Raw genomic sequence first — 67,474 nt, forward strand, 5'->3', positions numbered from 1 at the left:
AATTCGTGTGGATTGGAACTTAATTTGTATGAGGCCGAATGGTTCTTAAATGCAGTGTAACCTATTATTTGAGAGAGTGTCGGTGAATAGAGTATTCAATAGGGTAACCTAATTAGCAGGTGAACTCAATTGAATTGGAAGTTATATCTGTGCGAAGTCGAGTGGTACTTAAATACAACGTGACTCGTTATTTGTGGAAGTGTTTGACTATCTAACTGGTCAAACTCCCTACCTAAATTTTATGAGTGTTTCGAATTTCTTGATCAATTTATGATATCATTTGTTTGTTTGCCAATAAGGGGCAATCCTAAAAACTTTGGGTCATACTTGCATCGTTGCAATGAGGTTTTTTTTGGTACATAAAACCAATGCTAAGCATCATACATTTTCACTTTGTTGTCTATCGCAATATGATTAAATCCCTAATCACACAAATATTCAGTCTAATATATGCTACAAATAAATTACAAAATATTACACTAAAATAATTATATAATTTCCTCATCCAGTACATCATCATATTGTATTAACTTAAAAAAGTTTTGTTATGATCTTGAAAACCCAATACCCCAAACAAAATTAGAGAGAGAAAAAAGGAGGGACCAACTTATTAGCAAGAGTAGATTAGGCCACCATGGCTACAAATACTACTAGATCATCATCTTTCATTTGGTGAACCAAATTTTCTGAATTTACCTACCATTTAGATTGGAAAATTGAGCCAATATATCAGTTCCCGATTGGTCATCAATGGGGTGAGCATTAGTTGAACCCTCGTCGCCTTCAGGGATAGTAGTTGGGTGGCTAGCCGAAGTTGGGGTATTAGGGGGAAGAACCGCAACAGCAGCAGGGGATGTCGCAGCGGCATTGACCTCAGTGGAAGGCAGCACAGCGCTGCTACTTTCATCCTCAGGCTTTCCTTGAGTGAATGCCTCTTGAAGTTGCAGAGCATACTCCAAGTTCCACAACACATCTCCCATTGTGGGCCTATCCACACCATGTTCTTCCAAACACTTCTCTGCAGCCTCGCCAAACTTCTTCATTGATTCAGGGTTAATGGATCCAACGAGGAAAGGATCAATGATCTTTTCAAGAAGTCCCTTCCTCTTCCACTGCATTCCCCAGTCAGCCAAGTTCACTTGCTCCCTCGGAAGTGCCGGGTCGATAGCAGGCCTTGCACACAGTGCTTCAAGTAGAACAACCCCAAACGAGTACACATCCGACTTGTCTGTCAACTGCTGCCTTCTGAAATATTCAGGGTCTAAGTACCCGAAGCTTCCTTTCACGGCAGTGCTTACATAGTTCTGTCCCATCGTCGCGTCTTTGGAAAGACCGAAATCAGCAACCTTGGCAGTGAATTGATCATCAAGCAAAATGTTAGTTGTCTTAACGTCGCGATGAATGATGCCTTGTGTTGTTCCAGTGTGAAGGTAATGAAGCCCGCGAGCTGCCCCGATACAGATTTCTAGTCTTTGCTTCCATGACAACGGAGGCAAGTCCTTGCCATATAGATGATCGCGGAAAGGTCCATTAGACATGTACTCATAAACCAAGATCATCTCTGAGTTTTCGTCACAGTAGCCAATCAGTGACACCAAATGTCTGTGCCTTAACTTGGACAACATCTGGATCTCTGTTTGAAACTCTGTAATGCCTTGTTCGGATTGGGGGTTGCCTCGCTTGACAGCCACGCTAGTCCCATCATCAATCATGCAAAGATACACATTGCCAAATCCACCAACACCAATGATCTTACTCGAGTCAAAGTTGTTGGTGGCTTCTTGTAACTCTTGAAAAGTGAAGTAGCGGCCAAGGCCTAATGTGGAGTTGTACATGTTGCTTGAGGTCTTGCTCGACATGAAGCTAGTGTCGGCGGCATGGACAGGAAGTAGCCAAGAAGAGAAACTGTTCCTCTTTTGCCAATCTTGAGGTCTCTTCCGCCATTTGTAAACCATTGCTCCGAGCCCTACGAAGGCCCCGAACATTAAACCAAACCCGACTGCAGCCACCGCACCTCTGTGAGGCCCGCCGCTGCCTGTTTCCACTTTCTTTCCATCAACCCCAAATTCGCCATCCAAACTGTCCACGGAATTGCTTAGTTTCATCACCTCCAAACCATTCAAAATGGCATTTGGTGCGCCATTGTCCATTCTTGAAGGACCAATCTGGACTGATAACCCGTCAGATACCAATGAAGCATTTACGACAATGTCCTTGTAGTATGGAATTGCCAAACCATTAACAGTGTGTGACAAATCCAAATCGCTTATCGCCATGTTCCCGTTAATGTACACATTGAAGTAGAGGTTACCAAGTGACTTGCTTACAATGTCACAAAAATGTAATCGAATTAAGTAGGCAAATGCATTTTCCGCCTGGAAATTCCATGTTATGTTGAAATTTTGATTGCTCACAACAGCATCAGCCATTTGGACAGCGGTTGCATAAATAGTTGGTGGTGCGATTTGGGGGGTTAGTCCATCGGGATACTTGATCGTACTAGTCCCAACCGACGTAGCCTTGGCCATGTTTTTGGACTTGATGTATGCGTCATCGGGCAACCAAGAGCGTCCTAATGTGTCATTTGTGGATGTGACAAGGGGTCCTCCCATGTTAAGCCTGTACATTGTTTCATACCCGAATTTAGACAACCCTTGAAATTGGCTTGCCGGCTGAAGGTTGTTAGCCGTGTCGGTGATCAAATTATCAGGAGCTGAAACCACCTCAATGGCATTGATGAACGCCGCAGAGTTTTTCATGGGAGAGAACTTGATGGAGAATTGCTGCTCGGTTATGTTCAAAAGGTACTCCTTCATAAAAATTTGGTTCTTTGTGTTGTTCTTGTTTTCGTTCACATTGAAGCTGTGTAGCAAAGTGTACTTCTGCGTCATGACATTGAATGTAGCCTTTTGAAGATCGAACACCGAGTTGCTTAGCGGGTAGAAATGAAGGCGAATCCAATGCCATCCCGGCCTTGCCATGTGGAACGTGTAAGTTGCATCGCTCTTGAAAATCCTAGCAGTCAAATAAAGAGGGGAAGGCACGTCTGCCTTGTCGACAGAGACCTTGTTGTCATCGTCTGCCTTCAACTGCTGCGTGGATTCTGATTCAGTTTTGAAGGCTCTCCCATCAGGGAGGGTGGCCTTGTTGGTGGCGGCGCCACAATCGATGAGGAAGTTGTCTTGGGGAGTAAACGGTGGGGAGGACGCTGAGAGGACGAAGGTGGGGGAGGCAAGGAGGGAGAAAAGAAGGACCAGGAGGAGAGCCATCGGTGTCGAAAGTGGTGATGGCAAGGAGGATAGAAAAAGATTGGGTTTTGTTTACTTGGTTATTTTTCTATCTCCATCCCTCCTGGGCGGGATGATGTTTGAGCACAAAAGGGTTGGCAAATGTACTTGAAAAAGGGATCTAAAACTAACTGTAGTTGGTAATTTTTTTTTTTTTACTTTTTACTTTATTTTTTGGGTTTTTATTTTTTCTTCAAAGACGTGGTTGGTGTTTTGTTTAGATTATAAGTGGAGGGAAGGAGGTGACAACCCAGATAGGCTGGGAGTTCCCAAGAAAGAGGCAACGTTTGTGGACGAAGATTTTGGCTTTTGGAAGCTTTTGTTTGTTTTGGTGCCTTTATTTAGAAGTAGAAAAATAATTAATGGTTGGACTAACACTAACATTGAATTAACGGTTGGACTCACTTTGAATTGGTCTAAGTTCTAACATTATTTCAACCTCTCTCTCTCTCTCTCCCTCTCCCTCTCCCTCTTCTGTTAATTTGCATCTAAAAAAAGGCCTTAGGTTTTGGGGAACTAGTTTGGCCTATACACCAACATTTCTTTCCATCTATGAGTGATCACGTAGGGTAAAAGGTCTCTAGCATGGCAAAGTAGGCAACCATAAAATTTTACGAAGTGATGTCTGCACAACCTTTTTCATTTTTTGCATGCATGCACGCCACTCTGCTTTATGCGGTGATGAGTTTTTCCAACCTAAAATCTGAATCTGCCACTTCAAACTAAACTTTGATGCTCAGCCACAGGTCAACAGGCCGCATCATGATTTATCCTCACACACAAGGAAAAGTTTCAGACAAGTTTGCATTGAAGGGGACCCCAAATAAATTATCGATGATCCTTTAAAATTACGTTATTTCATGAAGATTTTAGATGTAATATTTAAAATACAAACTGCTTGATGTTTTCACATATTTCTTAGAAACATGTGCTTCGAGAGAGGCTAACTTCTTAACGGATGTTATAACCGGTCGCGGCTATAATGCACATGAAGTTGAGTTGTGGGATAGATCTTTTGCCTCCCGCTACTAGAAATGTTTTCTTGTTTGACCTCGTAGACATGAGTTCTGTGAGCTAGATCATTGATTGATTGTTAGTTATAAAAATAATAATAGATTAATTAGTTAAAAGATACTTTTGGAATTACAATTCACTGTCATGCGGCTTTGATCACTGAGTACAAATCACAGTTCTAACGCCAAAAGTAAAATGTTAGCACTTAGCAGATTTTTGGTGTTGATTAAGCCTTATTAAAATGAACTAGGATAAAATTAGGGATTAAACGTAAAAAGTGCATTTATGCGTATATGTTATGTATGATTTAAATAAAAATCGTATATTATAGCGAATTCTTGTGAAGTATACAAAATAATCATATTTTTTTAAACAATATGTATGTCTGGTTGTAATATGCACATTATACGAGAATCTGTATAACAATATATTTAGGGTAGTGCTATACACCCATTTTTTTGGGTACTTTTCAAACATTCTTCTCAATTTACTGATGTTAAGTCGAATAAATTGAAGAAAATTAAAGTACATAATTTAACATAGTGTATATGATAAGTAAAAAGAAGTGTGTGAATAACAGCATCCTATATTTTAACTAAGAAATGAGGAAATAAATTAACAATTTAACATCGAACTAACTATTGACAAGATTCGAGGGTAATACATCATCTACTTAGAAGTTTTATTTTATACAAATTCTACTAACTAGTAATGTATTCACCTTGGATAAAAAAAAAATAATTAATCTAATTTACTTTCTAGGGTTTTTTTATTATAATTTTATTAATCCTATACAAAAAGAAGAGTTTGCTGCCACTTTGTAGTATGGTTTAGTGCTATTCCGTCTCACTCGTAAATAAGAAATTTTAGGTTTGATTTTCGTCAAAGACGAATGTAAACCATATTATATTACTAGCCGATTGTAAGATTGAGTCCGTCCTTTTTTCTTTAATGTAAATAATAGCGTTTGTTAAAAAATATCGATGGTTAAAAACTAAAAAATAAAAAGAAATGAAAAAGAAAAGAAGAGTTTGCTTGAGTGACAAAACAGCTGCAACATAAAAGAAGCCAAAGGCTTTGGCAGCTTAATTTCTTCTCCATCCTCAACGAAACGCCAAATCTCGTTTCTAAGTACCTTGCCCACCACAAAGCGCCTGCGATGTCGACTGAGACAGAGGACGCCGTACGACGTCGCACAGCGGTTGCCGACTACCGCAAAAGGTTACTCCAGCATAAGGAGCTCGATTCCCGAGTTCGCGCAGGTCAGATTCACTCCCAAACCCTAATCCCCCTTTGCAGTTAACAAACCAAATTGTCCCAATTAGTAAGCTTTATTGTGCTCGCCCTTTTAGGGTTTCGATTCGGATTTTCAATTGAGCGGTTCAGTTCCGATTTTGTTATCTAGATTTTCAAATGCATTCGATTTCGCTTTTTTGGGGCTTTCTGTTATGTTATGGTTATAGTAATTGAGATGCTTTGAAGAATTTGTTTGGGTCACGCAATTGATTTTTTTGCAATGGGATGGTATGCAGTGAGAGAGAACTTGCGGGCTGCAAAGAAAGAATTTGGGAAAACTGAAGATGATTTGAAGTCCCTTCAAAGTGTTGGACAGATTATCGGTGAAGTTCTCAGGCCTCTCGATAACGAACGCCGTAAGTAGTTTGTTTGCTTAATGCTTGTTTCATTGTCTAAAATTTGATTGTTGGAGGAAACCTGTGAGAGTAGTGCTTTTAGGTCTTTCTTTGTGTTTGAGAACTGCAAAAGTAATGATCTTTTATTTTATTGACTCAGTTATTGTGAAGGCAAGTAGTGGCCCAAGGTATGTGGTTGGGTGCCGCAGTAAAGTTGACAAAGAAAAACTAACAGCCGGCACGCGGGTTGTTTTGGATATGACTACTTTGACTATCATGCGGGCTCTTCCCAGAGAAGTAATTATCTTCCGATTATTTGTTATCAAGTTTGACACTTTATTCTGCCACTCATGAACATTCTTTTTGTAGGTTGATCCGGTTGTGTATAATATGCTTCATGAAGATCCTGGTAATGTTAGCTACTCAGCCGTCGGAGGACTATCGGATCAGATTCGAGAGCTTAGGGAATCCATTGAATTGCCTCTAATGAACCCTGAGCTCTTCCTTAGAGTGGGGATCAAACCTCCTAAGGTAATTTTATGTTGTTGGTGTTCTTCGTATTTTTAACCACATTTTCGGAAGCCTGATGCCTATTTTAGAAACCTAGAAACTTAGAATTTCCAAATACAGCTTTTCTTTTCTTATTTTATTTAAATTGTTCCAGGGTGTTCTTCTGTATGGACCTCCGGGAACTGGAAAGACATTACTTGCCAGAGCAATTGCTAGCAACATAGATGCTAACTTTCTTAAGGTTAGTTATTCTTTTCTGTAGAAGTTTGGAAATCACGTCATAACTTTTGTTGCTGCAAATTTCGGTACTCGTTCTTTGAATAAGAATAGAATCCTTTTTAGTTGTTTCAAGTTATCTTTGATAATCGATACTACATACCTGGTGCAGGTTGTATCAAGTGCCATTATTGACAAATATATCGGTGAAAGTGCAAGATTGATAAGGGAAATGTTTGGTTATGCCCGTGATCACCAGGTAGGTGCTGGAATATTACTTTCAGTTTAACAGTAGATGTTCTTATTTAAAAGCATACTTATTGTGTTGACTTTGTGTTTAGCCTTGTATCATTTTTATGGATGAGATCGATGCTATTGGTGGACGGCGTTTTAGTGAAGGGACTAGTGCAGACCGAGAAATTCAGCGAACACTCATGGAGTTGCTTAACCAGTTAGATGGATTTGATCAGCTCGGAAAGGTATGTATGTTTTGGTTGAAATCAAGCTTTATTTTTTTGGTTTGGTCATAACAAATAGGTGTAAACACATTTATCTGTTTATGCGTGTATAAACTGATAATGCTATAAAAGCAGATCATATTTTGGCATGGATGATGGATGTTGATTTGTTTCATTTCACAGGTGAAAATGATCATGGCAACCAATAGGCCTGATGTCCTGGATCCAGCACTTCTCCGCCCTGGGCGACTAGACCGCAAGATAGAGATCCCATTGCCTAATGAGCAATCAAGAATGGAAATTCTCAAAATCCATGCTGCTGGGATAGCCAAACATGGGGACATTGATTATGAGGCAGTTGTGAAACTTGCTGAGGTAAGCAGGATGATATTTATATCTATATCAAAAGATTTTATTTCATGCTTTACCTCAATGATTTGATTCATTGTCTTCTTTTTAGGGTTTTAATGGAGCTGATCTTCGTAATGTCTGCACCGAAGCTGGGATGTCTGCGATCCGTGCTGAGAGGGATTATGTCATCCATGAAGATTTCATGAAGGTACGTGTTAAATAAAGTACTGATGTTATACTCGACCAAAAATGATGATGATTAATAGATGGAAATGAGGCTTGAAACTACTTGGGTTATGGTCATGGTGATGTGGCGTGAAACCAATGATGGTCATCCTGAAAATTATGGAATCTAAGAATGTCTTTGGTGGTGTTTAGAGTTGTCTGATTCATTTTGTTCTAGGTCAAAATGTGTACTGTGTAGGAGGCGCTTAACCATGCACCTGAAGAAAGCATCTAGATACAAGTTATATGCTTTAACTTGTTTTCTAGTGAAAAGTAGTTAGTTTAGATTTTACAAAGGATTTACAAGTTAAGAAATTTCATTATTGCAATGGCTTGGCTGGGTTTGTCGCCTATGGAGTTTGACTACCTACTCTCATGAACATTGTTGAACCCAAAGACCTCTCAAGTGAGAGAACGATAGTGCGCTACTGAAGTCAAAGTGGTGTCATGCATTTGGTTCTGTAGCATACAGTTTGTTGCTTGGCGATGTTTGTCTTGCTCGTTTAGCACTGTGCATACAAATAATCATTTTTGGTGTCTCTATTCTAAGTGTTTTTGTATGTTTTATATTTCAGGCTGTACGAAAGCTGAATGAAGCCAAGAAACTCGAATCTAGCGCCCACTACAATGCAGATTTTGGGAAGGAATGAAAACTGAGTATGAATTTTGAACCTACCCGAAGAATTACTCAAGAGGAACTGCAATCATGTGCTGGCTGTTGTGCTGTATTTTCTTTATGAGATGTGGGAATGGTGGTACTGCAATATAGCTTCCAGGAATATGTTTACCACCAGACTCGCATTACGAATTGTATTCTGAAGACGCGACGCCGTTTACCCATTCGAGTCTTCAATTGGTATTATGATTCTCCAACGTTCAATTGTTTGTTGCTTACTGTGGTTCTATAATGTGTTTCTTACAGATGGTACGAGTGTTAAATCTGTGATTTATACCCTTATGCTACATAAACTCTCCGATTCTCTCTAATTAACAAATAATAACTGCATCATTTGTAACTTGTGGCTTCTTCGTGTGGGATCAACCGGGAACTTTAACGAAAAGCATTCGGTACTGTTTATTTTAACGAAAAACCACATTTTTACACTAAAAAGTCAATCATGGTACTATTCACTTTATCTTTTATTTTGTCCTTATCATTAAAACTCAAAGTTTTCAAGCTCTTTTCATTAGTTTTCCATAACTTAAATGTTGTGAGTCGTTGTATTCACAACCCTTTCAAAGTTTTATCCCCTATAAAGGAGAAATATTTATATAGAACGTGTCTACTGTCATGTTTATTATTGGATTAGGACGCCACAATGGCGGTGAATCTGTTCCATCTAAACTGTTTTCTTTATAAAAAACACAAACACACCTCCGTCCAGCCCTCCCTCCCCACATACGCCAACCTTCGCAGGCGACTTTCCTCCCCCTTCCTCAGATAGACGGAAGAATCCAATAGCACTTTGAGGGATGGGTTTATACAGGGAGAACGAATCGACAACTTCTTTACATTATTATGCTTAACAATCTAATATGTCCCACTAACTAACAACTCTCTAGCTAGTCAGAAAGAGAAAATTAGAGCACTGGTTCCAAAACTAGAACTCCTTGGGCGTTCGTCCTTGAATTTATTACAATGTGGGGCAATGGTCCGTTTGAATAACACCATTAAAACATTCATAAAAATAAAGGCTCTAAAGGAGCAAATAAGGTATAGAAGTTCTAATAGAATTACCCAAAAGGACCATTGTTTCACATTGTGATAAGTTCATGGACCAATACTCGTGAATTTTTAGTTCAGAGGCCAAAGCTCCAACTCGGCTAAAATTTAGGGATTAGTGCTCCAATTTTCTCAATTAGAAATTAAACTAGAATTAATAATGTCAATTGTCTTTCTATTTGACATTCTAAGACTCCTGTAGTCACTTTTCTTCTCTATGGACAGAGTTGGAGCACATATGAGCTTAGTAGCTCATCCACCATCAATTCCCTCACCCTCCATGGGCCATGGCGGAGACAACAATCGGAACAATTCGTAAACTAGAAGAAAATTGTAAAATTCAAATAAAGTGAGAGTCGAGCTGAGCGTTACAAGATCTGGCTGAATTAACTGGTCACCTGGATGTTCCAAAATTCCAACACCTCGTTACAAGATAGCATTCTGTTCTTATTGTGCATCTGGAATTCCGTTGTGGTCCACTTTTCAGGCAATATGCTCTGCCAAACTAAGAATCTTGACATGCTTTTTCTTCCTCAACTCATGCGGGACGGGTCCAAATACTCTTGTCCCAATCGGCTGCCCTTGCTTGTCGACGAGCACCACAGCATTGTCATCAAACTTGACCTCACTCCCATCACAACGGCCTCGCTGCATGGCAGCACGAACAACCACACCATAAACAACCTTTCCTTTCTTCACTTTTCCATTCGGATGGGCCTCCTTTACTGATGCAACAATGGTGTCTCCCAATCTTGCTCCCTTCTTATTTGCCTTCAAAGCTTGTATACACATAACCTTTTTTGCCCCTGAGTTGTCCACGACTTTGAGAACAGTCCTCATCTGTATGAAGGTCCTTTGCTGCTGTAAACGCGCAACAAACAAAAACCGACAACAACAACTACGAATCAGTCTCATCTCAACACCAAGTAATAAAGGAGGATAAACACAAGAAACAGTAAGCCAACTTGGAATTAATTAACTAGAAACTTTTTTGTTGACTCTTCTAAATGGCTCTGTAAATGTTACCAATTCAAGACTATAAGAAATTCTTAATTCTATGCAACCTAAAATATTCAAGATTTAAAACCAGTAAAAAAAAAATTTACATGAAACCATCCTAGTAAATATTCTACCTGAAAACGTCATAAATATTCATCGGATATACTTTTTAACATAGGTATAATCTTCAAAAAATTATCAGACCAACAAACTGACCTGAGATAAGAAAGTGCTGCTTGTCGTCTCATGTGATGTACTCAATAAGCCAGACAAGTTGTTGCCGAGGCACCCCCACAACGAACGACCAACTAGGTTTGTTTCCAGCAGATTGAACAGATTGCAGTGAGTGATAAGCAAACAGTTGCAGAACATAGACCAAAAAACGCTTAAACTTAATCCACGAAAATCAGAAAATTGCGCCACTTCAATATAGCAATATCTACGATATCCCACACGAATAATGAAAGAACCACATCTTGAATCAGATCCACACTAACTACTTTACTTTAGTTATCATGCAAGGTGCAAGAAGTTAATGGCAGAAAAAATCTTGATTCTTGAAAAATAAAAGTTCTTACAGATTTTCCTAACACAATTCAATGGATTTAGAATCTAACATTTGAATAAGAAATCACACAAATAATACAAAACAGATTACATGACAAATGACGTACCCCGTGAACATTTCGAAGCCAAGCCTGTAGCCATTCCTTAATAGTAACTCTTACTTTCAGCCAAACTGAAAATCTTCTTCTATCCTCCGCTCAGCTGTGTATAAAATGTTGTCAGAAAATTCATAAAAGAAAAAGAAATCTCATCAAAGATTTAGAAATTTAATTTAATTCATTTTTATGGACCAGATTTTTAAAATAAAAAGTAACAAGAAACGACGATGAAGAAAATACACATACACACACACATACACAACTTTCTCCTGCACTAAATCATCTTAAAGTATAACATTACATTCAACAACGGGGGCAATGATAAGTAAACTATGAAAAATCAATGTGAAGTATCAACACTTAAAACAGCATGGTAATAACAACAGAATTCACAATTCACAAACTATTGTAGGGTAATCGCTGATGGACTCTCAAATCTTTAATTAAAATGTGAGGAAACAAAAAAAACACAATAATGTGTTGTAAGTTGTAACTTGTATATGTGTATAGTGTACATTGATCGCGCATACACTTGTCCATAAAATCCAAACACGTATATACATGAATATCCATCACAAACAGGCACACAAATATAAGTTAGAAGAACACAAACAGAAAGATATCTCCTTTAGGGGAAGAACAGTGCAACGTAATACCATATACCTGTTGTGTAAGAGTTCAGATTACACTCGCGGTAAGAAATCGGGTTTCAGTATTTTCACTTGTTTTTAGTCTGTTTGAAACCGACCTGTTTTGAAGGATCTTCCACCCATCCATTCAATTACAATCGGTATTGGTCGTACCTTATGACACCCAATCCCAGATGAGTTGTTTTACAATCAGTTTTCTTTTCATTTGATTATAAGGTTCTAAATTCTAATTCTAATACACACACATTTCGAAAATCCTTTATTTCGTTTTGAATGATTTCATTTTGCTCACTTAGACATCCAACCTGTTGTCATTGATAGAAAGCCATACAGATGAGATAAATTATAACAATTACCATTAGAAATTAGCAAAATTATGATTAATTATTATCCAAAAGCTGATGCAACAAAACAATATAATTTCTCGAAACCCCGCAAATCATTCAAAGGCAACGATGAGCAAATTGACATTTCTAACCACGACGGTGAAGGAACGAGAAAATTATAATAACAAGTAGAGCAGAATTAAATTATCAAGATTGAATTATGAATAACGGATTTACTGTAACTAACAAACAATTGGTGTAAAGTTAGAAACGAAACGGAAGGATGATACGCGTGAAGAAACTAAGAGGGGAGGGAGGGAGAGAGAGAGAGAGAGAGGTTGACCTGTGGTTAACTGGGAGCAGAGGAGTTGCAGAGAGTGGTGGTGTGCTCGGAGCTTCAAATGGCGCTAAAACCCTAAACTGCTAACCCCCGATATATTAATCTGGTACGGCTCCAGCTCAGTGCTTGGTGTCGGGTTATTTAGGTGGTGCTGGAAATATCGATACGAAATTTTATGGAAATGAAGATGAATATATAAATTGATATCTGTTGCTTTAATGGGGATTATGAAAATTTGTAATGGGTTGAGCATATAAACTATTTAGATTTAGTCGACGGTAGAGAAGTTTTTTTTTTTTTAAATTCAAACTGGTTCCAGAAAAATTTCTTTAATGAATTGATAAATATTTTGATATTGATTTTTTAATATCTCACCGATACGAGGGGTGAAGTTTGCATTTTAACCTCTCTTTCCCATATCAAGCTTGTTGTAAACATTCTTAGTTTAAGTGTGATTGTGTAAATTCTATATTAGATTTGATTCTAGTTATCCATTATTATTGTATCTTGTATTCCTTGGGAATGAAGGAATATCTTCTCTTCTTTACTACTATAAATAAAGGCACAATGTATGAGGGATAACAACACACACATTCCCCTACAATTCTACAAACATATATCTCTCTCTCTTCTCTTTGTCGCCGGCCACCCTTTAAACTTGTCAGATAAAAGACCACAACACGTTATCAGCACGCTCCTACCGCTGTGCTTAGGCATTTGACATTAAAGAAATTTTCTGCATCAAACCTGTTCATTTATATCATCATGTAATCAGGTTCTTTCACAACAATGGTTTTTATCTCGATATTTTTGCAACCCTGATAGCATGAACATTCACCATAATACATGACCCAACTTTACATTTTTCGAATTTTAGATTCTACATAAATTATGTATGCATTATATTCACAATTATTAAATTATGTGAATTTGATATTTGCCATGAATTGAATCAAATATATTTGTATATGCATCACATTGAATTAAATTAACATATTATTGTTTTGAGTATGCATATAATTGAAAGAAAAAAAATTTGCATTCGGGAAACCTGGGTTCTTTCGAACCCAAGCCCTACATTATCCCATCCATGGTGATGGGCCACACCGTGCAGACCCAGCCCAACCCAACATCGACCCCAGGCCGCGAGCCTTGAATCGAAACGGTGCGTCTGATGCACCACCGTCCCGACCCACGCCTTGAAGCCTAAGTCTCCCACGTTGATTTTTCCTACGAAACACGACCTGCAGTTGTGCAATTTGGACAACCCCCATCGTTCTTGCCAACGATTTCTCGAAATTACAGAAGAATTGCATGGGTTTTTTCGCTCGAATTCAATTGAATTCATTTGGTTCTTCTTCCCCTCGACGTTGAGATCTCTTCTCCGTTGACAAACACCTGGTTCTTCAACGAACCGTGGCTTGCCCGACCTTGGAACGCCGCCTGACGCGTCGCTGTCGACCAAACCTGGCGTTCTTCCCCAGCAACGTACACCCAGCACACGCTGGGCTGTTGCTTTCTTTTTTGGGTAAAAAAAAGCATAGCCCTTTGGGCTTTGATTGGTCTCGAACCACTCTCAAACCAAAAACCCCTTTTGAGCTTGCATGCTACAGCCCATAACAATTTCCAACCCAATTATTTTTTTCCTCCGGCCGTGAAAAAAAAAAAGGAAATTTGGGCTCGCCTGGAGCAGCCTGTGTGAAACCTTTTTTTTTTTTTTTTAGGGCTAGCCTGATGCGGCCTATTTTGTTCCCTTCTCCCCATGAGCCTGCAGCTCACCTGAGACACCCCAGCCTATACTTTTGGACCTGGGACGCACGGACCAATTTTTATATAGCCACTCGTGAGCTTATTTTGGGCCCCGAGCTTTATTTGTCTAATTATTTTAAGCCCAATGAGTTATATATTTTTTCACCCACACTTTAATTTGGCCCGAAGTCCAAATAATTAAAATTCAATTATAATTGTAGACCTAAAAGATTCTACTTTGCATATTCTTGTTGCATATTTTTTTGTATATATTTGTGTTTGCCTGCAGGAATATATAAACCTGAAGTTCATAATTATTTCGAAACTTGAAGTTTCTTACAAACATGTCTTGTTTGAAAACCTGAAGTTTTCATTTAAAAACATCACCAATTAAAACTCGAAGTTTTTTCATGCAAATTAAACCAATACATGTCTATTAGAACTTGTATGTTCTACTTGATTTTTCTCCATTACACTAACCACATCTTGTCCATCTATTTTGTGATAGGAACATGTCAAATTTGGACAAACTCGACTTCACCGCTTTAGAGGTCTTTGGAATGAACTACCTCAAGTGGGTTCAAGATGTGAAGCTCCACCTCACTGCAAAGAACTTGTGTCCTACCATTGAAGAAGCGATGGACGAGCCTATTAGCGAAGCTGAAAAAGCCAATGCTATGATCTTCATCCGAAGACATATCTATGACACTCTGCAAACTGAGTATTTTGCTGAGGAGGATCCATATGCACTATGGGTCACTTTGGCTGATCATTTTGATCACCAAAATGACATATTCTTGCTTGAAGCAAGACACAACTGGCAACACTTGCGCTTCAAAGACTTTAAGTCTATGAATGAATATAATTCTGAAGTTTGTTGAATCCGATCACTTCTCAAGTTTTGCAACGAAACTTTAACTAAAGAGTATCTTTTGGAGAAGACTTATTCGACCTTCTCTGCTTCTAATATTGTCCTGCAACAACAATATAGAGCTCATAAGTTCACTAAGTTCTCGGATTTGATCTCTGTTTTACTTCTCGCTGAAAAGCAGAACCAGCTGTTAATGAAGAATCATCAAGCTCGACCTATTGGGGCGACTGTTGTGCCTGAAGCACATTATAGCACCAACCAATGCCCAAAACGCCAAAAGAGGTGTGGTAGGGGCGGCCAGAAGCCATCCCACCAAGGTTAACAGAGTCAAGACCCATCTAAGGTAGGAAACAAGGCCCCGAAGTGCCCAAACCTCGCTCCCAAGGCCCCAAACTTCAAGAATAAGGGCAAAGCACGCCAATATTATCGTTTTTTTCATATCACGATATTTCGTGAGTATTCCTTTAATTTTCGTTAATATATCGCGATAATATCGATATTATCGCGATATTATGGATATTATCGCGAGATGAACCTAAAAATATTTGAAAAATTCTGAAAAGTCTCAAACATGCACATAAAGGGGTTCGAACCCCTCCCATCTAACTCCTTCAGCGACTTGACCACCATACCACTTACGTTTTTATGAAAACATGCTAAACTATTTATATATATGGTTTTGTTTTGAATTCTTTTTGCAAGAAACAAATTTGCACATATTCCAAATTTTTTGTGGTATTATATTTTAAATTGTGTCAATTAATTACTTAGTCAATGGCATGTGGTTTTTAATTTTTCTATTTTTTATTTGGTCACTTACATGTATGGTTGGAAAAAATTCCCGAAAATCCCAAACCAAACCAAAAAAGTCCCAAACCAAAACCATCCCGAAAATACCGAAATTTTCGATATGGGATTGGTTTCCAAATCCCATTTGTTTGGTAATCCTGAAATCCCAAAAAATACCGAAGTATTCGGTTTCCTATTGACTTTTGGGTTTCGGTTCTTGAAAGCCATTGCTATGGTTGCTGACTACTCTTCACAATACACTTACTCTACACATAGTGATGATGAAGATAGTGAAAATTTTGAACCTCATAGGAACTCTATGTGGTACTTAGTCACTCATGTATCTTACCATGCAATGTATAAAGTGTAAAATATTGTACTAATTCATTATATATAAACAATTATGGTGTGTTTAAACTTCTTTCATTAATTATTATATATTTTCTACACTCACAATGTTTGCCAGCTCGCTATATAATCAACTTAAATCAGTTAAATCCATCATGCAATGCATTTCCTTCCAATTTTTTATGATAAATTAATAGATAATTGACTAAATAAACATCCTGTAAAGTTTCAATAAAAATTTCCAAGTTTTTCTTACAATTTCCGTGGTTTCCATGTAATTTTTATCGATATTGATATTATCCCGATATTTCCATCGATATTTCTGTGTTTTCGGACACCGATATTTCCGATATTACCGATATTTTCTTCCTTGCCTGAAACCATGGATGCAGATATGTGATATCGTTGTGGTTCAAAGGACCATTGGTCCTGTGTTTGCCGAGCTCCCAAGAAAGTTGTAGATGAATATCATTCTCGTCGTAAGAAGTTTGAATCAAACTTCAAGCAAGTGGACAAAGGAGACTACAAAGATGGAGGGTTCTGACTTTCAAGAGGATACCACCCTTATGGAAGATTAGAAGCTTGGACATAGACTTACTTTTTAGTTGAAATAAGACAATTGGGGCAGAATTCCACCTAGTGGCTGAACCCCCCTTGTTTTTTGGTTGATTTTTGAACAATTTTCCTTTATGTTTGGATTATTTGTTGGTGATATGTTTTTTGGATATTAAGTTTTAATGAATTACTATTCTTGAATAAACGAAATTATTTTGAATTGATATTTGTTTTTGTGAACTTTTATGCATGTGACCGATTCAAAATTAATTTTCATTCTAGGTATGACTAGTGGGAAAGTTAGTTGTCTATCAGATAACGCAACCACGAACACAGTTTTGCGTGAACGCATATATTTCACTAACTTCATACCTAAGAATGCATCTCTGACAACCTTCTCAGGCCCATCCAACCTGATAGAAGGATACGGTAAAGCCCGTATAATGCTGTCTAATGGTACAATCTTGACCATTTCTGAGGCACTATCTTCTTCACATTTCGGAAGAACGTTGTTGGGTTTCAAGGACATTATAGATAACAATTACCATGCTAAAACCCACGTAGAAAACGGAGTTGAATTTCTGTGCATAACTTCCTACGAATATGGCCAAAAGCGTATTCTAGAGAAGATGGAGCGTACCTCGAGTGGTTTGTATACTACGACCATATGCCCCATTGAATGCCACTATGTGGCCGACCCTATTACTGGGACCGCGCACGAAATTACACTTTGGCATGATCGTTTGGGACATCATGGACAAATAGCGATGCGCCGTATCCTCAAATCTTCATACGGGCATCCACTAACCCGAAGTTTAGGTTCGATCCAAGGAATCGCATGCCAAACATGTTCCATGGGAAAGCTTATTACTAAGCCTTCTTATGACAAGATTCATTCGAATCTTCCCATTTTTCTACAACGGATTCAAGGGGACATTTGTGGACCGATTTACCCACCCTGCAGACCATTTAGATAATTTATGATTTTGGTTGGCGCTTCCACACATTGGTCACACGTGTGCTTTTTGTCCACAAGGAACGCTGCATTCTCCAAACTATTGGCTCAGGTTATCAAGCTTAGGGCTCACCACCCTGATTATCCGATCAAATATATTCAATCGGATAATGCTGGAGAATTCACATCTAAAACTTTTGATGACTATTGCATGTCGATTGGGGTTGAATTTTTTGAACATTTTGTACCCTATGTTCACACCCAGAACGGCCTGGCAGAGGCTTTCATTAAGTGCTTACAAATGATTGCTTGATCATTGGTCATACGTACCAAGCTCTTGATCGCTGCTTGGGGCTATGCAATATTGCACTCAACAAAGTTGGTCTTCCTGAGGCCTGTTGTGATACAACCATTTAGTGCTCTTTAGTTGGTTACCATATACGAACCCAACATATCGCATCTGTGCATTTTTGGTTGTGCGGTATATGTGCCAATCTCGCCCGCCCTTACGTACAAAAATGGGGCCTGAGCGATCAATGAGAATCTATGTCGAATATGATTCTCATTCGATTATTCGTTACTTAGAACCTTTGACAGAGGATCTGTTTACCACTTGTTTCGTGGATTGTCACTTCTATGAGATATTCCTCCCCTCGTTAGGGAGAGATAAGAACGTCAGCGTTCCTGAAAAACAACGCGAATTATCGTGGACGACTCCCACTTTGTCTCATTTAGATCCCCGCACCGCTCAATCTGAAACTGAATTGCATCGCATATTAGATCTCCAGAGTATAGCTCAGAGCATGCCAGATGCTTTCACCGATCCAGCGCGTGTGACAAGATCACATATTCCAGTTTCGAATACGCATGCAAAGATGGATGTACCAAATGTATGACGAACTGCCCTCCTGAAGGCCCGGGACGCCAATTCTGGTAATCCATGTACATTAATGGCTCACCAATCATCTGCCCCTACATAAAAGCGTGGTAGACCCCTTAGTTCAAAGGATTCACACCCCCGGAAAAGAAAAACCACAGCACAAGGTCCTAAAAAGTTTATCGTGAATCCGACTATCGCTTACTCATTTTATCTAACTCATAAGGAAAATCTAGATTATGGAAGCGTTCTTGAAGAGAAGAATCCTTCTCCCGAGAATCGTGAGATTTCAGTCTATTATGCTAGCTTAGATGATGTGTGGCATAGAAATGAGATGATTGTCGACGATGCATTAACATATACAGTAGTTACTGATATCATGTTTAGCGATGACATTGAACCGCGTTCCATTGCTGAATGTCGACGTAGAACTGATTGGTCAAACTGGAAACAAGCAATCCAAGTTGAACTTGATTCGCTTGCGAAACATAAGATGTTTGGACCTGTAGCTTTTACTCCTCCACATGTGAAGCTCGTTGGCTACAAGTGGGTTTTCGTTCGGAAGCGTAATAAGAAGAACGAAATTTTACGTTACAAAGCTCATCTTGTTGCACAAGGCTTCTCATAACACACCGGGATTGACTATGACGAAACTTACTCACCCGTTATTGATGTGATTACTTTCCACTACCTTATCAGTTTGGTAATTTTTGAAAAACTGGATATGCAGCTGATGGACGTAGTAACCGCGTATCTTTATGGGGATCTTGATATGGAAATTTATATGAAAGTTCCCGAAGGACTTACATTGACTGGTTCAAATATTTCCAAACCCCGGAACACGCTCTCAATTCAGCTGAGGCATTCACTTTACAGTTTGAAACAATCCAAAGAATGTGGTATAATGATAGGAGCATATTTATGCGACTTTGTTATCTTATTTCCTTGCATTTTCTTAGTTAATTTCCATTTATTTTGGTAATTTATGTTATTTTCGTATTATTGTATGTCTAATTGGTAAAGATGACAATAAATGGCTAAATGGAGCAATGTGGAGCAGTTTTGGACTTGGATTGGATAACATGCGTGTGGAGCAATAGGGTTGGACGCTTTTGGTGTTTAACATGTGCTAACTATGTGCTAAAATATGGAGGAATGAAATTTGGAAGCTTGGAAGACAAGGAAAGATATAATCTTATCCAACCTTATCCAAACTTATATTATCTTATCTAGACTTATCTTATCTTATCCAGTTTACCTTATCCAAACATTATCCTACTTTATCCAACATTATCTCATATTATCTCCAGCTGCAAAATGAGTCCTTATCCTATTCTAAATACTTCCCATATGATTATAGGAGTTCTAATGCATTCAAACACCCTAATCCTTTTTCTCCTTGGTTTCTGCCGAACCTTACCCTATATATATGTATTTCTACCGCAACAATTGGGGGGAGAAGACTTGTGCCGCATGCCTTATTCAAAGTTTGTGCCGCAACCTGCAAGGATTAGAGAAGAAGGAGTGTGCCGCATATTGCATTTAACCATTGGAGATTTTCAAAGTTCTTTCTATCCTTGTTTAGTTTCAATGTTTATTTTAGATTGCTTTTCAATTATGATGAACATGTGTAGCTAAGTTTCTTTTTAGCTAGAGGTGAATTCGAAGCCATGATCATATGTTTTATATAAATTGATTGCATCCAGTTATTGTTTCGTAAAACATGAATGCAATTTACTTGTCTGGTTTATAGAGAACTTATTCTTGTATGTTTATTAAGGATGCATAGTTAGTTTGCATGCAGGGATTTGATGCTAGAATATAAGGGAATTTCACCTAATCATTATGAACTTATATTTACAAGTAGTAAAAGTCACTAGTCATGACTGAGTTAAGTAAATCCATGGCAGGAGTATCATGCTTTTGATATTTACGAATGCTTTGTCAATGCTTATGATTTTCACAGAACTTAATGACCTTTGATATGTGTCTCTATCATGCTTTTCATAGTTAGGGAACTTGAGAAGGATAATTTGGTTGCGTCGATGAGTCCAATTCAATGAACTTAGGAAAATTTGAGAGTTAATTAATGCTGTTCACAATTAATTTGGGGCATTGTCATTCATGGTTTATATAACTGAAAATCGATTTATGTGCATATGTTTCATGTGTGGAGAAGAATCCTCTAGCTAGCTAGCTTTTCACCCACATTCTCTTTACAACTCAATTTGTTTGCTGCTATTTACTTTATTTTTGTTAAAATTCGTCCAAAAACCCCCTCAGTTTTTATTTTGTGTTAGTCTAGCATAGTTTTTAGTTTTAAGTTTAATTTTTGTTGATTAGTATCTATTCTAATCCTCGGAATAGAACGATCCCTACTTACTCATACTACGATTACATAATTTATAGGGTTTAATTTGTGTGTTATTTTCTACCACATCATATAACCGTCTGAGTGAGTATTTGACTAGTCGGGGATATGTGAACAACGAACTGTGCCCTTGTGTGTTCATTAAGAAGTCACATTCCGGATTTGCGATTGTTGCAATGTATGTAGATGACATGAATCTTATCGAAACTTCTGAAGAGCTTGCGAGAACTGCCGCGCACCTGAAGTCAGAATTTGAGATGAAAGATCTAGGTAAGACTCGATACTGTCTCGGTCTCAAGATAGAGCATTGTTCAGATGGAATCCTAGTACATCAATCGAAGATCCTTTCCGTCCGAAGGAGGATGATGAAGAGATTTTGGAGCTTGAAGTTCCTTTTCTAAGTGCAATAGGCGCTTAATTGTACTTAGCTTAATGCACTAGACCCCACATCTCTTTCGTTGTTAATCTTTTGGCAAGATACAGTAATGCACCTACATGCAGACACTAAACTGGCATGAAAAACATCTTCCGCTACCTTAAGGGTACTAGGGATTTTGGCTTGTTCTATCCTTACGAATCTTCGAGTGATGCCGCACCCTATGGTCCTCAAGTTGATTCTCGCCTTGTTGGTTATGCCGATGCAGGATACTTATCTGATTCGCATAAGGCGCATTCTCAAACGGGTTATGTCTTTACCGTTGGAGGCATCACAATCTCTTGGAGGTCAACTAAACAGACCTTAGTTGCCACTTCGTCTAACCATGCTGAAATTCTTACCTTACATGAAGCAACTTGGGAATGCTTTTGGTTGAGAGCAGTAGTAGGCCATATTCGAAGCTCCTGCAATCTTTATCCCGTCGTTAATGTCCCAACGACGATCTTTGAGGACAACGCAGCTTGCATTGAACATCTCAATAATGGTTACATCAAAGGAGACAACACCAAGCACATTGAGCCAAAGTTTTTCTTTTCACATCAACAACAAGAGCATCAGAAGATTGAAGTCACGCAAATCCATTCACAAGACAATCTGGCTGACCTCTTCACCAAATCATTGCCCGAAGACGACATTTCAGAAGCTTGTTCAAGGAATTGGTATGCGTAAACTTTGAGTTGTAACTTTGCTATTTCTCTTTGGAACTGTGTCAAACTTAGGGGGAGTATCTGAAGATACTTGCTTGATCTTAATGTACTCTTTTTCCTTACGATTACGAGCATTTTTCCCATTGGATTTTTGCTACCTAACTAGGTTTTAACGAGGCATCCACGTTGGGCTAGTCATATGCCTGATGACGCCTCGTACATGTTTCTTTTGACTTTACAGTTCTCACGCATTTTTCCTTAGAATATGGATTTTGTCCCTACTCGGGTTTTCACCATAGTCTTAGGGTTTTTTTAGTGAGACTTACTACTTATTCAAGTTCCTACCTTATTGATAATAAGCGTTGTTCCTTAGAATCAGTGCCGATGAGTCGACTTCCTCAACTTCTGCATGATGCTAAATCTACCTTGAGAATTTACACACTCAAGGAGGAGTGTTGTAAACATTCCTAGTTTAAGTGTGATTGTGTAAATCCTAGATTAGATTTTATTCTAGTTATCCTTTTCCATTGTGTCTTGTATTCCTTAGGGATGAAGGAATATCTTCTCTCCCTTACTACTATAAATAAAGGCACAATGTAGGAGAGATAACAACACACACATTCCCCTACAATTCTACAAACACATCTCACTCTCTATTCTCCTTACGGCCGACCACCCTTTAATCTGGTCAGATAAAATAGACCACAACAAAACCTTAATTTTTCAAATATTTCAATGAAAATTTTGATAATTTCGTAGATATTTTGAACACTGGGTATTAAAAGTAATTTTTGATTTTCGAAATTCGAATACTTTGATATGGTACACTAAAGATAGGAAATTTAGATTAAACTACACAATAAACCAATTATAAAAATTTCATATTGAACTCAACATCAACAACAACAACAACAAAGCATTTTCCCACTAAGTGGGGTCGGCTATATGAATCCTAGAACGCCATTGCGCTCGGTTTTTTGTCATGTCCTCCGTTAGATCCAAGTACTCTAAGTCTTTTTTTAGGGTCTCTTCCAAAGTTTTCCTATGTCTTCCTCTACCCCTTCGACCCTGAACCTCTATCTCGTAGTTACATCTTCGAACCGGAGCGTCAGTAGGCCTTCTTTGCACATGTTTAAACCCATTTTGTGTACGTGTTGATGCTTCACCGCCCAACATTCTGTGCCATACAACATCGCCGACCTTATTTCCGTCCTATAAAATTTTCCCTTGAGCTTTAGTGGCCTACGACGGTCACACAACACGCCGGATTCACTCTTCCACTTCATCCATCGAGCTTGTATTCTATGGTTGAGATCTCTATCTAATTCTCCGTTCTTTTGCAAGATAGATCATAGGTAGCGAAAACGGTTGCTCTTTGGTATTTCCTGATCTTCGATCCTCACCCCTAACTCATTTTGGCCTCCATTTGCACTGAACTTGCACTCCATATATTCTGTCTTTGATCGGCTTAGGCGAAGACCTTTAGATTCCAATACTTCTCTCCAAAGGTTAAGCTTCGCATTTACCCCTCATGAGTTTCATCTATCAACACTATATCGTTTGCGAAAAGCATACACCAAGGAATATCATATTGAATATGTTTTGTAAACTCATCCATTACCAACGCAAAAAAGGTAAGGACTTAAGGATTGTTGATGCACAAAATCCGTGAGGACTTTGGTACAACATAAAGTATTACGTTTGTGATCTTCGCTAGATTGCTCCGGTCATTAGTGTGGATAAGTATGTAAATGGATAAAGATAGGAAAGCAAACACAAGATGTACGTGGTTCATCCAGATTGGCTACGTCCACGGAGTAGAGGAGTTCTCATTAATTGTGAAGGGTTTACACAAGTACATAGGTTCAAGCTCTCCTTTAGTGAGTACAAGTGAATGATTTAGTACAAATGACATTAGGAAATATTGTGGGAGAATGATCTCGTAATCACGAAACTTCTAAGTACCAAAGTGTGGTATCGTCTTCACTTGCCTTATTTGTCTCATAGGTAGATGTGGCATCCTCTTTGGAAGTACTCTTCCTCCATCCAGGGGTGGTATCTTTAACTGGTGGAGATGCACAAGGTAATGTATCAATTTCACTTGAAGCTTACTTGTAGTTTCAAGCTTGGTCAAGCGTGATACAAACCCTGTAGTAGGAGTCCCCCAAGTCGCCGAGCTAGGGGATCTGCTGAAAGAGGTGACATACAAGGTAAGTAATCAGAGCTCTAAGCAATCAGTCCCAGATCAGAAGTTTGATTTTGAGTTCCGGCTGATTGTTCTCATTCTCCCTATCTTGCAGGCAGCATGAAGGATAAAGAGAAGAAAAAGGAGAATGAATGATATGAGATACTTTTTCTTTTGAAGAAGTAACTTTCCACATGCTTATTCTTGAACTGGGCTGGAGGGTTTTCTGGTTTCCTCCAGAGTATAAGGCCGACTGAAGAATTTGAGGGTCAAAACAAGTCCATCAAATCTAGAGTATGTTCGACCCTGCTGATATGGGATACTTTTGCTGTTGACAAAGTAGTGGATGTATCGGCACGTGTTCTATTACGCTTGTCTCCACATGCTTCCTTGTATCCTTCTCATTTTCCCTATCTGTTCCTCAGGCAGATGTGATATCTTCTCTGGAAGCATTAGATGTTGAAGATGAGTACTCGAGAGCAATGCCAGGTAAGTAATTAGGTAAGGGGTTCCAGGCAGTCAGTTCCTGACTAGAAGCTTGATTCCAAGTGCTGACTGATTGCTCTCTTTCTCCTTGTCTTGCAGGTAAGAACAAGGCCAAAGGAAAAGACAGGGAAAAAGCATGATATGGGATACTCTTGCTTTTAACCCCGATGATATGAGATATTCATGCTCTGGTGTAGCTTGTTTGTAGAGGTATTATCGGGGGGGGGGAAAGAAAGCTGAGTATTTGAGAGGCTTCGTTGGGAATGTCCTCTCAGATATGAGGAAGGGTTGAGCATTTTTGTAGATCTGCCTGTCTGTTGAGGATGGAGGTCGACATATATAGGAGTCTCCCTAACAACAAGTAGTAATGCTATTCTTTTACCCTGCTTGGTCATAGCATAGTAGTGGGAGCTGCCAGCTTCACGTGTGTCAGAGTACTTTGAAAAAGTGGTCTGTGGTATTTGGAAAGCTGATGTTGCGTGTGAAGATTACAGACAAGTTTTATCCAAGGAGATCTGGCTCTCGAAGTTGAGAAAGCGGTGCCTCTTCGGTTTTTGAACAAGCAATCCTGTCGATGATCTGACTCTCGAGATTCGGAGAACGGTGCCTCTTCAATTTTTGAGAAAGCAATCCTACTGGGAGTTTGGCTCTCGAGATTCGGAGAGTGGTGTCTCTTCGATTTTTGAGAAAGTAATCATGTTGGGAGTCTGGCTCTCGAGATTTGGAGGGCGGTGCCTCTTCGATTTTGGAGCAAGCAATCTTGTTGGGAGTGTTTTCTCGAATGTGAGTAAAGGTTGGGCATGTTTGCTAGTCTACCTTGCCACGGAGCACAGAGGTTGACACACAAGGACTTTCCAATTATCCAACAGTGGTGCTGTTCCTTTACCCTTGTGGGTAATAATATGGTAACTAGACCTTCAAAATTTATGTGTTTAAACTTTGTTAGTGCTGTTTCTTTGCTATTCTTTTACCCTTCCTGGTCATAGCGATGTAGTGGGAACTGCAAGCTTCACGTGTTTAAACTTTGTCAGAGATCTTTGGCAGAGTTATCTGTGGTACCCATGAGCTGATGGTGCGTGTGGAAAGTGGATGATTAAACAGTAAGATTCACGTGCTTTCTACTTCACCAGAAATCTTCAACAACATGCCTATAATTTCAGCAAAGCTGAGTGTGCGTGACAGGTGCTGACAAGGCTGAAAAAGCAGGTGCCTCTTTGATTTCTGAGATCGGCCCTCGTGGTCTCTGAGCAGCCCAACTTTTGAGAAAGCAAGCGCCTCTTCGATTTCTGAGATCGGCCTTCGTGGTCTTTGAGCAACCCAGCTTTTGAGAAAGCAAACGTCTCTTCGATTTCTGAGATCGGCCCTCGTGGTCTCTGAGCATCCCAACTTTTGAGAAAGCAAATGCCTCTTCGATTTCTGGGCAGGCGCCTCTTCGATTTCTGAAGCTCCGTTGAGTGCAGATTTTTATAGAGGCTGGCATTAAGTTCCAAAGCACACTTGGATCTCCACCAGTAGAAGCTCCATTCTTGCACTTCTAAGATCTTGATTTGTCCGACCTCTTCTTTCTTCAACACCTTTGAAAATGTTCGGCCCCTCCGACCGTCATTTTGACTTGAACCTTTTTGAAGAGGCAGCCACGCCTTCTCCAGACAACATATGGCGCCCATCCTTCTTATCCCTTACTGGTTCTCTTACCGTTGGGGATTTCGTGATGAAGAATGATATGATCGCTGCGGTGGTGGCCAAGAACCTTCTCACTCCCAAAGATAACAGACTACTTTCCAAACGGTTTGATGAGTTGGCGGTTAAGGATTCTCTGGCTCTGAGTGTTCAATGTGCAGGTTCTGTGTTGAATATGGCCTAACGCTTATTTGCTCGAACCCGCCATGTTGAGTCATTGGCGGCTGAAGTGATGAGTCTCAAACAGGAGATTAGAGGGCTCAAACATGAAAATAAACAGTTGCACCGGCTCGCACATGACTATGCTACAAACATGAAGAGGAAGCTTGACCAGATGAAGGAATCTGATGGTCAGGTTTTACTTGATCATCAGCGGTTTGTGGGTTTGTTCCAAAGGCATTTATTACCTTCGTCTTCTAGGGCTGTATCGCGTAATGAAGCTCCAAATGATCAACCTCCGATGCCTCCTCCTTCTAGGGTTCTGTCCAGTACTGAGGCTCCGAATGATCCCACTCCGGTGCCTTCTCTTACTAGGGCTCTACTGACTGCTGAGACTTCTCCTAAGCAACCTTTGTGAAGGCTCCCTCTTGTTTGTTTATTTTGACTCATGTATATGTACATATTTGTAACTTATCGGAGATATCAATAAATAAGCTTTGCTTCTTTCCAACGTATTGTGCTAAATACATCAAAACCTTCTTCACTAAGTTCTTTGATTTTTTTCTTTTGTTGAATCTTGTATGTTGAAGCTTTGTGAATGGAACATGTAGGTTGAGGTAGTGTTCCCTTAATTTCCCGAGTGAGGAAGACTTCTCGGTTGGAGACTTGAAAAATCCAAGTCATTGAGTGGGGTCGGCTATATGAATCTTAGAACGCCATTGTGCTCGATCCTGTGTCATGTCCTCCGTTAGATCCAAGTACTCTAAGTCTTTTCTTAGAGTCTCTTCCAAAGTTTTCCTAGGTCTTCCTCTACCCCTTCGGCCCTGAACCTCTGTCCCGTAGTCGCATCTTCTAACCGAAGCGTCAGTAAGCCTTCTTTGCACATGTCCAAACCACCGTAATCGATTTTCTCTCAGCTTTCCTACAATTTCGGCTACTCCTACTTTATCTCGTATATCCTCATTCCTAATCTTATCATTTCTCGTGTGCCCACACATCCAACGAAGCATCCTCATCTCCGCTATACCCATTTTGTGTATGTGTTGATGTTTCACCGCCCAACATTATGTGCCATATAGCATCGTCGGCCTTATTGCCGTCCTATAAAATTTTCCCTTGAGCTTCAGTGGCATACAGCGATCACACAACACGCCGGATGCGCTCTTCCACTTCATCAATCCAACTTGTATTCTATGGTTGAGATCTCCATCTAATTCTCCGTTCTTTTGCAAGATAGATCCTAAGTAGCGAAAACGATCGTTCTTTGGTATTTCCTGATCTCCGATCCTCACCCCTAACTCATTTTGGCCTCCATTTGCACTGAACTTGCACTCCATATATTCTGTCTTTGATCTGCTTAGGCGAAGACCTTTAGATTCCAACACTTCTCTCCAAAGGTTAAGCTTCGCATTTACCCCTTCCTGGGTTTCATCTATCAACACTATATTGTTTGCGAAAAGCATACACCAAGGAATATCATCTTGAATATGTCCTGTTAACTCATCCATTACCAACGTAAAAAGGTAAGGACTTAAGGATGAGCCTTGATTTAATCCTACAGTTATGGGGAAGCTTTCGGTTTGTCCTTCATGAGTTCTTACGGCAGTCTTTGCTCCTTCATACATATCCTTTATAGCTTGGATATATGCTACTCGTACTCCTTTCTTCTCTAAAATCCTCCAAAGAATGTCTCTTGGGACCTTATCATACGCTTTTTCCAAATCTATAAAGACCATGTGTAAATCCTTTTTCCCATCTCTATATCTTTCGATCAATCTTCGTAAGAGATAGATTGCCTGCATGGTTGAGCGCCCTGGCATGAACCCGAATTGGTTGTCCGAAACCCGTGTCTCTTGCCTCAATCTATGCTCAATGACTCTCTCCCAGAGCTTCATTGTATGACTCATTAGCTTAATACCCCTATAGTTCATGCAATTTTGTACGTCGCCCTTATTCTTGTAGATAGGCACCAAAGTGCTCTTTCGCCACTCATTTGGCATCTTCTTCGTTTTCAAAATCCTATTGAAAATGTCAGTGAGCCATGCTATACCTGTCTCTCCCAAGACTTTCCACACTTCGATCGGTATATCGTCTGGGCCCACTAATTTTCTATGCTTCATCTTCTTCAAAGCTACAACCACTTCTTCCTTCCTGATTCGACGATAAAAGGAGTAGTTTCTACATTCTTCTGAGTTACTCAAGTCCCCTAAAGAAGTACTCATTTCATGTCCTTCATTGAAAATATTATGAAAATAACCTCTCCATCTGTCTTTGACCGCGTTCTCTGTAGCAAGAACCTTTCCATTCTCATCCTTGATGCACCTCACTGGGTTTAGGTCCCTTGTCTTCTTTGCCCTTGCTCTAGCTAGTTTATAGATATCCAACTCTCATTCTTTGGTATCTAGTCATTTATACATATTGTCATAAGCCGCTAACTTAGCTTCTCTCACAGCCTTCTTCGCCTCTTGCTTCGTTCTTCTATACCTTTCACCATTTTCATCGGTCCTATCCTTGTATAAGGCTTTACAACATTTCTTCTTAGCCTTCACCTTTGTTTGTACCTCCTCATTCCACCACCAAGATTCCTTTTGGTGTGGAGCAAAGCCCTTGGACTCTCCTAATACCTCTTTTGCTACTTTTCGGATACAACTAGCCATGGAATCCCACCTTTGGCTAGCTTCCCCCTCTCTATCCCACACACACTGAATGATTACTTTCTCTTTGAAAATGACTTGTTTTTCTCCTTTTAGATTCCACCATCTAGTCCTTGGGCATTTCCAAGTCTTGTTCTTTTTTCTCACTCTTTTGATATGTACATCCATCACCAACAAGCGATGTTGATTAACCAAGCTCTCTCCCGGTATAACTTTGCAATCCTTACAAGTTATACGATCCCCTTTCCTCATTAGAAAAAAATCTATTTGTGTTTTTGACGACCCACTCTTGTAGGTGATCACATGTTCTTCTCTCTTCTTAAAGAAGATGTTGGCTAAGAAGAGATCATATGCCATTGCAAAATCCAAGATAGCTTCCCCATCCTCGTTTCTCTCCCCAAAACCATGGCCACCATGAAAACCTCCATAGTTGCCTGTCTCCCTGCCCACGTGTCCATTTAAATCTCCTCCTATAAATAACTTCTCCGTTTGGGCAATTCCTTGCACCAAGTCTCCAAGGTCTTCCCAAAATTTCTCCTTCAAACTCGTATCCAACCCTACTTGAGGTGCGTACGCACTAATCACATTGATGAGTTCTTGTCCTATTACAATCTTGATTGCCATGATTCTATCTCCTACCCTCTTGACATCTACAACATCTTGTGTCAAGGTCTTGTCCACGATGATGCCAACACCGTTTCTCGTTCTATTTGTGCCTGAATACCAAAGTTTAAACCCTGAGTTTTCTAGATCCTTTGCCTTAAGACCAACCCACTTAGTTTCTTGTAGGCACATAATATTTATCCTTCTCCTCACCATAACTTCCACTACTTCCATAGATTTTCCAATTAAGGTTCCTATATTCCACGTTCCTAAACGCATTCTACTCTCTTGAACTCTACCCTTCTGTCCTAGCTTCTTCACCCTCCCCCGTCCAATAGGATCAAAGTACTTCTTTTGTGTGTCCTGTGTAAAGTTGATAGGAGCATATGCTCCCAAACAACTTTGAGTGAAGTCGTTCGAAAAGAAGTTTCTATGGCCCCCTTGCTCATTTAACACTGCATCCGGGTGCCGATGGAGATACAGCGACCCTTACTCACTTATCACTGTGCTCGGGCCACACAGCGCGCCACTTACGGGTGACGCCCTAGCTTTAGCGCGATTTCGTTCTGGATTCATTTTCATAAGGATTCGACGTAACCGAGGTGTGCCGGCTGTCGACTACCTGACGCCCTCCCCCTCCTCCTTATTTGAGTTTATACTAAGATCTCCCATTTACATCCCACTTAGCGCTAGGATCAAGTGGTAATTTTATCCAAGTGAAAGGTTTAGTGTCAATATATCATTAACAAAAGGATAATGCTATCGACACTCCAACAATCTCATTGTGCATTCCAAATTTTATAATAGTACCCCAACAAAAATGGTTTAAGCTTTTGTTTTTTTGTTTGGGGAAATGATAACACACATCTTTTTTTAGTCTCCTACACACCCTTGTTTACTATTATTCGTTATTTTCGTTTGATTTATTCAATTCAGTGACCAGAAATAGTGGGAGGCTTAACAAATGGAAATATTGAAAAATCCAAAAAAATGAGGTCCGTCTTTGGCTCCTTTATTTTACAACAGTTTAATTGTGACCAAAATTCCAGCAAATCTTAAATCTATGGGGGAAAAATCCCCTTGCTAAATGTTTTATATCGCAAGGTGAACGCAAACGCATAATGCAGCTTCTCCAGATTACGCTTTGTATTTCACTTCTTCCCCGTCGATCAATCCACCCAGCTCCTTGATGTCGTATCAGCAGAATGTAAAGATTCACTGCCATTGTAATGAATCTAGAGCTTGCTGGTGAATCTGCTTATCTCCAGCTGCCACTACATCAAAACCTGGGGAACGTACCAAATTACCGTTATCCGTTAACTTCAAGAATAAACAAATAAAATAAAACGAAGAAACAGGAATAACCCCAATTAGGCGCGATGACATATAAATAGTCAGCTAAAGCATTGTTAGATGTTAGCATACTTGTTGCCTTTGAATTTGGAGAAGCATCCCAATAAAGCTGATGTCCCTTCCATTCTGTTATGACACCGCCAGCACCTTCTATCACAGGGTAAAAGAAAATCGTATGGCTGATAAAACAGTTGAGATTCTTGTTAGGTACTAACACTAACATCTTTCATGGATGACGAGAAATGTAACGAGATTCATGCATGGTTGCAGATTTAAAACAGCTCAATGCAAGAAAAAAGGCGTTAAAAGTGCAGAAAAGATAGATGCAGATATCACAAAGGTTATCTAACACATCATCAGAAACTACCAAGTCCCTTCTGCTTTAAATTCTCTCTCTAGTTCAACCAGAGATTTAGAATAGCTACCACTCATATCATACACCAGGCATTGCCCTCTTTAGCGGCCCAGACATTCCGAAGAGAAAAGCATATCACTTGATAAATTAGTCATATAAACAATTTAACAACGAAGAGTTCAGCTTACCTTGAGACCAGACTCAACAACAAGATCCACAAAACCAGAAGCCAGCAGGGCATAAGCATAGCAGTCACAGCCGTACAATGGCACTTTTACCTGTAGACCAGGTATGAAATACATGAGTCATTTTATTATTCGTTTTTATAAGAATTTAGATTTAGAATATTTAAGATGAAAACGTCAACCGACAAAAATGTAAAGATGTATGAGACACTTGGGAGTTATATTTTCACATTAGGTTTCCTGATGTTTCACATACTAGGATATTCAGCTTAATATCAACTTCAGCGTAATTATGTGTTCCCAAAGTTGCTCAGGATTGAGTGAGAATGAGAAATTCACACAGATTATCCCAAACGCATAGGAACTTCACAAAAAGTAAAAGATAAGGATAAAGCAAGCCTAGCACTGCCCAATTTGCTCTCCCTTTTATTCCCTTTGAGGTAATTCTTATTAACTGAGTCTGATTCTTAATATAGCTCATATAACTAAAAGTGAATCCACTAATATGGCGGTACTTTTCTGTCACCTAATTTCAAAATTCTATATTTTATGAACGGACCTTATTTCTAACACGAATAAATGCTTCTTCTGCCTTTGCACTGAATAGGTGTGGGCTTGTAGTGTACCTAATCACGGGAACATGTAAAGTTATATAAGAGAAATCCTAAAACAAAAATGATAGAGAAAAGGAAAATTATAAATCCCTGGGTCACACGAATTGGATGCCATAAAGGTCTAGATACATTTTGGACATGGTTACTTTTTAAGCAACAATCATTTCGGCTATACAATAGATACTCAAAGGAAAAAAAAGAACCTACAAATAAGCCTGTGCCAGATTTGCACAAGCGCGTGTGGACACTACTTGGCCATTCAATGTAGTTTTCCTTCCACTAATCCCAACCCATCTTTCTCTTAAAACAGGCTGATCAATTATCCCAAGAATCTGGAGGAAAACAAGTATCAGTTCATGAAGTACGTACACGTAATCTTTAAGTCTGAAATAATTTATTGTGCAATTATTCAAACTCAGTGTGAAACTATTCAGTCCAGGAAACTGGGAATGAGCACTAATTTTCGATGTGCACAATATTTTAATTCCAAGTAACATCTATTGCATGCACAAAATGAAACGAATTACTTTCACTTGGCAAGTGGCAAGTGTTAAAGTGATGAAACTACGTAGATTTTTCCTGCCTGTAACACATTTTTTAAATAAATTTTTCTTTCAGAAAAGCTATCTTCCATTCGCAAGAGATGAATACCAAAGGAAAAAAAAATGTCTTTCTAGAAACGCAATCCTGCAATTACATACTAAATTTTTAAGAAAAATAACAACAAAGAAGCCAGCTCCTATTTTATGCATGCTGTAGCAGATGATTCTTACTGGTTTGCCCCGATGTAGCAGAGCAATGAGAGTACCAAACACAGGTTTTCCTGGAAAAAAAATACAGATTTTACTAGAGAAAACATTTAAGGTCATAAGACCCATAAATATGATCTTCCTTTAAAAGAAACATACCAGTGATAAAGCTCTTTGTCCCGTCTATTGGATCTAAAACCCAAACATAATCTGCAAACTTCTCATTGCATCTCCACCCATTCTCTTCTCCATAACTGCAATGAAAACTCTATCATATCTTCACCGACAGCACAAAATATAAATATTCATGATTGTACATACAAATTTAACATTGAGATAAACCAAATCTTCTTTTACGTTCCATTGGGTTTGAAGAAAATAGTCAAGAGTCATACAAAACAACAACAACAACAACCACCAAGCCTTATCCCACTCAGTGGGTCGGCTTTATGAATCCTAGAACGCCACTGTGCTTAGTTTTGCTCCAAGTACTCCATAGATTTTCTAAGAGTCATGCGAGAGTGGTAGAGAATAAAAAAGCTAAATGATGCCTAAACTTGTCAATCGAATTAAACTACTTATCATAGCTTAAGTGAAACTTGTCATGTTCAATTCTATAAATGGAAACACCAAGCCAAAAAATTCAGAAACCAAAACAGTTAGAGATATAACACTCTAACAATATTTCCTTTCAGCTTTTTCTAGGTAAAATAACATACATTTATAATGTAAACCTAGAGACACAGAATTTAAGGTCCAGTTCAACTTAAGCAGTCCAGTTTCCTTGTGACCAATTGAAATTCTAGGAAAATGATCAATTCACATAGAAAACTTACATGGCATGAGAAGGAAGATTCTCTGATATAGTTGAGGCCATTGCTCCCTCTGCTGTTTGATCTGCAATTGTCACAGGGCCTGCAGCAAAACAATCAAGCCGGACATCAATGACTAATAAAGTTTCCCATACTCCACACTGCACACCAATCACTTACTCTCGAAAGGACTTTCGCGGATGAACTCACTCAGCTTCATCAATTCAATTATTTTACAAACCAAACAGCTCAGAGCTAAAAACTCAGCGCTCCAATCGAAATTTTCTTTTCCTACATTTTCTCGGCAACCAAACAGACAACAACAATTGAATCCAGCATTCCTAATGTTCACTAAATTCCTCACAAATCCTCGTAGTCTCAAGTTTAGTCGTCTTACCACTTAGTACTACAGTTTCGCTTGAACCCTGAGTGTAAATATATATCGTTTTCTCTTCACTAGAAAAATATTTACCAAAATGATTCTGGCCATTTTCCGAGTCTCACAGTTAGCTTTCCGGGAAACCAAACAGAGCAGGTATGACAATACTCACTTATAGAAACTTACTGGAATCCTCTTTATCGAGAATGTCAAACTTGTGCCGGAAATATTTCCGATTAACTTCCCCGGAGGTGTCGGCAACCTTGTTGGCGACCTCAGCGAAGCGGTCGAGCTCGAAATCGTTGGGCGGGAGCGAAACGACGGGGTCTGGGAGGTCGGGGAGGGAGGCCATGGCGAGTGGGAGTCGATGACGAGAGACAGGGAGGCTGAGGAGCGAGAGCGAGTACTTGGGAGTGGAGAAACGGATGGTGAGAGTGTTGAGGATGGGAATGGGGATCGGAGGGGTTTGGGAGAAGGAGAGGGGTTTGAAAATCTGGGAGAGCATTTGGGAAGACTGATGAGGCGGGAAAGGGAGAGAAGAGACACCGATGGAGCGGTGGAGACTGAAGAAACGAGGGACTTGTGAGCGAACTCGGACAACTCCACTTCGGTTGGGGAGGAGAGAGGTGGCCCGCGGGTGGTTTTGGAGGTTTAGGGAGCGGAGGTTGACGTGTTTTGTGCACCGTTGGATTGTGAAAGGGCGGCTGGATTGCACCGGTCAATGTGGACCCACCACCACAGAATTTATGTGACATTTGTACAATAATAATGCTAGGAGGCTAATTTATTGAAAAAAAATTACAAAACTAAAAGACATGAAAGTTGAATAGTTGATTGGATTATTATTTAAGCGTTGATAAACGTGTTCATTCTTATTGATGACACATTATTTAGTTTATAAATTTTATCTACAAATTTAGTCTCCTTAGCATTACTCCTTCCACAAGGAGCTTGAGACTATATCTAAATTTTTTCTTCTCGATTCGGTTAGTCATTGATCTTCTTGACCACTTATTGGTATGTTGTATGAGAAGAAAAATTATAATTGAGTAAGGAACTTTTTAGGGTCGGTTGAGTAATGTTTTACAAAACAATTATTGTAAACAGATAACAAATAGAATTTTGTATTCTTATGATTTGCAAATGTATCTAGTAGTTTAAACCGGAATTCTTTTTGAGAATGAAAACGTCTCTAATACTAATATTTGAAATGTCATTAAAAATTAATAAAGTCGTGTTTGGTAGTAATATTTTTGTACCATCACTACAAGAAAAGTGATTATTAAGTGCGGCCAACTAGGGGCAAATGGTAGAATTCGTCTCTATTAATAAGATACTAGTATATGGGCACACATGAAGTGTGTGAGAAATTTTTTTTATTTTTGTTTTTGAAATAGAAAGAGAGAGGAAGAGAGTGATAGAGAATGTGGGAGTAGGAAGTTTATACATATATATATATATATATATATTTTAATTTTTAAATTAGAGATATGTAGGTGAAGTTTTGAAAAAGAAAAAAATAGCAAAATTTGGTTGTGTGAAATTACATTTTTGCCCCATATTTCTTATTCATGTTCTTTTTTTAATTAGAGGGTTAAACTGGTAATTTCATAGAATTTTAGTTGACAATGAGTGTTTTATTAATAAGTAGAGATTAGATTTAGAAATATTATTTGCCCCTATTAGTTCTATTAGGGGCGTTTAAAGCAGCCGTTAATATGGGAACAATTTCCAACTGTTAATTTTAATAACTAGTAGGGGAAACAACCGCCCCTATAGTCAATAAGATTTAATTATTTGATACCCTAATCCTAATCCCATTATTACTTTATCAATCTCCACTCTCTCTAGCTGTTTATTTTTTGTTTTATTTTAATTTCTATTGTTTAAATGTATCAACACCTAACCTATATCAAGTATCAATAACATTCTCTCTTCTCCTTCTCTTTGTTCTTTCCCTTCATTTTTCGTTCTCCCTTTTTCCTTATTTCTTAATGCTTGTCATTGGTGGATTGAAATCAAGATAAAGAGATCATTAGGGGTTGAGAAAGTTTAAATCTTTGATTGATCTCTAAAGTTTATTATTCTTTCTTTTGTCTTGTTTTGCAACGTTCATACAGGTAATAATTTTCATTGTTTTTCTTTACCCAGTTATTTTGATTTTGAGTTTTGTATATATTTTGTGCGATTACGTTAAGAACCCAACTTGTCCCTGTTTGAATTTGAGCTTTCTCTTTTGTTTTTATATGTTTTGTAGGTTTTGTTTGGTATTCGATTTGGAATGGGAGGAAGTATTCGAGTGTGTATATTTTATTTTTGGAAAAATTTGTAACAATTATTAAGATCTTGTGTTTTGTGTTTACAAGGAAGATGGAACACATACTTTTCATATGCATCAAGGGGAGATTGAAGATAGACTTTTAATCCTGTTATGTGTTTGAATCAAGGGATTAAGGTCTGGTTTGGTATTGATGTGCTTTAAAAAAAAAAAAACTGCTTCTGCTGTGCTGTGAGAAGCTGTGAAATAAAGCAGCAGAGTGTTTGGAAAACTTTTTTGTAAAAGTGCTTTTGAAAAAAAAAGTAGTATTATAATGTTTGATAAACTTTTATGTAAAACAGATGTGAAAAAAAAAACTGGTTTTCAAAGCTGGGTTTTGCAGCTTTGTGTTTTTGGCTTTTTTTCACCCAAAACTGTGAAAAAAAAAGCTGAAGCTGAATGTTTACCAAACATAAAAAAGCTCTCAGTTTTTTTTTATAGCCACATTTTTTTTTCAGAATCACCTCAGTACCAAACCAGGGCTAAATCTTTGATTAGATTTAGATTTGGAGAAAACTTTTAGAACCTTATGTAATGGGGTGGATTTGTTTGTATCCATTGTACTCCTATCATGTAACATTTGTACCTAATCAATTGAAGAATGTAACTTTAATATTAATTTGTTGGCAATAGTTGGGTAGGTGATGATATTAGTTTTGAATAATAATTTTCGAAGAACTGAAAAGAATTTATAAATATACTTGATTTTGAAAATGTGAGAATACGTATCAAATAATTAATGGTGAAATGGAAATCATTTCTCAATTAAAACAATTTCCAAAATGCAATACGACAAATAAAAGCTCAATTATATACAAATATTAAAGTAGGGGCCTTAATAATCGCCCCTAAAGCTTTTAACATCCGCACCTAATGTTTTTTTCTACGTCACACTTGCCTATATAGCATAATAACTATTAGGGGATGGAAATATGTACCCTTTCGTATCTATTTATCAATAGCAACGCCATTTTAGATGCAAATTTGAAATCTGCCCCTCCTTACTACTAGGTGCGGAAATCTTTATTTTTTGCCCCTATTTTTAACTAATAGATGCAAATGTTTTAGCCTCTACTTGTTCTAAGTTTTGTAGTGTATACTTAAGATGATGGTCATGGTAAAAATATTGGTTACAAATGTTGGTTACAATGAGAGTGGTGGTAATAGTAGTGGTGGCCATTGTGGAGGGAGGGTGATGATTATGGTAGTGGTGTGGTAAAAGTGTTAATGGCAATGAGAGTGGTGTTGGTCGGAATGGTGGTAATAGTGGTGTGGTGGTGCCCATGGTTAGAGGCGGGTGGGCAGGGGAGGGGGATTGGGGATTTATCACATGGTAAAGTGCAAAAGGTAGCGGTGGTGATGATGGTAGCGATGGTGATACGGTGAAAGTGGTGGTCGTCCATGGCAATGGAAGATGTGGTGACAATATAGTGTGTCGAAAGATGGTGATGATAGTGAGATGATGGAAGTGCATTTGAGTGCATGGATCTCAGTACATACATTTCGATACTAACATTTAAATACATTAGTTCAATATAATATATTATACATTTAGGTACATTAATTGAGTCTTTCAAGTTTGAATAGTGAAATAAAATTAATCAAGACTTTTTTTATTAGCACCCCACAAATTGCTGTTTACATCCCACAAACTGAAAGAACCCCACACTTATTTTTTTAACTAAGCATTATCTTAATACACCCCATTTACTTACTCAAATTACCCTCACACCCCATTTGCTATTGTACTAGGGGTATATCCGAGGAGAAACCAATTTCGAAACGAGAAATGCAACTCTTAAATTATGACTCTCAGGAGGCAATGTGAAGCTGCTCATCTCAAGGCCTTATGAAATCCCTTTCTCTGAGAGAAGCAGATTCTAGGAAGAAAAATTGAGGCTTGTCTTTCTTGTATGCATGAATACTCCATTAACATGGTCTAATACATAGTGCTTGCAACAACCCTAAATTTTCTGTCACCATTTTTTACAGCACCTGTCACAGCCCGTCCCGGAGTATTATTTTTCAATGGCATGAAATTTCAATTATACCCATGCACTCTCTCTCTCCTCCCTCACGGATTTTTCTGAAAATTCGTACAATTGTACGGACGAACTTTGGAACCAACCATACACGCACGGATCGATGTCAAGAATGTAAGATTCGAACTCCTTGCAAGTCTCTGAGTTCATATATGCCATTTTTAGATCGTGAGACCCTAAAAAACCTGAGAAACCATCACCCCCGATTTAAGTACTGTTCACATGGTCGTAATTATGGATGTTTCAGGGGATTTTAAGCTCGTAGGAAGCTTTAGGACGTTCTTACGAAGCTCGGAGAAGAAAAACCAAGCAAATTGGACGTCGGGAGACCTAGTTTTGACGAGTTGCAATTTTGCAGAATTATCGAGGAATTTTCCGACGTGATTCTGTAATTCTTGGAGCTTGAAATTGCTAAGAATGTGTTCTACTCATTGTAAGCTTCAATATGGTATAAGTTTCATGAGTTTTGGTGCAAAAATGAAGAAGTTATAAGGATTTTAAGATTTTCCAGTTTCTGGCAACTAGGGGGCTATGACCCTTCGTCATACTAGTGAGTGGGCTTTTGGTTTTCAATATATATTTATATACTTGAGATTTTCCCAGAAAAATGTGTTTAAATGAAAGCATGCTTTGAAATGCCATGCATATAATTTTATATTCAGCATATGAATTAGTATATGATGCATAATATGAATTGGTGCTGTGGACACTCAAGTAAGTACCAGGTGAGTATTGTTTTGTTATATGAGATATTGATAATGTGAGACGTGATTGAGAGCTCATAAATCTGCATCTCGGGTGATTGTGATTTAGCCAGAGATATGGCATATGCCTGTATATAATGTCACATCCCGCACCATATGCTCGCATTGGATCCAATTTAGGTGCACAGTCTTGTTGTACAGACCATCATAGGTGGTTCCAACTCGTAGGTGACTAGCGATTTATCGCACAGCTATCATGAGAACGTATCATTGAGCATAACTATATTACACCCAGTCTTGTCGTACAAACCTTTACAATGGTTCTGACTCGTGTGCAGTGTAGTGCCGTATAGGTCACTTGCGGTGACTTTGGCTAGATTGACTAATGAGCTATGAATTTAGCCATATTGACCTCTGCAGGGGTTCTGGCTAATATGTTATTTTCCATGAATTTATTTTCACCTGAGTTACTTATTCTTTTATATTTTTGGCATGGCATACTTATGAATATGGATATGTGAAGCATGAATTGAAATATATATATATATATATATATATATATATATATATATATATTCCATTTCTGGGAAAATTATACATTTTTTACGGCGAGGGGTTAGAGCATTTGATAAATGAAATGGTTTTGAAAAGCTTTGTTTTTGCCCACTCACACTTTCTGTTTTGCGCCTCTCCAGGTTTTAGATAAGCTTGTTCGTTGGTGGCTCACGAAGATTGATTGGAGGTTCTCACAAATGTAGGGCATCTTTGGGTGTCGTTTAATTAGTACTTGTATTCTAGACTGAACTTAGGCTACTTATGCTCTGATTTGTGAATTCACACATATTCTAACACTCATCTTAACTAGTACTCTTATGAATTGGTTTTTATTTATTCATATTCTCTATTATCATTATTGCTTCCGCACTGTGCACATAGTTACGTTACTCTCACATGACGGCCTACATGCCCTGATTCGGATCAGAATGTGTCAGCACCCCTCATCATATTCAAACACCAAAATTTCCCAAAAATTAAACAGGTTTTTTAATCAACTTGAACAAAACCCGCTTGAAATTGTTGGCAAATTTTCAGAACTGGATGATTAGAATAACCCAAAAATCACAGTGGTGAGTGAAATAAGAATTAGGGCATGTAATTCATGAAGCATACAAAGCATTTGATATTTAAATTTTATATGGGATGTATTCATCAATATATAAGATGCTAATAAAACAACCCTTAATAAATTAAAAAACAAAAGAGTTTTTTTTTATCAAAAAATAAATTAATATCGTGAGAGATTAAATAAAATGCACATTAATGATTTTAAATTAAGAACACATCAAAAGATTATAATCAATGTTCAAATGTTCTTGAAGGATTAGAGTTAAAAAAACCCTGAAAATAATTAGACAAGAAAAATCAAATTTTCTCTCGTCAACCTTTTGTTAGGGTATCACGTCGCATGCAGAACAAAATAATAATGGGTTCTTTAGAAAAATGGCCCTTGAAACTCTTATTTTCCAAACAAAAACCCACCTAATATTAAATATCCAAATAAAACCCAAATTTCAAATAGAGTACCATGTAGACAAATATGTAACCAATTATTATCACATATTTACAACTTATGCCACAAAACTCTAATTATGTCAATAAATATTATTACTTACCCTAATTATGATTAGTAATTAACCCCATATGGAAAATTTCACCTTTCTTGTATGGTAAATATTAGGAATATATATATATATATATATATATATATTAATTTAACCATGTTCATAAACAATTATGGGCACATTTTTCATATGAAAAAAAAAATCCTTGTACAATCAGTTATTTTGCATCAAATAATATTGTTGGATAAAAAACAATAAAGAACCAATTAATATTCTTTTATGTTGTAGGTAAATTATTTTACCTAGATTATTACATACGTTAGGCATTTTTTGTTTGTTATCATATATGCTTGTTAAAAATAATTTATCTATATTTGTATGTAAAATATAAGTAAATTAATTTTGAATCAAATAACATTTATTTTGTAGGTAAATTAAAATAGTAGTTCCATTATTTTGGTAAAGTTAAACAGTGCCTAAATTATTTCGTAAGAATTAAACCAAGACAAATTATCTCTACTAAAATAAAACAGTAGATATTCGACAAAAAATAAATAAAAAATAAAACTGTAGATACATTATTTTTTTATAAGATTAAACAATAGGTAAATTATATTGTAGGTACATTATGTTTGTAATATAAAAAAAAGAAATTGAAATTTATAAACAAAAAGTAGTAGATATATTATTTTTTAATCAAATTTCCTTTATTTGTAGGTGAATTATATTGTAGGTACATTATGTTTGTAATATAAAAAAAAGAAATTGAAATTTATAAACAAAAAGTAGTAGATATATTATTTTTTAATCAAATTTGCTTTATTTGTAGGTGAATTATTTTCATGCATTATTATATATATTGGCCACATTTTACTACTAATATATATGTGTGCAATAATTTACCTATATTATTATATAAAATATAGATAAATTTATTTTGAAATCAAATAACATTTTTTATTTTATAAGTAAATTATTTTACATGTATCATTACATATACAGGGCAAATTTATTACTAATACACATGTCCAAATAATTTACCTATATTTTTTAAATATAGTTAAATTGTTTTATAGTGCTCTTTCATATTTTCATTTGGTAAGAAAATGACATGATTAAATTAAAATTGTCTAATTTTATGCAAATTTGAAAAACAATTACGAAATCTTAAGGAAAGTATAACATTATTAGTTCTTTTTTTCCTTAACATACAATTTGTTATGAAATATTATTATTTTAAACATTAATGCATTTTTTCCATTAATCTCTCCTTTCAAATTTGTAGAATTAAATGTTTACATTAAAACGGTAATTAAGGGTATTTTAGGCATCTGCAAAATGTAAAATGTGAAAGGCAAACAAAATTAATGAATTTGCTTATGTGGAGCCTAGTCATTGGGTTTTATTCAGATAAAAAGACTATGTCGGGTTTTATGTAAAGAAACTTGAGTTTCAGGGCTAAAGTCATATTTTCAGAATAATAAATCATTGTTCTGAACCACAATTTGTCAGATAAATTATTATTTTCTGATAAACTAACGAAAATAAGCACATCAACAGCTAGAACAGTTACAACAACTTCTTTATTATTACACTGATCAAGCTCACAAACTGCAAGCCCACAAACTGCACACAATTAATTCAAACGTAACCAGCAACCCTCACACAGCACATCAATTCCAGAATACACTAATTAAAGCTTAATTAATTCACTGGTGGCTATGATGACCAGGCAACTTGTCCCTGATCTTCTCCATCATGCTTTTCTTCTCAGGCTCGGTTGTGACTCTGGTGGTTTGAACAACTTCGGTTTCATGTCCATGGCCCTGTGTCTTTGCTTGCTGCTGATCGTCCTTCTGCTTCCCACCACCGAGTTTGTCCTTTATTTTCTCCTTCAGTCCCTTCTTCCTCCTCCCACCTTGCCCATCATCCTCAGACTACAACCAACAAATTATAAGACATCAACCAAAAAGTCAACAAAAACCCTTAACTATACCGTTCAATTTTTCTTTCAGTTACGCTCGAAAGAAACAAGGGTGTGCAAAACGACAAACTGAAAGCGTAGGGAACTAGCATAGCAGAATAAAATTAAGACAATTTTTAATATGTATATATAGAAGAGACGTGTCTTACGCTGGAGCTTGAGCTAGAGCTGCCGGAACGGCGGAGTTCACTACCAAGACTGCCATGGGGCTGCTGTTGCCGATGCTCAACGACACCAACACCAATACCGTACCCAGGAGATTGATCACTTGTTTGTTTGCCACCAAACATGCCATGCCCTCCCGTAACTCCAGCAGCGCCACCATGCTCTCCATACCCTCCGGTGGTTCCAGAGCCGGGAACATGCGGAGCTGCACCAGTGTGTGCTTCAGTGCCAGTTCCGCCCGTGGTGGCCACGCCTGTGAGGTGAATAGGGTTTCCAAGCTCGTCTGTCAGTTTGACAGGGTTTCCATGTTCGTCTGTGAGCTGCACCGGGTTTCCGTACTCGTCTCTAATTTGAGCCATTTGGATAATTTCCAAAAATGATCCTTTCAATCTATTGATGTTCGAACATGAACAAGATCGAGGAGGGTTGGTCTTTTTTTAAAGGGGAAATGAATGACGGTGGATAAAGTGTTATGTCGGTTTGCATGTCACTGCATGTTGACACGTGTTATGACAATGTGCAGACAATGTCACTAGCAGCACGGCCACGTTTGATGAAGCTTCCACGTGTTAACTTGTGGGGGTGACACATGCTTACGATGGCTCTGGGTTTTGGGTTGGGATGGGATATGAATCAATCTCTTCTAGGGAACAAAAGATTATCGCCAGGATCTTTTCTTCCTTGGCCGCTAGTGTGTAGTGTGTAATCATGATTCATGTCTAGTTCACAAAGTGCAGTCGAATTATCAGATAGACAAACAAAGTGTCATTTTTAAACACACCGATATTATTTTCAACTTAAAAACTACTACTTGTACAGTCCATCAGGTATGATGTTTTATCACAAAATAAAAAACCATCGAGTATGGGATTTTATCACAAAACAAAAGGTTTCGGTATTAGTCGAAGTGAGTTAGGATATTTAAACTTTTCTTTTTAGATAGTGCCAATTTGTGATATTTCAACACGCCTCCTCATGTAAGACTCAATTAGTGAGTCATATGTAGGAGATCCACACATCGGCAAACAATTGGATCACACATAGAGATCCTCACATCAACAACCACATGAAGCCAATGTGACTCGCCTTACACGCGGGGCCACATGACCTACCATCATTGCGTGGGGCTAAGGGGACCCACCCATCACGTGGCAGTACGGGCTCGTTCTATGGTTCTGATACCAAATCGAATTATCAGATAGACGAAGCAAAGACCCACTTCCAACAATATCGATATTGTCCCCAACTTGGTAATTACCAAGTGTACAGTTTGTCAAGTGTGAGGTTTTATCACAAAAGGCCACAGTATTAGTTGGAGTGGGGTTAATGATATTTAAACTGTTCTTTTCTTAGAGATACGGCCGATGTGGGATATTTCAACATAATTATAGTTTGTATTCATGATTTAAGTCTTCTTTATTCAATATTCATATGAGTTATTCTATTAAAATCAAATCCTAAACAGCCAATCAGGCATTACTAATGTCTTTAAAGACGAAATCACTTTTAGGGTTTAGTTTTCTATTGTTGTATTTTTTTCAATTACATCTTAAAAGCAATTTTTTTATCCTAAATCTAAGTCAAAATTGGTGTTGTGGATGCAAATTTCAACCATCTCCTCCTTTGACAAAAATGCACCTGCAAAATAATAATAGCTAAGATTAAGGCCAAAAGCCTCACACGCCCACGTTGAATGGGCCGATTAATCTCTAATGCCAAAATTAGAATTTGAGAGATAAAGTGTTTAGGAATTTGTGGGGAGAGAATGACTTGGCATTTTAGTTGGTAAACATGGCTATTTATAAGGAAGTGACCAGCCCTATTTGGATAATAGGGGTCAGCCACATATGGTCAAATTGTGAGTGTAATTGCAAGATATTATGTGAAATAATGTCTTGCATTTAACTTGGCAATTAATCCCAAATTGAATAGGAAAATTGGGAGTTACCTTCTGAGTGAGGATTTGATGATGAGTGATGAGAGGGTTTTGTATAAATACCATTTTGATCACCTTTGACTCTTTCTTGATTGAGCCATTATTGTGCGTTGTATACGCATGGGAATCTCGGTGTGCCCCGAAGGTAATTTTGTTCTTTTCACCCAAAAGTTCACGTGTCACCTCCATAATTTTCTTGATTATTTTTTACTCCACAAATGCCCCCTCGCAGGAAAGGGTAGCAAGTGTAGATATCTTCCCTTACTTTAAGAAACATAGGATTGTTTCCTATTTTGATGTAGATTCCGACATTACTTGGAAATTAGATCATTCTAGGAAAGGGAAATAAATTACTTCCAAAGTCTATTTAAGTGTACCTTAAGTAGATGATTCAATCAACTTCAGAAAGCAATTTATTCTACCCTACAAGAGAGAGAGAGAACTAAAGGATATTTGTTCCCCCTCCTCTAGCAATCTTCCACACTTGCTCGTGCAAATGACTGTGTTTCGTTACTTTCTTCGTCTTCTCACCACACCAAGGTAAGAAAAAATTAATTTTCATTGTCTTCTAATTTTTTTTGGGAGCCTCGAGGCTTCAAATTTGGCTCTCTAAGGGTCGAGGATGTGTCAAAAATGGTTGGGGAACCACAACATGGCTGCTACCGTGGGTGACTAGGTACGGTGACAGCTAGCTAGGCCAGATACTCCTCGGTTTGGGCCGAGCTGATGGGGGTGCTGGGGTACTAAACCAGTCCAAGGAGGGAGGTGCAGAGAGAGGGAGGTGCGGGGGTGCCAGCCTTCTTCCTTTTGTATTGCGTCGAGAGAGTGCGTGGCATGCTGGGCCGCCTAGTGTGTTAGGCCAAGAATGAGAGATGAGAGCCAACGCGGACTGGGCTCCCTTAGCTGCTGTCTTTGGGCCATGAAGCTTGATGCATTCTTCCGCTAATGATTCTTCCTTGCGTCTTTGTAGAATTTCTTCGAGCATGTCTTTTTCAAGCGACAAAAGTGATGATGATGTGTTGTCGTTGTATCATGAAGACAGGTCTTTGAGTAAAGTGGGCTACTTCAAGACTGCTTACTCCAAAATTAGCTCCGATGACTTGTTTAGAGATTTTCTTGAAGCATATAGGCACGTCATTCCATCGGGAGTGCATGTGAAGCATGTTAAGAAGGGTAGCAGCCGTGAGCCATGTACTAGGGCCCTGAGAGCCATCAAGTTTCACCCCTACTACTTCTTGTTGGGATTTACTTTTCTCATGCCACGTTTCTTCCAAGAAGTACTTTGCTCCATGAAGTGTGCTTCCACTTAATGTTCTCCAAATGCGGTCCGTGTGATGGTGAGATTCCTCAATCTTAGCCAAATCTTTGACTTGGATCTAATTATCAACGAATTATGGCACTTCTTGGACATAGGCCATATTAAGGGAGTTGGGCAGCTGCGATCCCTCCATAGGCTTTTTGATCATTCGAGCAAGGGAGATCATGATTGTGCCAAGAAGACTTTGGAGATAAGTGGAGAGTGGGAGTCTGATTCTTCCCCTAAGTTACGTGTTCTGACATTTTCATCATCGGTAAGTAGACTGCTTTGTGCTTTTGTTGAGCTGCTCTCTGATTGTTAATTGTCCTTCTCTACTTATGTAGATTCGGAATTCAGCTCAACTCCCAAGACTTCTATAGATATGAAGAAAGTGCATGTTGCTTTAGGTGTCCCCGTAGAGTATGGCGTTGGCTGCTTAGTCCTCTTCGCCAGGAGAAATGTGGGCTGCCCCTGAGATTAGACCTGGCATTCGTGTTGTGTTTCTTGTGTTCGTGTTATACCCAATAGCTTAACGGGTCATGTCGTGTAATATCCGTTAAAGTAAACGGGTAATATAACCCGACCCAAAATCAACTCGTTAATATTATCAGGTAATATGACCCGACCTGACCCGTTACCCATTAAGAAAAATATATTTTAAATCAATAAAAATGAAAATAAAAAACATAATTTGACCCAAAAAAATGTAAAACATAATATTAAATTAGTATACACATACTAAATTTTGGAGTTGACCACTTCATGAAAGTTGTAAAGCTTTTCATTACGAGTGATTACATTTTTCACACTTCTACAATAATTGTTATTAATTTTATTAATTATTGCACTCAAATAAAAATTAGTATACACATACTAAATTTTGGAGTTGACCACTTCATGAAAGTTGTAAAGCTTTTCATTACGAGTGATTACATTTTTCACACTTCTACAATAATTGTTATTAATTTTATTAATTATTGCACTCAAATAAAAAATATTGTTAATGAGATTTGGAGGGTTTTAAAAATCTAAACGACCATGTAACTATTGTCTAAGCATTGAGGATGCAATTATGAAGGTTTATTATGCTTTCACATCTTTCAGACTTATACATTAATGATTATGAATTTTGTTTATTTTGAACTCCCTTAAAAATACTATTCATGAGAGTTTGTATGGTTTTAAAAATTCAAACGATCATATACCAATCTTCAAAGCGTAGAGGATGCAACTACGAGCGTTTGCATATTTTTTCATATTTTTCGCACATGTAAATTAATTATTATAATTTTTTAATGTGTTTGGTATTTTAAAATTAATTGATATTTTTTTTAATTTGTTTTATGATTTTTGATCTCAATCTTTGCCTATAATATACTATAAAAATAAATAAACAAATAAAACTAAAATTTTAAAATTTATATAGAATAATAATTAATAAACAATATATACAGATTCATTATATCTATTGTATTTTATAGTAAGTTTTTTTAGTAGTTTAAAAAATTAAAATCATCAAAATAACATTTTTCTTATCATGTCGAAACAGGTTACCTACGTGTCACTCTGGTGTAAACCTGTTAAGGACCCGTTATTAACGGGTTATTATCGTGTGACCCAATAATAACTTGATTAGTTATCGTGTTGGCCTGAAACCTGTTATTTTCGTGTCATTTACGTTTCATGTTAACGGGCCATGTAAGAAATTGCCAGGTCTACCCGAGATAGAAGATAAAGTAGATCAAGGCGGAGGCATTAGCTTGTCCGATCACTGTCATGGAACTTGTTGTGAATGAAGGTGGAAAGAAGAGATCTTCCCCGCCTGCTCAAGAGATGCTAGTTGAGAAAAAACTAAAGACTTCCTCTGTTGCTCGTAAGGGTTTGCCTGTTGCCGATAGGCTTGTGATTGACTTGACTTTTTCCAAGGGGAAGAAAGATGTGGCTGCTAGATTTGAGTCGATGACGTCTGCCATGCCAAAGGTGACTAGTACGATTGTTGATAGGATTGCTCAGCGTAGAGGTTTAGTCATACCCTCAGTGCCAAAATCTGCGCCAAGAAGTCCGTTGGGAGCTAAGTCTGGTTCACCTTTGGAAAGGCTTGCTACTATAAAGAGCGATAAGGTGGACTCTGCTACTAAAGTGGCACTAAGGCCTATTCTTCTTGCTGTTGAGACTGATTCGCCTGCTGAGAAAGAGAAGAGTGCTTACGTGGGCAGTTGTGAGAAATCCACTAAGCCTGCTTCTGGGGTGGCTGCTAAGATTTGTGCGTTCTTGAAACCAGATCTGGTTGAAGACATAGACGTGTGTGCCAAGCTTGTCAATGACTTTAGAAGGGTTGTTTACCCAAGTTCCTTTGCGAAGCATATGACCAAATATAGAAGGGTTGTTCTATTTGCTATGATGCAAAAAACGACGATTCTGGTAGTCGAGTCTATGTTCCTTAACCAAGAGGTTACCAAGGCTCCCAAAGAGGTGGTAAAGACTATGGCAGTTGAAGCTTATTCCTCTTTCGATAAGATCAAGAGGTTAGAGTTTGAGTTCGTCGCTTTGAAGAGGTCTAATATCTCTGCCCTCACTTTTCTGTAGCTTGAGACCGCTTGCTAAGAGATTGTTGACTTGAAGACTAGGCTTGACATAATCTAAATAAAGCATGAACGTGCAGAGAATGAGATTGGATATTACCTACCTCAGGTTCAAGATCTTGAGCGTGCCATTTTTTAGCTTCATTCTACTGCATACACAAAGGATGAAAAGTTGATTGCTGCTTATAATCAAGTAGTCCACTTCAAGAAGATCGTCGATAGGCTTGAATCCCAAGTGTTGGAACTCCAAGGTGTAATGAAGATCAACAAAAATCTGAAGAGGGAAGTGGATGAGTTGCAACGTGTCTGTGTTGGTCTGCTTGAGGAAAACGAGTAGCTGAAGGGTGAGAAAGTTGGGCTCGAAGCTTCGCTTATTCATAGTCAGACCGATTTCTTCAAGCTGAATTATGTAGATCATTTCTTTGGTAGGTCGTCTGACTTTGAGTTTGCTGGGAAAGACTTCGAGACCTTCTTTATTTCTCTAAAAGACTTGCTTGCCTTTACTTTTGAAGCTTCCATTGGTGAAGTAGTCAAAGAAGTTGGTGCCCAGGCTGAGGCAGTTGGGGGTGAAGCATTGGATGATGCCGCTGTTAAAGGTGTGCGACCGAGTAGTTGTGGGATGTCCAAGCTGCTGAAGAGTTGTCTTCTAGGTAGCTTTTAGGATTTTCTTTGTTTTCCTTGTTACTTTTTGCTTTGCTTGAACTCATTTGGCCTTTGCTATTTGTTTATCAATTTTGCTAGAAAATTTGATAAACTTGCTTCATTTGCTTTTATTGATCTTCGTTTCTTTTGTTTACGCCCAACCTTTGACCTTTAGACCAGGGACATATGTGTTGTTTTTCTTTTGTAACTACCCTTATTGCATACTCTGTTGATCTTGTATGGGCTTTCCCAAATAGGATCCATCTTTTTGGAGCCTTCTTTCCAAGTAGTGATGAAGGCTTTTCTTAGGACTAATCTCCGGCTAGAACTGCCGGATCTTGGCCTTTTAATTTGTTGTAGGTGGAGAAGAGCTGCTACTGGTAGGCTGCAATGTGGGTGATGACCTTCTCGCATTTCTCCTCTGCTAGATCTATGTTTATGGCCATCTCATTTCCATTCTTCTCTATGGTTGGTAGTAGAGTGCTGATACTTGGCACGATGACATGGGAGGAATGATCGCTTCTGAACCAAATGCCAAAGAGAAATGAATCTCACTGGTTGCTCGTCGTTTGGTTGTACGATACGTTCATAGATATCCGAGAAGTTCATCTAGCCATTTTCTCTTCTTGTCATAGAAAGATTTTTTGAGGCAATTGAGAATCGTCTTGTTGGGTGATTCGGCCTATCTGTTACCTTGGGGATACATTAGCGTGGACATGTGCTGCTTGATGCCATATTTGTTGTAGAACTTTGCCAAATATTTGCCTACGAATCGCTGGACGTTGTTTGTGACGATGGATTGAAGAATGCCAAATCGGCAAGTGATGTTCCTTCATATGAAGCGCTTTATGTCCATTTGAGTTATGGTTGTCATAGGCTTTGCCTCCATCTATTTAGTGTAGTCAGTTGCCACGATCATCATGCATCTGCCCCTAGTAGCGGGTGACATTGGCCCTACCAAGTTGCCTACTATATGAAAGGCCAATGACCCGTCTGCGGGTGTAGTTTCCTGACAGGCAGTGTTGGTAATGGTTTGTAGCGTTGGCAGTGGTAGTACTTTTATACAACTCATTGGTGTCTTGATGCATAGTAGGTTAGTAGTAACCTGCGTTAATAGCCTTTTGTGAGAATGATTAGCCTCCGAAGTGATTTCCATAAATGTCTTTGTGGATTGAGCTTAAAACCTTTAGGTCGTCGGAATGCGCTAGGCAATAGAGATGTGATCCAGTGTAGAATCTTCGGACGAGAATTCCGTTCCACATGTAGTAGCGTGTTGCCTTTATTTGGAGCTTTCGAAACTCTAATCTTTACATAGGGAGTGTGTCATTGACCAGGTAGTCAGTCTATAATAGAATCTTGCCAATTTGGAGTTGTACTAACTTGTGACGCCTCGGCGACTGGCTCATCCTCTATGCTCAGCTTGTTTAAATATTTCACTGAAATAGAGCGTTTGAGTTGATGGTCGAGGGCAAAGCCTAGGCCAACTAGCGCGTCCGTGTAGACGTTGTATGCTCACAGAACTTGAGTGAGGGTGTAAGTCTGAAACACCTCAAATAACTTTTGTACCTTTTCTAAGTATTACGCCATCTTCGGATGTTTTGCCATGTACTCCCTAGTAGTCTGGCTTTTGCCATTTAGAGGCCTGCCAGTAAGGCTTCGTACTCTGCTTCGTTGTTGGATGCTTTAAAGCCTGGAGTGATTGCTTGCTCGAGCATCAAATCGTCTAGGATGACAAGGACCAAACCTGCTCCCGAGCCTTTGTAGTTGGATGTGCCGTTGATGTGTAAATGCCAGAAGTCTCCATCGGTTACCTCCAAGGCCTCGTTGGGCCGTTTTGTTGTATCACCTAAGCTAGGTGTGAATTCTGCTATGAAATCCGCCAAGTTCCAACGCCTTTATTGGCCAAGTTCCAACGCCCATTTCATTACTCGTTGAGAAATATCTAGACCATGTAGGATTGATCGTAGAGAATACTGATTCACGACGATGACTTTATGAGCTTGAAAATATGGTATGAGCTTCTGAGCCGCAACAACTATCGCCAATATTAGTTTCTGGATCTTTGGATATCTGGTTTCCGCATCGAGAATAGCTTTAGAAGTGTAGAATATTGGCAGTTAGGCCCCTAACTTTTCTCATATAAGGGCAGAGCTCACTGCTACTTCCTAGACTACCAAGTAGATGTATAAGTCCTCTGTTACTTCCGGCTTGGATAATAAAAGAGGTGAGGTGAGATACTTTTTCAGGTATTGGAAAGTTCTTTCGCACTTATCATCCTATTTGTCCTATTGTGCCCTCTTGATTGCTTTAAAAAAAGGCTTGTATCGATTGGTGGACCGTGAGAAGAAGCAGTTGAGTGCAGCTACTCGTCCGGTCAAGCTTTGGATCTCCTTTAAGGAAGTTGGAGACTTCATTTTTAGGATTGCTCGGATTTTCTTGGGATGTGCTTCGATTCCTCTTTGGGTTACTAGGTACCCTAAGAATCTGCCTGAAGATACTCTAAATGTGCATTTGGCAGAATTGAGCTTTATCTTGTACTTTTTAAGGATGTCGAAAGTTTCTGCCAAGTTACCGATGTGGTCTGATCTCTGTTTGCCCTTTATCATGATGCCATTGACGTAAACCTTGATGGTTACTTCAATTTACTTCTTGAACATCATGTTTAATAGTCATTGGTAAATGGCTCCCGAGTTCTTGAAGCCAAAAGGCATGACCTTGTAGTAGTAGGTGCCTCGCTCGATCACGAACATGATTTTCTCCTTGTCAGGCTTGTGCATGGCTATTTGGTTGTAGCCGGAGTATGCATCCAAGAAACTAAGCAGCTGGTTCCCGAAAATTGAATTTACTAGTAGGTTGATTCGGGGATCTGGATAAGGATCTTTTGGACATGCTTTGTTGAGGTCGGTGTAGTCTACATAAACCTTTTATTTTCCCTTTTCTTTCTTCATTGGACATTCATGTGCTACATATTCTATGAATTCGGCCTTTAATAGCTTATCGATTTCCACTTCTATGATCGCCACTCGTTCGGGTGCGAAATGTCTTCTCTTTTGGATTATCGGTTAAGCAATAGGGTAGATGTTCAGCTTGTGGCAAGCTATCTTAGGGTCGATGTCGGGCATGTCGGAAGGTGACCACATGAAGACGTCATGATTTTCCTTAAGGAAAGCCGTACGTTCTTCATTTTCTTTTGGGCTTAGACGTGAATCGATTCTAATAGTCTTTTCCTGCTGCTAGGGATCAAGAATGATGTGTTCAGCGTCCTCTTTAGATTTCCATCCCGTCTCGTCTGCTAGCGCATTGATTTGGACACCATATTCTTGATCCGTCTGTTGTAATTGCTATTTGGTAGCTTCGTCGTCTATTTGGACCTCAGTAGCCTCTATAAGGGGTAAATGTCTTCTTTTTTTACTCCTTCAGTACTTGCACAGTGTATCATTGAGATATGGCCTGGTCAGACTTGATTTCTCCAACTCCTCCTGGGATGCAGAATCAGATTTTTTGATACTTGAATAAGGTTATGGCGTCCAGCTTTATCAGCCAAGTTCGCCATAGAATCCCAATGTAGAGAGACATATCGCTTATTATCGTGAACATCTACTTTGAGACAACTAGTGGTGTTCTTATGTCAAGTGTAATGTTACCGATGGCAGTCCAGGTATGTTCATTGAATCCGATGAGTACCTTTGCTTGACGTATGATTGTGTTTTCCAGGCCCATCTTTTAAATTACTGAGAGCTGAAGTAGGTTAATCGCATTTCCATTGTCAACCATCATTCTATCGACTATAACGTGGGCTAGTTGGACAAATATCACTAGTGCGTCATCGTGTCGAAAATTGACGTCTTCGGCATCCTGCTTGGTGAAACCAACGATAGGTCCAGGTTGGGTGTTGACTCCCTAGACTTGTGAGACTAGTATAACCTCCTGGATCTTTCTATTCTTGGAGTTAGTGGTGGCCCCCAAGTGCTCGGTTTCGGCGAAGATGTCATTGATCCGGATTGTCTTGGTTGGTGGCTCTTCATCGGTGTTTGCATTTCTCTTAGGATATGCAACTAGCTTGTCTAAGTATCTGTGGACCTTGCCATCTTTCACCAGCTTCTCTAGGTAGTTCCTCCAAATGTAACAGTAGTCAATTATGTGACCGAGACCTCGATGGAATACGCAGTACTTGGTGTTATCCAACTCGGAAGTATCTCTGTTTGATTGTTTTGGCAGCTTGAACCATGGTTTGTTCTTGATGTCGCGGGGGATTTGGTGGATCGAGATCGAGAACTTAGAGTAGTTTTTAGGTATCAGGCCTTCTTTAAAAGGGGATCGGTCCTTGCGTTTAGCCTCATACCTGTTTTTGTTGTTGTACTGCTTCTCGTCCTCCTTCTTTTGAGCTACTACCGATTCTTTTTAAGGTTGCTTGGGTTCCTTGTCTATTCATCGAGCTTCGTCCCAAAGTACATGCTTCTCTGCCAGAGTAAAAAAGTTTGCTAGAGTTAGATCTTCTTTCATGATCAATTCTCTGAACAACGGGTGATTTGCAATGAGTGATTTTTGGAAGGCTACACTAGCTATCAAGTCGTTGCATCCAACTATCTTTGCCTTATCTGCTTTGAACCTTTTTATATAATCGTGGTGCGACTCCTTTGGGTTTTTCTTCACGTTGAACAAGTGGTCGAACCTCTTCTTGATCGAGCGATAGGATGAATACTCCTTGGTGAAGACCAAAGAAAACTCATCAAAACTCTGGATGGATTGTGGCGGTAAGGTGTGGAACTAATTTTACACCTCGTCTTGTAGAGTAATGATGAATATCTTACACATAATAGCGTTATTTTTTCGATAAAGGATCATTACGCTTCGGTAGTGCTTTGGGTGTATCTCCGGGTCTCTATCCTCTTTGAAGGATGTGAAATGCAGCATGTAGAACTTCAGTGGAGGCTCTGCCTACTCGATCTCATCCGTGAAGGGTGACCTGCTTATGTTGGTCATGTCTCATCGTAGCACCTTATCAGTGACCTCATTGTGTTGGAAATCGCGCAATCGCTTAGTCAAGAGGCTCTCTACTTCTTCCTGAATTTTCTTTTGTTAAGGGTAGCGGAGCTCTAGGCTGCCTTCGGTAGTTACCTACTGGTTTAGGTTGCTCTTCTATATGCCCGGTTGGTCTATGTCGTGGATGCGGTGTGTGTGGTACGTTTCTAGCAAGGGAGCGAATTACTCGTAGGCTACTGGTTGAACTTGAGCTAGATTTAGTGATTACTTCTCTTCGTCCGTCGTGCTGCCTACTCTGATGTATGGTGGATGATGCTCTTTATGAGCCTAGCCGCGAATGAACATTTCACCTAGAAGATTGCTCATGTTGATTGTCAGAATGTGGCACCAACCATGAATGTCTGCAGGCCTAACCGATAGTGCACGCTCCTCCGCGCACTAAGATGAGAGTATACGCTATCTCGGGGGCCCAGTTGGGAGTGTACACTGCCTTAACGCTCGATTCGTGAATGGTCTAGTGTTTGCTTGTCGGGACGCTGCTAGAGAAGTTCGTTGTCTACCCTTGTCCTACTTTGGGACACGTCATCTAGGGAACACTATATCTCGGTACGTTGCAATAGTTGATTCACCAAGACCGTCTGCTGCGCGAGGGGGCTTGTTAACTCTATGACTTGTCGAGACAAGTGTTGTTCGCCATTTGGGTTAGAAGAGCTTAGATGGTATGTGTTTCCTTGAGTAATAGAAGTGTAATGGACTCCGGGCACGAGATTTGAGTTGGGATATGTCAAATCTACGAAGAATAGGGTGAAAATAGACCTGGTTTAATTGTCGGTTCAGAAATATGAAACCGAGATGGTTGAACCGGTCATTGACCAATTTGGGCTTTTAGGAAGGCCACAGAAGTAGGCTGGGCCACGTGTGTAGGTTGCCCCGTGTATGGCGAGTGTAGACGCTGGGCCTAGGCTTGGCTCCGAAGCAAGATAGGCTCGCGCTTGCCTTGGGCTCTCTAGTGTTAGGCTTGGACAGCTTGGGCCGTGCGTTGAGTAGAAGCAAGCAGGGTTTGGGCCTGCGCTGCTGGGGTAGCAGCTTAGGCTACCTTTGGCACCTGGGTTTGGTGCTGCACATTGGCGTGGGCTTGGGCTTGTAGTTGTCTTACTACTCCCTGCTCCCTGCTCATTATGGGTCGTGGTGGCTGCCACAATGGTGCCCTGTGGGGGTGGTGCCGCTCTACTTGCCATCGCATTGAGCCTCATGGATCGTCGTGGTAAGGCTACATCACGATCTCCATCACTTGGTCTGAATCCTTGAACGTAGAAAGTTCCATTCGTTGTGATTTCTGAATTTCTAGTCATTGTACTTTTCTTTTACATTGATTCAAAGAACTTATAAAAAAATTCTAGGAATAAGGACGTACGAAAAATCTACAAATGAACGAGAAATGAGAAACTTTGAATGCGAAAGTCTTCTTCAAGCGTGTGAATCAAGACTCTCAATGAAAGCACCAATTTGTGGATGCAAATTTCAGTCGTCTTCTTTTTTGACAATGCACCTGCAACCTAAGATTAAGGCCAAAAAACTCACACGCCCAGAATGATTTTGAGAGGGTCGCTTTGGCCTAAGAATCTCTGATGCCAAAATTAGAATTTGAGAGAGAAAGTGTTTAGGAATTTGTGGAGGGAAAATGACTTAGCATTTTAGTGGGAAAACATGGCTATAAGGGAGTGGCCGGCCTTATTTGGAGAATAGGAGCCGGCCACATATGATCAAATTGTAAGTGGAATTGCAAGATATTATGTGAAATAATATCTTGCAATTAACTTGGCAATTAATCCCAAATTGAATAGGAAAATTGGGAGTTACCTTTTGAGTGAGGATTTGATGAGGAGTGATGAAAGGGTTTTGAATAAATACCATTTTGGTCACATTTGACTCTTCCTTGATTGAGCCGTTATTGTCCGTTGTATGCGTGTGGGAATCTCGGTGTGCCTCAAGGGTAATTTTGTCATTTTCAACCAAAAGTCTACGTGTCACCTTCATAATTTTCTTGATTATTTTTGGCTCCACAAGTACAACTTACTAAGTTAAAAATTGGTGTACTCCACCTTAAGAACTTCTTAAACAAAGTAAGTTACTTGTGAACGAAAATAAAATCAGCCTGCGCAGTAAAGTTTATGACTCTGCCCTTGAAAGAAATGTTTGACAATGCCTGTGATCTCACTAAAAGAGACAACACTCAGCATACATGCATCCTTCTGATGGTCATTGGCAATAATCATGGAAGATTAGGCTGATTAGCAATGTCTTGCACATACTAAATTTTGGTTAATATTATGTGATGGATGCTATAATCAAAATATTATGGTATAATCATAAAGCCCAATCCACACAAAATGGTGGCCCAAGCCTCAATTCCCATTCCAAGTGGTCCAACACATAACTAATATTGTAGAGAACAAAACATATATAAAGGTCATTGGGAATCTTGTTTTCTCCAATGTGGGACAAAAGTCTCAAAACTCTAACACTTATCCTTATCCTCTACATGGCCTAGGTTTTGTTGAATTTGTTTGAAGGGTTTACTGATGAGCTAACAAAATCTATGGCAAGAAACATCATTTAAGTAATGATTGAATTAATCAAACCGTTAAACTACATTCGTAGTAAACCCTGGTTTATCAAACCCTAGCAATCCTGATAACAGTAAAACTTGATTGCAGTTGAAGAAATCTCATCGATACCTTGTTATTTATCTTGATCAAGGTATAAAACATCGATGATATCGGAAATATCGGTAGTCCAAAAACACGGAAATATCGATGGAAATATCGAGATATTATCGATATCGATAAAAATTGAATAAAAACCACGGAAATTGTAAGAAAAACTTGGAAATTTTTATTGAAACTTTGCAAGATGTTTATTTAGTCAATTATCTATTACTTTATCATAAAAAATTGGAAGGAAATGCATTGCATAATGGATTTAACTGATTTAAGTTGATTATATAGTGAGTTGACAAACATTGTGAGTGTAGAAAATATGTAGTAATTAATGAAACAAGTTTAAACACACCATAATCATTTATATATAATGAATTAGTACAATATTTTACATTTTATACATTGCATGGTAAGATACATGAGTTAGTACCACATAGAGTTCCTATGAGGTTCAAAATTTTCACTATCTTCATCATCTCTATGTGTAGAGTAAGTGTACAACAACAACAACAAAGCCTTTTCCCACTAAGTGGGGTCGGCTATATGAATCCTAGAACGCCATTGCGCTCGGTTTTGTGTCATGTCCTCCGTTAGATCCAAGTACTCTAAGTCTTTTCTTAGGGTCTCTTCCAAAGTTTTCCTAGGTCTTCCTCTACCCCTTCGGCTCTGAACCTCTGTCTCGTAGTCACATCTTCAAACCGGAGCGTCAGTAGGCCTTCTTTGCACATGTCCAAACCATCGTAACCGAGTTTCTCTCCTCTTTCCTTTAATTTCGGCTACTCCTACTTTACCTCGGATATCCTCATTCCTAATCTTATCCTTTCTCGTGTGCCCACTCATCTAACAAAGCATCCTCATCTCCACTACACCTACGTGTTGATGCTTCACCGACCAACATTCTGTGCCATACAGCCTCGCCGGCCTTATTGTCGTCCTATAAAATTTTCCCTTGAGCTTCAGTGGCCTACGACGGTCACACAACACGCCGGATGCACTCTTCCACTTCATCCATCCAGCTTGTATTCTATGGGTGAGATCTCCATCAAATTCTCCTTTCTTTTGCAAGATAGATCCTAGGTAGCGAAAACGGTCGCTCTTTGGTATTTCTGATCTCCGATCATCACCCCTATTTGGCCTCCGTTTGCACTGAACTTGCACTCCATATATTCTGTCTTTGATCGGCTTAGGCGAAGACCTTTAGATTCCAACACTTCTCTCCAAAGGTTAAGCTTTGCGTTTACCCCTTCCTGCGTTTCATCTATCAACACTATATCGTTTGCGAAAAGCATACACCAAAGAATATCATCTTAAATATTAAGTTTGTGATCTTCGCTAGATTGCTCCGGTCATTAGTGTGGATACGTATGTAAATGGATAGAGACAGGAAGCAAATACAAGATGTACGTGGTTCACCCAGATTGGCTACATCCACGGAGTAAATGAGTTCTCATTAATTGTGAAGGGTTTACACAGTACATAGGTTCAAGCTCTCCTTTAATGAGTACAAGTGAATGATTTAGTACAAATGACATTAGAAAATATTGTGGGAGAATGATCTCGTAATCACGAAACTTTTAAGTACCGAAGTGTGGTATCGTCTTCACTTGCCTTATCTGTCTCATAGGTAGATGTGGCATCTTCTTTGGAAGTACTCTTCCTCCTTCCAGGGGTGATATCTTTAACTGGTGGAGATGCACAAGGTAATGTATCAATTTCACTTGACGCTTACTTGTAGTTTCAGGCTTGGTCAAGCGCGATACAAACCATGTAGTAGGAGTCCCCCAAGTCGCCGAGCTAGGGGATCTGCTGAAAGAGGTGACAGACAAGGTAAGCAATCAGGGCTCCAAGCAATCAATCCCAGATCAGAAGTTTGATTTCGAGTTCCGGCTGATTGTTATCCTTCTCCTTATCTTGCAGGCAGCATGAAGGATAAAGAGAAGAAAAGGAGAAAATGTGATATGCGATACTTTTGCTTTTGAAGAAGTAACTTTCCACAGGCTTATTCTTGAACTGGGCTGGAGGGTTTTCTAGTTTTCGCCAGAGTATAAGGCCGACTGAAGAATTTGAGGGTCAAAACAAGTCCATCAAATATAGAGTACGTTCGACCCTGCTGATATGGGATACTTTTACTGTTGACAAAGTAGTGGATGTATCGGCACGTGTGCTGTTGCGCTTGTCTCCACATGCTTCCTTGTATCCTTCTCACTTGCCCTATTTGTTCCTCAAGCAGATGTGGTATCTTCTCGGGAAGCATAAGATGTTGAAGATGAGTACTCGAGAGCAATGTCAGGTAAGTAATCAGGTAAGGGGTTCCAGGCAGTCAGTTCCGAACTGGAAGCTTGATTCCAAGTGCTGACTGATTGCTCTCTTTCTCCTTGTCTTGCAGGTAAGAACAAGGCCAAAGGAAAAGACAGGGAAAAAGCATGATATGAGATACTCTTGCTTTTAACCCTGATGATATGAGATATTCTTGCTCTGGTGTAGCTTGTTTGCAGAGGTATTCTCGGGGGGAAAGAAAGCTGAGTATTTCGAGAGGCTTCGTTGGAAGTGCCCTCTCAGATATGAGGAAGGGTTGAGCATTTTTGCAGGTCTGCCTGTCCGTTGAGGATGAAGGTCAACATATATAGGAGTCTCCCTAACAACAAGGAGTAATGTTATTCCTTTACCCTGCTTGGTCATAGCACGGTAGTGGGAGCTGCCAGCTTCACGTGTTTTAACTCTGTCAGAGCACTTTGAAAAAGTGGTATGTGGTATCTGGAAAGCTGATGTTACGTGTGAAGATTACAGACAAGCTTTATCCAAGGAGATCTGGCTCTCGAAGTTGAGAAAGCGGTGTGAGGATTACAGACCAGCTTTATCTAAGGGGCTCTCGAAGTTGAGAAAGCGGTGCCTCTTCGGTTTTCGAACAAGCAATCCTGTCGGGGATCTGTCTCTCGAGATTCGGAGAACGGTGCCTCTTCGATTTTTGAGAAAGCAATCATGCTAGGAGTCTGTCTCTCGAAATTCGAAGAGCGGTGTCTCGTCGCTTTTTGAGAAAGTAATCATGTTGAGAGTCTGGCTCTCGAGATTCGGAGGACGGTGCCTCTTCGATCTTGAAGCAAGCAATCTTGTTGGGAGTGTTTTCTCGAATGTGAGTAAAGGTTAGGCCTGTTTGCTAGTCTACCTTGCCACGGAGCACAGAGGTTGACACACAGGAACTTTCCAATTATCCAGTAGTGGCCCTGTTCCTTTACCCTTATGGGTAATAATATGGTAGCTAGACCTTCAAAATTTATGTGTCTAAACTTTGTTAGTGCTGTTTCTTTGCTATTCTTTTAACTTTCTTAGTCATAGCAATGTAATGTGAGCTGCAAGCTTCACGTGTCTAAACTTTATCAGAGATTTTGGCAAAGTTATCTGTGGTACCCGTGAGCTGATGTTGCGTGTGGAAAGTGGATGATTGAACAGTAACATTCACGTGCTTTCTACTTCACCAGAAATCTTCGATAGAATGTCTGTAATTTCCGTAAAGTTGAGTATGCATGTGACAGGTGCCTTTTCGATTTCTGAGATCGGCCCTCGTGGTCTCTGAGTAGCCCAGCTTTTGAGAAAGCAAGCGCCTCTTCGATTTCTACGATCGACCTTCGTGGCCTTTGAGCAGCCCAGCTTTTGAGAAAGCAAACGCCTATTCGATTCCTGAGATCGACCCTCGTGGTCTCTGAGCAGCCCAGCTTTTGAGAAAGCAAATGCCTTTTCGATTTCTGAGCAGGCGCCTCTTCGACTTCTGAAGCTCCATCGAGTGTAAGTTTTTATAGAGGCTGGTATTAAGTTCCAAAGCACACTTGAATCTCCACCAGTAGAAGCTCCTTTCTTGAATTTCTAAGATATTGATTTATCCGACCTCTTCTCTCTTCAACACCTTTGAAAATGTCTGGCCCCACCGACCGTCGTTTTGACTTGAACCTTGTTGAAGAGGCAGCCACGCCTTCTCCAAACAATATATGGCGCTCATCCTTCTTATCTCCTACTGGTCCTCTTACCGTTGGGGATTCTATGATGAAGAATGATATGACCGCTGCGGTGGTGGCCAGGAACCTTCTCACTCCTAAAGATAACAGACTACTTTCCAAACGGTCTGATGAGTTGGCTGTTAAGGATTTTCTGGCTCTCGGTGTTCAGTGTGCAGGTTCTGTGTCTAATATGGCCCAACGTCTATTTGCTCGAACCTGCCAAGTTGAATCATTGGCAGCTGAAGTGATGAGTCTCAAACAGGAGATTAGAGGGCTCAAGCATGAGAATAAACAGTTGCACCGGCTCGCAAATGACTATGCTACAAATATGAAGAGGAAGTTTGACCAGATGAAGGAATCTGATGGTTAGATTTTACATGATCATCAGAAGTTTGTGGGTTTGTTCCAAAGGCATTTATTGCCTTCGTCTTCTGGGGCTGTACCGCGTAATAAAGCTCCAAATGATCAATCTCTGATGCCTCCTCCTTCTAGGGTGCTGTTCAGTACTGAGGCTCCGAATGATCCCCCTCCGGTGCCTTCTCTTTCTGGGGCTCTACCGACTGCTGAGACTTCTCCTAAGCAACCTTTGTGAAGGCTCCCTCTTGTTTGTTTAATTTGACTCATGTATATGTACATATTTGTAACTTATTGCAGATATCAATAAATAAGCTTTGTTTCATTTCAACGTATTGTGTTAAATACACCAAAGCCTTCTTCACTAAGTTCTTTAAATTTTTCTTTTGTTGAAGCTTGTATGTTGAAGCTTTGTGAGTGGAGCATGTAGGTTGAGGTAGTGTTCCCTTAATTTCCCGAGTGGGGAAAACTTCTCGATTGGAGACTTGAAAAATTCAAGTCACTGAGTGGGGTCGGCTATATGAATCTTAGAACGCCATTGTGCTCGATCCTGTGTCATGTCCTCCGTTAAATCCAAGTACTCTAAGTCTTTTCTTAGAGTCTCTTCCAAAGTTTTCCTAGGTCTTCCTCTACCCCTTCGGCCCTGAACCTCTGTCCTATAGTCGCATCTTCTAACCGGAGCGTCAGTAAGCCTTCTTTGCACATGTCCAAACCACCGTAACCGATTTTCTCTCACCTTTCCTTCAATTTCGTCTACTCCTACTTTACCTCGGATATCCTCATTCCTAATCTTATCCTTTCTCGTGTGCCCACATCCAACGAAGCATCCTCATCTCCGCTACACCCATTTTGTGTACATGTTGATGCTTTACCGCCCAACATTCTGTGCCATACAACATCGCCGGCCTTATTACCGTCCTATAAAATTTTCCCTTAAGCTTCAGTGGCATACGACGATCACACAACACGTCGGATGCACTCTTCCACTTCATCCATCCAGCTTGTATTCTATGGTTGAGATCTCCATTTAATTCTCCGTTCTTTTGCAAGATAGATCCTAGGTAGCGAAAACGGTCGCTCTTTGGTATTTCCTGATCTCCGATCCTCACCCATAACTCATTTTGGCCTCCATTTGCACTGAACTTGCACTCCATATATTCTGTCTTTGATCGGCGTAGGCGAAGACCTTTAGATTCCAACACTTCTCTCCAAAGGTTAAGCTTCACATTTACCCCTTCCTGAGTTTCATCTATCAACACTATATCGTCTGCGACAAGCATACACCAAGGAATATCATCTTGAATATGTCCTGTTAACTCATCCATTACCAACGCAAAAAGGTAAGGACTTAAGGATGAGCCTTGATGTAATCCTATAGTTATGGGGAAGCTTTCGGTTTGTCCTTCATGAGTTCTTACGGCAGTCTTTGCTCCTTCATACATATCCTTTATAGCTTGGATATATGCTACTCGTACTCCTTTCTTCTCTAAAATCCTCCAAAGAATGTCTCTTGGGACCCTATCATACGCTTTTTCCAAATCTATAAAGACCACGTGTAAATCCTTTTCCTATCTCTATATCTTTCCATCAATCTTCGTAAGAGATAGATTGCCTCCATGGTTGAGCACCCTGTCATGAACCCTAATTGGTTGTCCGAAACCTGTGTCTCTTGCCTCAATCTATGCTCAATGACTCTCTCCCAGAGCTTCATTGTATGACTCATTAGCTTAATACCCCTATAGTTCATGCAATTTTGTACGTCGCCCTTATTCTTGTAAATAGGCACCAAGGTGCTCTTTCGCCACTCGTTTGGCATCTTTTTCGTTTTCAAAATCCTATTGAAAAGGTCAGTGAGCCATGCTATACCTGTCTCTCCCAAGGCTTTCCACACTTCAATCGGTATATCATCTGGGCCCACTACTTTTCTATGCTTCATCTTCTTCAAAGCTACAACCACTTCTTCCTTCCTGATTCGACGATGAAATGAGTAGTTTCTACACTCTTCTGAGTTACTCAACTCCCCTAAAGAAGTACTCCTTTCACGTCCTTCATTGAAAAGATTATGAAAATAACCTCTCCATCTATCTTTGACCGCGTTCTCTGTAGCAAGAACCTTTCCATCCTCATCCTTGATGCACCTCACTTGGTTTAGGTCCCTTGTCTTCTTTTCCCTTGCTCTAGCTAGTTTATAGATATCTAACTCTCCTTCTTTGGTATCTAGTCGCTTATACATATCGTCATAAGCCGCTAACTTAGCTTCTCTCACAACTTTCTTCGCCTCTTGCTTCGCTCTTTTATACCTTTCACCATTTTCATAGGTCCTATCCTTGTATAAGGCTTTACAACATTCCTTCTTAGCCTTCACCTTTGTTTGTACCTCCTCATTCCACCACCAAGATTCCTTTTGCCGTGGAGCAAAGCCCTTGGACTCTCCTAATACCTCTTTTGCTACTTTTCGGATACAGCTAGCCAAATGTGGGATTCCATGGCTAGTTGTATCCGAAAAGTAGCAAAAGAGGTATTAAGAGAGTCCAAGGGCTTTGCTCCACACCAAAAGGAATCTTGGTGGTGGAATGAGGAGGTACAAACAAAGGTGAAGGCTAAGAAGGAATGTTGTAAAGCCTTATACAATGATAGGACCGATGAAAATGGTGAAAGGTATAGAGTAAGTGTATTTTAGCATATTTTCACAAAAAAATAAGTGATATGGTGGTCAAGGTGTTGAAGGAGTAAAATGGGAGGGGTTCGAATCCCCTTGGTGTTTTTTTTTAATATAGAAATTTATCCTAGATAATAAATATTAGCTTGCAAGCTTTGCAGACATCTTAACGACCATACAAAATATTACAGGCTGAATATGTAATTACAAACATATCTATAGCGAGTTGGATAAGGCCTAAGTGCGTGGTTGACAAAGGGAGAGGTTCGAATCCCAACCTGCATGCATAACATCATAAAATAAAATATTATTAAAAATATGGATAGAAAACACCTTGAATTGTCAAAAGCTCCAAAGTAGTGCCTCTCTCCAAATTGATACGTTCCCCCCCCCCAAAAAAAAAACTTAAATCATACATTGTCCCCAAGATGTGGAAAAAAAATAAAAATAAAAGACAATCGAAAAGGAAATTAAAAAGCTAAACAAAACCTAAAGAAAGATAACAATAAGTAAAAGACACCCAAAAAAATAAATTAAACAAAATAAATAAATAATGAGAGAAAAGAAAAGGAAAGAATGCACCTGGTGGAATATGGACCTAAGGTCTTAATGAACCATGCACTGGTTCATGAAAACCCAAGTAGAGTTTGGAAGAAAGGCCCACGGAAGGGCACCATGATGACGGGAGAAGCCAAGTCTTGGAAGGAAAGCCCACATAAGTGCACCATGAACCCTAGCAAAAAGGAGTATTAAACAAACAGCAATCATGCACTCTCACCTCGAGCCCAGAGCCAAACCACTAACATCTCTTTATTTCTCCAAACTCTTCCCATTGCTCCCAAGACTAACCCAAACCATTTCACCCATTTCTCTCTTGTCTTTGTAGCTCCATCGTGCAACTCTTTCTCTATTGGTCATCTCTACCTGCAACCCTAAACCAAAGCAACCTACACCACCATTATGCAAATCTCGTCCTCTCGCTTCGATTGGGCAAACAGCCCATAAACGGATCTAAGCCAATATAAGTGCACAAAGATAAAGAACCTCTTTTTTTTTTTAGTCATCACCGTTTCTAGTTTCCTTTTTTATAAGAAAAGGGAGGAAACCCTCATACATGTGTGCTTTCTGTGTAGAAATCCAAAAACCCACGGTGATAGCACAGATGAAAAGCACGAATATCGCGATATTATCGATAATATCGTGATATTTTGATGATAATTAAATGGATAAGTGTGAAAATATCGTCTTCTCACAAAAACGATATTATTGGCGAAATATCGCCGATAATATCGATATTTTAGACTGTGATCTTGATTGAGATTCTTTATTGTTCTTGCTTGCAATAGGACAAGCATATGTCGAACATCCGTTATATAAGAACAGGGATTCCTTTTCAATGTCACTAGTAAGTATACCCACACGTTGCTGCAGGATTGAAAATTATATTTAAGATTATGCAAATTCTTTCACTTCATAAGCAATGTTTGAGTCAAGAACAAAGGATTACAAATGACCAAAAAAAAAATGAAAATATAACTTGACAAAGAGACCTATGTTGCAGTCCTATTAGATTAGGAATGTGATTGTGTAAATCCTAGTTTATTTTGGAATGTCTCTTATATTCCTATTAGGAGTAGATTACCCATTAAATGTTGTAATCCTAAAGGGAAAGGTTTGTACCTGTCCTACTACTATAAATAAAGGCACAATGGGGTGGAATAACACACACCCACAATTACACATCTTTCGCATTCTCTCTATCTATGCCGCACCTCTCTCTCTCTAGCCTCCATAATTGTTCAGTAAATTATGCCTACAACACGTTATCAGCACGATATTGACGCTGCACTAAAAAGAGAGTTTATTCTTTAATCATGGGAGTATTACGTTTTAATCATTCTTATTAATTTAGTGTTTTGAATTGATCTATATGTTATTGATTCAATTTAATTTTTCTATGTTGAACGTGATACAACTCATTGGAGATGCAATTATGGATTTATGAGAAGGATCTTCTACAAATTTAAAGGCTCTTGTTGTTTTCTGCCAATCATGTACGCTTAAAATAAGGGAAGATATTTGAAAAGACCTTGAAGTATGAAAACATTCCCCATGATGCATGAACCCTCTATGTTTATATTTTCCTTCAGATATATATATATATATATATATATATATATATATTGTATATGTTTATATATTTGTCAATATATATATTTGTTTCATGCATTACGCATACATGCTATGTGGAATTATGAGTCAAAGAATTGAAATAAATTAGAAGCACTTAGGGTTTCAACCCTAAATTTTGAAAGAAAAAAAAATCGGGATTTCATCGCGGCTGAGCAGCTGCACTGCGCCGCGTTGCTGAGCAGGCTAGAACGACGTCGTTCCAACTCTTGGACCTTCTCACAGTAGCTCCACAGGCTTGATGTCTTTGAGCACTTAACCAAGCATCGACCTAGGTTCGGTTTTGAACATGGCCCGAAGCCATTAGTCCAAACAGGAAGGCCTATTAAGGCATTGACCTAGCACTCAGCCTACAATGCCAACAGCCATGTTGCTGGGCTCTACTTTATTCACTCGACCCGCCCTGCAGCAAGCTTTGCTTGTTGGGCCTTTGCCCCGCGCACACCCCGGCCCGCAGCCTGAGTGCCCAAACGCCAGCCCAGATGGTTGATCCTAGTTCCCCATGGCCCAAAATGACCCTAGCCTTTGGCTAGGTTTCCCGCACCACACCCAGGCTAGCCTCGTGCAGGGCCCGAGTTCCCCCGCATGTTTTAAGACCCAAACCAACAACTTGGACTACTGGGTTTTTGTTTCACACCCTGGCTTGTGGCCTGCAGCCCACACCCGAGGCCCAAATACCCTTAGGGCCTTGCTCTATTAACGGCAAACAATTTTGGGCTACATATTTTCGAACCCTAATGGTATTTTAAGCATTCCCAATAATTTTAACCTAAATGTTATTATTATTTTTGCTTCTACAATCGACCCCATTTGGTCTCGATTTATTGAATTAATTAAAAGTGACCTGCTGTCCATTAATCTAATAATGAATTCAAAATTATTGACCTGAAGATCACTTTTGGACATTAACGATTCAATAATTTATTTTATACTTTGAACCGTTGACATACTTTTGTATTCTCGAAGCACTCACACTTGAGTTCCTGAAGCAACCCAAATCCACTACACTTAGTTGTGTATTGCATTCTGTATTTTTGCAGGAACCTCTCTTTTATGAACTAAACGTTCATAAACTAAATTG

General features: G+C 39.1%; 4 protein-coding genes and 1 pseudogene across 5 annotated transcripts; 1 reads left to right on the top strand and 4 right to left on the bottom strand.

Moving 5' to 3' along the window:
* Positions 1-586: 586 nt before the first annotated feature.
* Positions 587-3,567, bottom strand: LOC126584837 (probable receptor-like protein kinase At4g39110). Its single transcript, XM_050249203.1, has one exon. It carries the CDS (start codon positions 3,267-3,269, stop codon positions 693-695), a length of 2,577 nt encoding a protein of 858 aa, XP_050105160.1. The 5' UTR covers positions 3,270-3,567; the 3' UTR covers positions 587-692.
* Positions 3,568-5,358: 1,791 nt separating this feature from the next.
* Positions 5,359-8,708, top strand: LOC126586887 (26S proteasome regulatory subunit 10B homolog A). The gene is made up of 10 exons (XM_050251852.1): positions 5,359-5,563; positions 5,834-5,953; positions 6,093-6,229; positions 6,302-6,463; positions 6,597-6,683; positions 6,831-6,917; positions 7,000-7,137; positions 7,300-7,491; positions 7,577-7,675; positions 8,268-8,708. Exons 1-10 carry the CDS (start codon positions 5,461-5,463, stop codon positions 8,340-8,342), a joined length of 1,200 nt encoding a protein of 399 aa, XP_050107809.1. The 5' UTR covers positions 5,359-5,460; the 3' UTR covers positions 8,343-8,708.
* A 1,028-nt stretch (positions 8,709-9,736) lies between these two features.
* LOC126587980 (50S ribosomal protein HLP, mitochondrial-like) lies at positions 9,737-12,605 on the bottom strand. 2 transcript variants are annotated; one of them, XM_050253097.1, is made up of 4 exons: positions 12,399-12,605; positions 11,089-11,182; positions 10,631-10,722; positions 9,737-10,273 (listed from the first exon to the last, which is right to left on the bottom strand). In XM_050253097.1, exons 2-4 carry the CDS (start codon positions 11,120-11,122, stop codon positions 9,899-9,901), a joined length of 501 nt encoding a protein of 166 aa, XP_050109054.1. In that variant the 5' UTR covers positions 11,123-11,182; positions 12,399-12,605; the 3' UTR covers positions 9,737-9,898. The 2 variants fall into 2 exon arrangements, with proteins under 2 accessions (XP_050109054.1, XP_050109053.1); XM_050253096.1 differs by having other exon boundaries at positions 9,737-10,276; positions 12,399-12,597.
* Positions 12,606-30,709: 18,104 nt separating this feature from the next.
* On the bottom strand, positions 30,710-34,876 carry LOC126585104 (bifunctional phosphatase IMPL2, chloroplastic-like; annotated as a pseudogene).
* A 7,583-nt stretch (positions 34,877-42,459) lies between these two features.
* On the bottom strand, positions 42,460-43,455 carry LOC126585106 (late embryogenesis abundant protein-like). Its single transcript, XM_050249497.1, has 2 exons — positions 43,026-43,455; positions 42,460-42,829 (listed from the first exon to the last, which is right to left on the bottom strand). Exons 1-2 carry the CDS (start codon positions 43,398-43,400, stop codon positions 42,602-42,604), a joined length of 603 nt encoding a protein of 200 aa, XP_050105454.1. The 5' UTR covers positions 43,401-43,455; the 3' UTR covers positions 42,460-42,601.
* Positions 43,456-67,474: the final 24,019 nt, after the last annotated feature.

Source organism: Malus sylvestris, chromosome 10 (assembly GCF_916048215.2).
Source record: "Malus sylvestris chromosome 10, drMalSylv7.2, whole genome shotgun sequence".
NCBI lineage: Eukaryota > Viridiplantae > Streptophyta > Magnoliopsida > Rosales > Rosaceae > Malus > Malus sylvestris.

Bases quoted from the DNA above. Each gene is read 5' to 3' on its own strand.
- LOC126584837 (XM_050249203.1), bottom strand. From the start codon at position 3,269: ATGGCTCTCCTCCTGGTCCTTCTTTTCTCCCTCCTTGCCTCCCCCACC.
- LOC126586887 (XM_050251852.1), top strand. From the start codon at position 5,461: ATGTCGACTGAGACAGAGGACGCCGTACGACGTCGCACAGCGGTTGCC. The intron at 5,564-5,833 runs GTCAGATTCACT...GATGGTATGCAG, and splicing joins CGATTCCCGAGTTCGCGCAG to TGAGAGAGAACTTGCGGGCT. The intron at 5,954-6,092 runs GTAAGTAGTTTG...TTATTGACTCAG, and splicing joins GCCTCTCGATAACGAACGCC to TTATTGTGAAGGCAAGTAGT.
- LOC126587980 (XM_050253096.1), bottom strand. From the start codon at position 11,122: ATGGCTACAGGCTTGGCTTCGAAATGTTCACGGG. The intron at 10,723-11,088 runs GTACGTCATTTG...AAACAAACCTAG, and splicing joins GGCTTCGAAATGTTCACGGG to TTGGTCGTTCGTTGTGGGGG. The intron at 10,277-10,630 runs GTCAGTTTGTTG...GCGCGTTTACAG, and splicing joins GCAGCACTTTCTTATCTCAG to CAGCAAAGGACCTTCATACA.
- LOC126585106 (XM_050249497.1), bottom strand. From the start codon at position 43,400: ATGGCTCAAATTAGAGACGAGTACGGAAACCCGGTGCAGCTCACAGAC. The intron at 42,830-43,025 runs GTAAGACACGTC...TGTTGGTTGTAG, and splicing joins GCTCTAGCTCAAGCTCCAGC to TCTGAGGATGATGGGCAAGG.